General features: G+C 38.5%; 3 protein-coding genes across 7 annotated transcripts; 2 read left to right on the top strand and 1 right to left on the bottom strand.

The window, feature by feature from the left end:
* Positions 1 to 20,421: 20,421 nt before the first annotated feature.
* On the top strand, positions 20,422 to 24,970 carry KCNE2 (potassium voltage-gated channel subfamily E regulatory subunit 2). Its single transcript, XM_063304417.1, has 2 exons — positions 20,422 to 20,543; positions 23,937 to 24,970. The coding sequence occupies exon 2, from the start codon at positions 23,953 to 23,955 to the stop codon at positions 24,319 to 24,321; it is 369 nt and encodes a 122-aa protein (XP_063160487.1). The 5' UTR covers positions 20,422 to 20,543; positions 23,937 to 23,952; the 3' UTR covers positions 24,322 to 24,970.
* A 6,223-nt stretch (positions 24,971 to 31,193) lies between these two features.
* Positions 31,194 to 59,096, top strand: SMIM11 (small integral membrane protein 11). Of its 5 annotated transcripts, XR_010068079.1 has the most exons (6): positions 31,194 to 31,277; positions 36,393 to 36,507; positions 37,907 to 38,085; positions 52,780 to 52,955; positions 57,436 to 57,573; positions 58,033 to 59,096. XR_010068079.1 is itself a non-coding variant. In XM_063305387.1 (4 exons), the coding sequence occupies exons 2-3, from the start codon at positions 36,487 to 36,489 to the stop codon at positions 38,072 to 38,074; spliced, it is 189 nt and encodes a 62-aa protein (XP_063161457.1). In that variant the 5' UTR covers positions 31,194 to 31,277; positions 36,393 to 36,486; the 3' UTR covers positions 38,075 to 38,085; positions 44,666 to 46,034. The 5 variants fall into 5 exon arrangements, 2 of the variants coding, with proteins under 2 accessions (XP_063161457.1, XP_063161456.1); XR_010068077.1 differs by lacking the exon at positions 58,033 to 59,096 and having other exon boundaries at positions 57,436 to 57,692; XR_010068078.1 differs by lacking the exons at positions 57,436 to 57,573; positions 58,033 to 59,096 and adding an exon at positions 53,180 to 53,466.
* C5H21orf140 (chromosome 5 C21orf140 homolog) lies at positions 47,060 to 47,818 on the bottom strand. Its single transcript, XM_063304415.1, has one exon. It carries the CDS (start codon positions 47,816 to 47,818, stop codon positions 47,060 to 47,062), a length of 759 nt encoding a protein of 252 aa, XP_063160485.1.
* Positions 59,097 to 72,089: the final 12,993 nt, after the last annotated feature.

Here is a 72,089-nt window from a genome sequence, read left to right as displayed (position 1 = left end):
GGACTTCAACTCCCAGAATTCCCCAGCCAGTAAGCTTACTGGCTGGGGAATTCTGGGAGTTGAAGTCCACACATCTTAAAGTTGTCAAGGTTGACAAACACCGGATTAGATTGTTCTAAAGAGAAAGGATATAGAGAAACATACACATATACCTAGAAAAAACAAGCATGCTGGATTAAAATACTTTTTCCTGGTATGCTAAATTTCTATTCATATGAGGCTGGGGAAGGAGGGAGGCATTCACATGTGAGATTTATCTAGGAAGTGATATAATACATGGTATGCTTTGGAAATTCCATATCTTACCTTATTTCATGTGGAGACTAAGGCTGTACCAGTTATTAAAGCAGAATAACAACATAACAAACAATCATTTGGCAGTAATATGTACAAGTGACACTTGCATAAAAGAAAATGTTCCACCTCTTTCTTCATTCTACTTGCCTAAAGAACTTTATTTTTTTCTCTTTTCCCACAGTCAGCATCTTGTGTCCACTGGATGTGCTCACAAGGCTCTCGTGATTTTATCCACACTTACAGAGGTTCCCCATTTTTTAAAAGACACACAAAATTTTGTTTATGCATATTGCATTAACTGTTAAGTTAGCTCCTACACTAACACATCTTAAAGTATGTTATTTCTATGGATTACTTCATTTCCTCTGAGAAACCCTATGGACCCAGAGGCGCAAAATCTTGTAAAAACTCCAAGTATTTATTTCAGTGTTACTGAAAGAATTCAGTGTTATTGGTAGAATTCGGTGCCAAACTCTGCTAGATTTTTCTCCTCTCAGTTGATGAACTGTTACTTTCTGGCTACAATCCTGCTATTGTTACCAGAGAAGAAGCTGATTTTTGTGAATTTGTTTTTAGCAGTGATTAACCCATAATGTGGAATGATGATTGTCTCTAGCCATGAAACAAATGCACATACCTGATAGGAAGCCAAACTACTCCACAAGTTTGTGTGGTACATAAGTATCACAAAGAAAAAAAAATACCTTCCTTCCTCAGGTGTAGTGGAGCTCAGATCTTGGAGATGATATGTGGAGACTGGTAGCAAAACATGAGTTCAAATTATTAGCAAAACCTGATCCCTATTAGGAAGTCAAGGAAGTATAAGTAAGAAACTTAGAACTGCCCTCAAATAACTTCCTTTAGTATGAGAGGGAGTGAAGGGGATATGCTATTGGGTTTTCAAGATTCTGTTATTATATCCTAGGTAGTAAATTACAATTCTAGTATTTCTTGTGGACTCTGTTTCCTGATTTGGCCTACCTCAAAGGGCTGACATTGGGGGACAGCCAATGTCTACCTGGCCATTATGGGAACAAAACACTGGATTAAATATGACAGACTTTCTGATCTTGATATTCTCCAAAAGTGTTGGATACCTTCTACCACTCCAATCTTTTAGCTGGATACAATTGGAGCAATAGTCCTACACAGCTGGAGGACCCCAGATTGCACAGCCTGAAGGAGGCTTTTGGATAGCTGATTGATCTTATGTTTTTTGCATTTTACTTAAGAAACACCAGTAACTCCTACATCTGCTGTAGAAAGCTTCTGAATCAGATACTTCACAGAAGAATGTGACATATGAAGAACTGACCCTCTCATACACATGGCAAATAAGGGTACCCATGTAAATAAACAGGGCAGCTATGTAGGTATCCGTGTAAAAATATATCTGTAACAATCACAACTCATCCTCATTATTAGCTTTAATATATTCAAAAATGGTCTCAAATGTAATATGTAAGCATTTATTTCTAATGTGAGCAATTCAGTCCACTCATTTACCAAAAGAGTTTGTTTGAAATCAGTCTTCCCATAAGAATTAAACAATGTGTCTATTTTTCCTTAAGCAATAATTTTTTTAAAGAAATGTAAATATTTAACTTTTGAGTAAGCCATTTTAAAAGTGTATCCTGCAGTTCAGGATGCGCTTTGACCTACAACAGTGGTCTGACTTGTAGGCCAAAGCGCGCCATATTGTGGATGTATTTTTTATGAGACAGTGAGGAACCATCTGTTCAGCTAGCAATTAACTCCCTCAGCTGAATAACTCAAACACTGCGGTCAGCAAGGAGTTGCTAGGAATTTTCAGGAATCTAAAATGGAATAGTCTGTAGGTTGAGTCATGGCTGTTAGTATGTGGTGTTTTCTGCAAAAAAATTTTAGCTACAGGGAAGTTACTATGGTAACAAATCACTCTGGTAGAGTCAGAAGGTCAAACTTAATTGTCCTCAGGTTTGGATGTGAAAAGAAAGACCACATAAGATAAAGCTGCTGATTGCCTGGAGGAAACTTGCCTAGACTTGCTACAAGCAGTTTCAGTTTCCTTTTTGCAGCCTCTCCTTCCAGCAGCGCCTCTCCCAGCTCTGCGCTTGTGAATGCATGAGCTTGTAAATATGTTTATATAAGAAGCTTTTGAGCATATCCAACTCTGGATATGGAAACTGCTTATGTTTTATGCTTTCTCTAAATACACTTGTTTTTATAGAAATGCCTGGTGTGTGTTTTTTCTGATCTCTCAGGCCAAATGCTTTCCAGCACTCTGAACAATCGCAACTGGATTTCTTTCCTTTTGGTAGAAATGTTTTGCTGCTTGTCCAAGCAGCTTCTTCAGTCTGGGACAAGCAGCGAAATGTTTTGTACCAAAAAGAAAGAAATCCAGTTGCCATAACTCAACCTACAGACAATTCCACCTGGATGACTGAGAATCTTCATCGATTAAAATGGAATAGGTAGAAAGACATGAATAAGTGAGAACTCAATCTAAAATAGCAGTGACAAAGAGTTTCCCATTACAAAGGGCCTTTTCCCACTGATAAGTTCAACTGCTCTCCACCCATTCTTGAATTGGCAGAAAACTGTGGCAGCGTGAAATTTGCTGTTCCCTTTGGCATCACTGGGCTTTTTCTCACTGTAGCCTTCTGCTACTTGCCTCCCATGTATAAATCAGCTGAAAATGAAGCTGGCTTCATAAATCCTGTTCCAGATTTCAACCTTCTTCTACTGGGGCCACCATGTGGGCCAGGTTTCTGTCTGGATGGCACTCAACATGGAATTTGATTCATGGATTGCCAACCATGCTAGACAAGCAAGTGCCAGTTTTGCCAGTTTTCCTGTCACCTGGGCTAGAAAGTGAAAGCTGGCAGAATGTCAACTTTACCCAAGTGAAAGAAAAAAATGAAGAAAAGGCCATCAAAATGAGAGAGTAGAATTGTGGGGTCATGCCCACTAGAATACATGCCAGCCAATTGGAACAAAGGCATTTGTGTAAAATGAACAGAAGGGTAGTAGGCAAACTGCACTGTCCCACTTGTACCAGCAGAAGGTGCTAAATGCTACTTTCGATGCAGAGCAAGAAAACTTTGGTGGAGGTAATCTTCTCAACAGGCTAGTAGTGGGTTGAGGTGACCTCCTTCTGAGTCTCCTGAAATGGTTGGTAGTCTATCCTTGTGTTGGGGCAAGCAGGAAGTGCAAAACAGTCCATTATCTTACCTCTACAGTTTCTATTTCGATTCACTGTTGAATGATGGTCTCCTGGTTTTGCATATATTGCCCGTGACAAGCAAGGCCTTTGCTGCTGTCCCTCTCCTGCATGTTACCAGCCAGCTAGAAAAATATGTATCAGTCATGGTGCTGCAGCAGGAATGGGGTGGATTTGGTGGCATCTTCTCTAAGCTATTCCTGTGACCTCCACAACATTCCATTTTGTCATGAACTGAGTTGAACAAGTTTTTTTCAAAGAAGCAAAACAAACCCAGAGTCATGGAGAGAGCAGAATCACAAGCAGAACTCTTATTGAGGATTTCTTTTCTCTTCTTTTCCTTTCCTGATCTAAGCAACAATTTGCCAAATTCTAGATTCCTCCATGCTCTTTTGGGGATGCACTGGGAGGGTGTTGGTCTTGCCACTTCAGTGTTAACCTATTTCAGTCAGTCACCAATTCACTGTTTTATCTTTCCACTGTTTTGCTATTTTAGCCTTACATCAAACTGTTAAGAGCTGTAGAATTAAGGTACAAGAAGCCAAGCAGTGTTGTGGGATCCGCTAGACCACCAGCACAGCACAGCTGCATCCCGCTCGTTACAGAGAAAAGACTGAATGGCAGTAGGCAAGGTGACCAGAGACTGGAGGAGAAGGGATGCCCACATCAGTGTTAAATGGCCAAAAAGCACTGCTCTGATCCCACCCTCTACTAGTCACCCAACCTGCCCCCAATGGTGGGGAAGCATAACAGATTTAATATATCCTGAGGCTGTTGGAAGCTGTCATCTTAACAAGAGAAACACTACTTCAGCACTGGTGCATCTAAGGACTACTTATACCTATTTCATTCATGGGCTGTGGATGAGATGAACACAATGTCTTACAAACATGACAGAAAAAAAAGAGGTAGCAAGGACATGTTTGCATTATTGTTAGGTGCAACTTGGGAAAGGTTGTATAGCAAGTAAAGGTATCATATCCAACTAGAATGCTGGGCATTTTTTAAAAATACCAGATTTTTCCTGACATGTAAATGTCATTTATATTCCTTCCCTAATGATCCCCAACATGGGATATGCCTGGGTTTGTACAGTATATTTATGTTAAATCCTACACTTCTAATCTATATTAAGATTGTGCAGAACATTGGAAAGGGCATTTTGTATAGTACATTGGCACAAACGAAGAACCTCTCCTCAAAGCATCGAAGTAGCTGCATCTTCTGAAACCTGCACTTATCTGCCCAGAGAAAATTTCCACTGGCACTACCAGTGAAGCAAAATGGCAATGCTGCACACTTACATACAGGCAACTGGGAAAAGCTTTCAAAGCACCTGTTCCTAGGCTTCTAGAGGATATGACCATTTTAACACTTCAAGGAGGGATGTTCATACCAATTCACTTCTGAAAGCACTTGTTTTTAACATATTGTATGCATGCACAAGACTCTTCATACTTACGTTTTATCAGTCCAGGCACTGCAATGACAAGAAAGTGAACACAAGCCATTTAGAACTATTTCACCCAGTCACTCATCAGTAAGCCAATACTATCATAGGTTTATCATCAAAATACAAGGTTATCATTGCCTGGAATATTATGATTACAAAATGTTGATTTAGTAAGGAGGTCCAGATAACCTTATTATCTGTTTTAAAGTTGTACAAGAAAATCCTTTTATCATTCTATATGAGACTGCAGAAAGTAAAACCATAATAAAGACAATGGAAAATATGCTAAACATTTTAATAAAACATCACCAAAACTGCTGATGTATGAAATGTGACTGCTCTTAACCATCCCATTTTTATCACTTTTTTTTTTTTAAAGAAGCACCCTACACTACTTTTACCGGCCTTAAATTCTGACTGCCAAGGTCCACTAATGCAGAAACACTATCAAGATTGGAACTTCAAAGATACGTGGTTATGTGGTAATTGGCAATATTTTTATTATTTAAAATTGATGGAAGCAGTAGGACTGTGCATATACAAGTACAGCTTGCACTTCAGACCTCATGTGAACATAAGTAAAGCACCTCTTTGCTATTTATTATGGAGCCATGTTGTATTTCACATATCCGTGTAGTGAGTCAGTTTCTTCAAGCAGAGGCATCTTTTTTGGAGCTCTCACAGAAGACAAAAAAAGGATGCGACTGCTTTAGTTAATAGTAGGGAACAGCTGTATTTGAGCAAGATCCAAAAGACCTTTTCTACAACATTTGCAAAGCATGCCCAGTGAGAAGGGAGACTTTTCTCTTATTCCTTTAAATTAGAATTCCAGATACTAATTCTAGAATCACAGCCATTTGGAAGGGATGCAGAGGTTCATTTAAAAACTGCTCACTTCATCGGAGCTCACCATAGCTCAAGTGAGGGCTGAGAAATCCTCATGTCTGAAGATCTGGATAATGGACATGATTACACAAAGCGAAGTTCAGACTTGGTAAATAAGGCAACTCACCCTGTTTGTGTCTGATATCTATTGTTGACATTTTAAGATAACCAGTAACCAGTGTAAAGAGAACTGCTGAAAGTGATTTTAAAAATTATTATAGATGAAGTTAATCACTCTAAAATGCCAGTAAAGGTTAAATAAATAGCAACTAACATCTTATGGACTTAAGCTTTAATTCACTTTAGCTGCATTGGCACCAAGGAGACTTTCCTGATATATAAGGACATACAAGTCAGTGAAAGGGCTGAGGAATGTGTCTAAGGGCCCAGCAGGCAGAAACCAGGTAGAATGTGCCTTCATCTGCCAGAAAAACAGCCACTGTAAATCTATACAGAGCTACTTGTTGCTCAGGAACTTGTGCTTTCTTAAGAGGCTCAAGGACACTTTTCTACTTGCATGATTCTAACTGGGCTGGGCTGAGGCATTTTCTTTTGCTATAGCTTGGAAAAACCAAAGGGCTAAGTCTCATTCATTTGGGGGGTCAAGAGGCCAAAGGCAGCCCAGCTTGGCCAGTTTTAATGTACTTTATTTTTTTCTTATGCAGGAGGGGTCAATTCAGCTATGACCTATCTGGATCCCCTCACCTGATTTTTCTGGCAGCAATTTTACTGCTGTTTCCTGAGGGCTTTTTCCCAGTCTTGGAGAAATTGAGGGGGAATGAGGATGACTGAGGAGTAATTATAGAAGTAATTCCATAGGAGAAAATATGCTGACAGAGTTGTTGGCAGAGCAATCCAAAGGAGTGAAAGTGGAACTTGCAGCCTAAAGAGCTTGCTTTTAAATTCCAGGTAATTTGCTGGAAAAATATCACTCACCTATTATCACTTCACTGCTCCATGTGAAAGGATGAGAGCCTTTGCAGTAATACATCTTGTGCATGAGTTGCTCCTCTTCCCAAATTGGGAGGCACTGCTCATAGTTGCTTATGCCTTAGTTGCCTCCTGTCTGGGCTACTGCAACCCACTGTACATGGGGCTGCACTTGAAAAGCATTCAGAAGCTTCAGCTGGTCCAGAATGACGCAGCAGGTGCAATATTGGGCACTCCATGATATGCTCACATAACACCACTGCTATGTGCACTGGCTTCCAGTAAGTTTCTGGGTGCAATCCAAGGTGCTGGTTGTCACCTTTGAGGCTCTACTTGAGGGCTTTAATCCACTCACTGAATTTTCTAGGTATAGACCCAAAGGAGTAGTCCATTGGTTGGCAGAGATAAAAGAACAAACATTGATAGCCCTTGTTCCTCCTGGATTTGCCTCTTCTGATCTTTTTATCCTTGATGTATTACTTCCTGAGACCTTCAGTTTTCCACCTCCACCATCCTCAGCATCCAAAGAACCTTCTGCTTAGCCTTCTGCTTAGATAGGCTGAACTCATCCTTAGCTGCACAAGTAATAGAACAGTGTCTTTCTGCTTATTCTGACACTGTCCAAGGGCAGCTTCAAGGTGTGTGAAATCTGCTAGGTTTTTGTCACTTGTTACCTCCTCTTGGGGGGGAAATCAGGTAACCACAGTGACTTGAAACAGAAGCAATAGGGGTTGGATACGGATTGAGAATGGGATCAGCAAATTAATACTGTAGAGAGCAGTTCAATTTCACAGTGGGGAAAGGCCCAAAGAGAGGACATTCTTGGTTCCTTTCAAAAGCTACAGCGATATTCTTGGACAGAATGTTTCATGCCAATGCTGTTTTACAGCAGTTTTGCAGCAGCATGATTCCAGATCTGAGCTGCTTTCAGGCAGTACCTAGCTGCTGCTTTCCTCTCAAGGACATCCAAGGAACTAGGCTCAAGACAAGCTGAGATAAGTAAGGGTTTTGTTACTGCAGTGCACCTGAGTTTTGTCCTGAATCTTTAGATAGTTTGCAATGTCACATGCTGCTTAATAGTCTTGGACTCTTTGGCAATTTAAGTTTTTTTGTTTGTTTCACTCCCACTTGGGAAGTTTCCACTGAGGTTTATAGAATAAGGGGCTGACTCTGCAAAGGCTTCTACTGATTTCCACACTGTAAAGAGGAGTTTAAAGAATCTTTTTTCATAGTAGTAATATGGCTGAGACGCATGAGATCCAAATCAGTTGTCATTTTGGGGAAGAGAGAGAGGGAGTTATTTAGAGTTACTTTCTGCTGGAGGATTCCTTATTCATCCACAGAGATCTTTCTTAGTCCTGATAGCTGATTACTTAATTGGAGTTGGTATAAATGAAACCAAAGGCTTTGTGCAAAACTTGCTAAGCTGCCTGCCATCGATCTCCAGCAAGCTGTAATTGCAACCTTGAGCTCCTGAGTGAAAGACAGCATATAAACCTAATACAAAAATCAAAACAATAATGAATCAATTAAACATGGTGCACAACTTCTGTCAGCAGAAGGGCCACATGGGTATTCGTACCATGTGTCAAGGGACCTGCTCCCAAAGTGGGTGGGACCAAATTTTATGTGTTATCATTTTAAAATGTTATTTGAAGAAAGAGTGACTGAGCTGGGAAGAATCAGCTGGGGCTGAGGAAAAGCAGTGTCTGAGGTAGCAAAACCCAGAAAAATCCAAGTGTAAAGGCAAAGGAAGAGAGAGGCAGCAGAGTGCAGGAGAAAGAGCAGGTTGAGGTGACAGACTGAGGGAGCAAAGCCATTTTCTATAATCAGAGTGACAAAAAGGCAACGCCAAAGAAGCCTGTCAGGATGTGGAATCCAACCATCAAATGACGGGATCTGTAGTAGCTAGCTAGCCAGTGTGCTTGCAGTAGAAATTAAGAATGCAATTCGTAAGCTGGTGGAAATGGCGGGGCCTCTGCTCCAAGGCCAAGTTAACCTGCGTATCAGTAGCCGTTAGAAAAATATGCAGCCGCATTAAAGGAATGTAGAAAAGCTTCTAGGAGTAGGGAGGGGTGAAGGAGCTTTTGTACCAGTAGTTTGGCAGGCTTTGTCCCAGTCTGATCTTTGAACCAAACCTGCTCACTTTGTATTAATAAAGATTTCTTTCACATCCTATAATGGCTTGTGATTAAGAACTTCTAAATTGGTATCAAGGACCAGGATCATCACAAAGCCAAACAAAAAGAGAAAGAGCTATGCAGGATGGTACAGGGCAGGCAGAGCAAAAGTACATCAGTGGAGGAAGCAAAAAGCAAGCAAGGGAGTGAACAGGGCTGAGAGAGAGAAAGGCAGCATCTGGGATGGGGAAAATACAGCAGAAGATCAGTTAGAAAAGGTCAAGGACAGCTGCAGACTCTTCTTGATGCCCCTCCAGGTTGCTTGTTTTGCACTCCTGCAGTAGAGATAGACAGAGGTGCTTTTTTCCCTCTCAACTTTGATTTCCAGTAAATTAGAAAAACATCCTATCCTTAAAAACCTCTCTCTTTCCACTAATTAAATTTGAGCAGTTTCTGATTTCTAGATGAAATTAGTGCTCTAATTTCTACATGAAATTTCTACATGAAATTAGAGCACAGAATTAAAATTAGAGCACAGAATTGAGTATGTTTATTAATAAAATATAGTTGATAAACTGATCAATAATCAGAGTTGTTTGGAATTGGACAGCAACTAAAGCTAATACATTAAATTAATTAGAAGTCATAGTCACTTGCTAATACTGTATGGACAAACTCTATGAATGGACAAATAGAGAATTTAAATTTTTAAAGCCTAGATTAATTCCCACCAAATTAAATCATGATTTTTCTTAAGACAACTGCCTAAATATCTCCCAAATGGAGAAGCACTACAATTACACTGTACATTTCTTCTAAAATATATACCTTTTTGTGTACATTTGTTCTAATATATAAATATTTTTGTATAATCCAGTTTTGTACAGTATCTTCACTGGAGAACTGCATCTCAAAATTCAGAAAAAATTCAAAAACAGCAGTAGACCTGTGTTCTATTGGTTTTTTTTATTAATCTGAGAAATGAAAGTTAGCTGGTTCATATTAAATTATGAACCACACAAATTGCTGCCTAATTTCTTGCCTTTGATTAGAGAAATCATTTCATTGGCATGTTTAATAATACACTATAGCACTCTGAGGACACACTGTGGACACTTTGGAAATGGCAATTACTTCTCTGATTCTTCTGTTGCAAGTAGCAAAGGAAGCAATAGAATATTAAGAATAATACAATAAAAAGATACAACTGTGTGAGGGTTTAACCTAGTTTGTATTCCATTCATTTTTTAAATAGGCTCCAATCCATAATGCATTCTTCTAAATGAACTCTGACCAGAAAAAGAAAAGACCTAAATATTCTAAGCCAACTTCAAAGACACACTGAAATTATATTTATTCAAAATTTTACTATCTTAGGTATTAAACTTAGTAGATAACATATAAAAGTATGCATTTGCCTATTACAAGTTACAGTACTGCTTATGCATGCATGAATACTTCACAACCAGGAGTGAGATGAGAACTTTTAAACTCTTCCTCATAGCTGACTTAAAATGCTACAGTCAGTCCTTGAGTCCACAGAAATCAATCAGTGAATGTGTTTAAAACTAAGATTGGTAATAGAAAGATAAGTTTAAAACTTATCTTTCTATTACCAATATTGGATGGTCTTAGTGTCCTTTCGAAACAAAACAATTGTTTTCCTGTACAAAAACTAGTATTGTCTTCTTAATATGACTGGTTAAACATCACATACTGTCCTAAATACTTGATAAAATACCCAGATGGTTTCTGACTTATTTAAAAAAAAAACTTCAATTCAAGTAGTATTTGTTTGGATGTCCAAAGCAGATTAGAGATATGTGTCCAGAATAGGAATGTTCTGTTTTCAGTAACCTCTTCTGGAGTGATGTAAAATAGTCTTTGCTTTTCTTATAAAAATTTGCCAGATCTCAACCCAGGATTTTTTCTTGGTTCTTCTTAAAATAGACATAAAATATATTTTGAAAAAAAATGTACTTCAGTCTTAGATTAGGTGGGATCAGGGAGAGACACAGTTAATTTATTTAGTTTATTTATGGCCAAAGACCAAAATATCAACACAGTCAATCAAATAAAATCCAAATAGGAAATACGCAGATTAAAAAGCCAAATGATTCATCATGGATAAACAGCCATATCTGTGCAGTGGTAAATCAACCTGTAGGCATTTCCAGTATTAAATCCAGAGCCATTACAGCAATTACAGTCAAATAACACTTGGCAACTCTCGTAGATACATCTATAGACTGATCTTAAAGCAATAAAAAAGCATTCTTCTCTTCAGACTGGCCTAAGCAGTTGGCTATCAAGGATGTTATTACTTCAGAGCCCCTGACTTGACATCACAGAAAAACATGAAATGCTTTGTAAATCGCACATCCAAAGAAGGGCACAGGTGAATGTGGAGTATTAAACCTTCCCTCTGCAATTATGGGTGGCAAACGTTAAGACTGGCCAATGAGAACACTTTCCTGTGCAAGCTAGAGAGGATGTGCAATCTCACGTAAAGAAAGATGCAGTATAAATACCGAAAGCTGCACTCCTCCTAAAAGCAAAGGATGGTGGTAATTGCCAACTGGGAAGAAATGCCACTGAGAAGCAAAAAGTAGGTGCCATTGTGCTTAGAGGAACTACAAGTTTACAAGTGCATGTTCATTTGGCCCAGAATTGCAGAGTGATTACTAGAAAAGGAAATGGGAGTTTTTTCTGTAAAGCTGCAATATTTGCAAAACATCATTATGGGTTTTTGGCTATATTTTTGTAAAAATCAGGGGGGAAAAGCTTTTTTCTTTTTCTTTACTGTTACTAATTTTAGAGTGCTTAGTTCTTGAAGGATCATTAAGTTGGAAGGAGCCATTTGGCTATCAAGTCCAATCCCTTGTTCATTGCAAGAATCCAAACTAAAGCAGCCTCTGTTTGAACACATCAAGAGAAGGAAAGCTCACCCCTTGTCTGCATAAGGGATACTGGTTTAAGGACCAAATTATAGATTGCTTTCAAAATAATGTTGTTGCTGCTGAATGTTAATTAAGTCAGATCTTGCTTACTGTGATATAGTTTGAAAGGAATTCAGGGATCAGCATTCAACTAATGGGTGCTCTTTTATTTAAGAGTTCCAATCTTGAGTATTATGTTCTGAACCTGACCTTTACACCTACCTGCAAAAAATAAACTTGGACCAATAGACTTGTCAGGATCAAAATAAATGATGACCGTGCAAGCATGAAGACTTTCAGAAGGCTAGTTGTATTTTATATCTCATCTTTCTGTTTAAATAGAACACTCAGGTTAGGTTAATCCCAGCAGCTAAGGAGCAGTGTTTTTCTTTTTGGCCATGGAGACAGGACCCAAAACTCTGGCTTCACGGAAGGTACTCCCAAGCATGTTTTTATACATATGGGCAGCCTATGAGAGGAGGAAAATGCAGAAATAGATTAAAATGCTAGAAATTAAGCATAAGAAATATCAAGGATTTGGCTTCTCTGAAAACCACTCTGCACATCCTGAAGGGCCTTCATCTGAATGGAGATGGAGATGCTCAGAGCTGGTTGTTCTGGTGGAAAAGGCAAGGCAGCCTGGATATGCTAAAGTCTATTATTTCATATCTTCCCAAGTTCAGCCATAGTATCATAAACAGATTCTAGGAATTTTCCCTGGAGGTTTGCAATAGTAATATGTGCACTTAAAGAGATTTATAACATCCTGAGTCACTTTTGGTCTAGATATTCCTGTTCTAGGAAATAAATAAGATTCTTCACATTATATCTTGGTTCTTACTTTTAGTCTATCCCTTCCCTCATTCTGCTCCTTAAGATTTCTTTCTCCTTTATTTTTTGCCTTCTCATACCATACCCCCTTGTACAAACTGATAAAAAACATGAAGTCAAATACTTTAGAATTATAAAGGAAAGAAATCAAAACAGGTAACCATCTCTTGTTATTTAGGTCACACCTCAGATGTTTGTGGGGAACAATTAGTTTGTGGTTGCTGGCCTTCATTATTCAGCCACTATGTACAGGTACAAGGGCTGCTGGAAGTCCCAGTTATGGAGAGTCTGTAGCGGCCTTAGATTTGCTGTGCTAAGGAAGGGATATGGCTCAGCTATAAAGCATGTGTTTTCCATGCTGAAGGTCCCAGGTTCAGTCGCTGCCATCTGCAGGCATGCCAACACCAGCCATGGTGCACAATTGGTGGACTGCTGCTGAGCCTCCTTCTGTGCTAACCTCCCCACCATCACCCAAGTTGCCTCCCACTGTACATGGCCAGCTTCCCCCATTGCTCTTGCTTTACAATCAATGAAAATCATGTTTACAGGCTAGGATTTTGGCTGGGCCAGCAGCTAGCAGCACAGACATGCTCCTTGGGGGAGCTCTATTCTTTAAAATAGCTATCACAGTAATTATTTTGGCAAGAACCATTTTGACAGATAGATTTCCTCTAACACATATTGAGAATCAATATGATCTATTGACCCCTCAGTTCTTCAGCTGAAACTACTTATCTTTCCTTCCTCTTCCTCATAGTTTCAAATAAACACCTTAAATTGCCATAATGATTGCTGGCAAAAGTTTTGAATTAAAAAATAGCTGGCATGGAAAGGATTTTGAAAATTTGCCCTTTTGGTCTAGTGCTTAAGGCAACAGGCTAGAAACCAGGAGACTGTGAGTTCTAGTCCTTCCTTAGGCATGAAAAGCTGGCTGGGTGACCTTGGGCCAGTCTCTCTCTCTCAGTCCAACCCACCTCACAGGGTTGTTGTTGTGGGGAAAATAGGAGAAGGAAGGAGCATTAGGTATGTTCACTGCCTTGAGTTATTTATAAAAATAATAAACGCAAGATAGAAAATAAATAAATAAACTGATCTTCATATATGAAGACATATTACATGGATTTCTATGAAATGTACAGATAGCCCACCCAAGTTCTTGCAACTTATCTGAAATGTGACTTAATAACAATTGTCACAGTTCTGTGAAATTGCATATGGGCCCTGTGTGGTGAACCTCAGGGCAGTTTCTTCTCCAGTATTATAAACAGATCTAGCTGTGAAAATGCTACCACTGGGGACAATGAATGGTCAGACTTAATTGGAATCAAACCATTTTAGGATTTAATAGTAGAACAGTGATATAGTAGGATACAACACGGTCTTTGGTTGCTAAACTGTTGTTTGGTTAGACAGAACTGATCTAAAATCAATGAACATAAAGATAGATATAGATATAGATATAGATATATAGATAGAGTCTGTGCTGCCTATTTTCACAAAAAAATCATAGCTACTTTAATCTATACTACAGTATTCTGAAGCAATATTCTTGCTTGTTAGTGACATGCCAACTAGAGCATTATACATGCTTCTGGTGTAACTGTACTGGATGGATGCTGGCAGAAACGACTTCTGTGGTGAGAAATGGGAGGGGGGGCGCTGTGAGAGGGTATCGTGTGTTGCCTTCTCTTGCTGCCATCCTCTGGTGACCTCCTGAGTTTGCTTCTGTTCTCCCTGCCAAGGCTTACCAAGGTAAGAAGGACGAGTATAAGGGCATTCCAATCCAAGGTTACTGAAAACTGCAAGAGCTAGAACAGGAACAGGGTCTCATATCTTCAGAGTGGTTACACAGTTCATTCAGGTCATTCTACCTCACTTGGCTGCAATTATTATTCCTGATACGCCAGCTCCTTCTCAGGTAATGCCCTCCAAATGTTTGGATTACATCATCCCAAGTCATTCCTATCACTGTATATTTTGGGTAGAGAAAAAGGGGAGTGTAATTTTTCTTATCTCCATGGTCCCAGATTGGGGAAGCCTGTATTGCACACTTATTAAAGGCTGTTTCCATGGCTGTAAGGGAGGGGGGGGGAGAAGTGTCATGAAGTAAACTCCACCCTTATATATTTGCATGCAGTGGCATAATGCAAGTATGAAAAGATGGAGTTGTGTTATGACATCATGATGTACATTTTGTTATTTTGTCATTATTTTTGTTAGAAAGGGATGCCTATGGCTTTGGAGATTCCCACAGACCATATTCTTTCCTTTTCGCCATTTTCTACGTGATGTTTCTGATTTGGGATTCACCTGTTCTTTAGAACTAGACTTCTGGTATTTGTCACCCCAAAAAAGTGGCAGAACTACTTTTAAACTGTTCAGGGAGAAAGCCACCAAAATGAGGAAAACCAATTTTGATCTTTTAAAGTCAGAATAGCTTTGGTTATAAAAATAGCACATGAAAAGCATATTCCGGGAAGGATGCCTCTTGTAGATGTTTATGTATTTATATATGTTCATATGTAAATCTCTACATGTGGAAGTTTCCTCATATTCTTAATGCAATGAAATCTATGTGGAAATATGTCATGGAGGGAATATGTCATGGCTTGCGATACTGAGGACAGGGCTAGAAAATATATCTATGCAGCTTTCAACAACTATGGCTCTCTTGATAGCGATAACATCTGAAGGGAGCTTTGTTTCCTCATAATTTAAAGCCTTCAATGATATCAGCATTTGCTTCTCTAATCATGTTTTTTAATCTGGATGTCTTTTGCTGGACAGTATCTCTAGAATATGGCAACCTTGCTAGGTATCTAGGTCAGTACAGTTTCTGAAGTTCTCAGGAGTAAAATATTGTTAACCTCCTTAATAGTGGTTGGTAAGGTAAAGGTAAAGGTTTCCCTTGACGTAAAGTCCAGTCGAATCCGACTCTAGGGGGCGGTGCTCATCTCTGTTTCTAAGCCTTGGAGCCGGCGTTGTCATAGACACTTCCGGGTCATGTGGCCAGCATGACTCACGGAACGCCGTTACCTTCCCGCCGAAGCGGTACCTATTGATCTACTCACATTTGCATGTTTTCGAACTGCTAGGTGAGCAGGAGCTGGGACTAGCAACGGGAGCTCACCCCGCCGCGTGGTTTCGAACCGCCGACCTTCCGATCGACAGCTCAGCGGTTTAACCCGCAGCGCCACCGCGTCCCATCTAATAGTGGTTGGAGATACTGCTAATTCTTATGGGCTTTTCACCCACACTTTTCCACGAGGAAAAAAAATAAAAAATAAAACTATGAATGTATTGTGAATTTTTCAGAATTTACTGCAGACTGCAGAGAATCATTGTTTTTTAAACACCTTTTCTGGCCAACTGTGTCACTCTGGTAATCATTACAAGGATAAAATGGCCATAAAATGGTAGTGACCTTTAAAACCAAAAGATCTGGGCAAAAGGCAACTAATCATACCATTAGTTGATTTAATGTAGTTCAAGGAGTCCTGAATTCTTATTCTTTAGCAATAGCAACAAGATAACTCAAGCCTACTATTCCGAGGGTACTTTTACACCACTACCACTTTCACTGCCCAAACTTTCGGAAGTGGCCTGAAAGTGATGCAGGTTTGTCTTCACTTCTGCTGACATGACATGGGAGCAAAATCCACTTCATGCTCTGAGCTGTTGGAAGTTTACCCACCCCTCCCCAAATATCATTTGGCATTTTGCAAATTGGCTGCTGCTCTGCTGGGGAGAAAGAGGGAAGGGACAAAACTATAGTCAGTTTCACCCATCTGTTTCCTATACACTACTGAGGGAGAAATTGCCCTGCAAAGCCTTGGGCTAGGATTTCCCTTGAAGTTCCCTTGAACTTCAGAAGCCAAGAAGGATGGGACATGGTTCTCCCCATGGGGAAATGAGCCACTGTCTTTTTTCTTTTTTTAAAATACCTACAGTACCTTGGCAATGGTTTCAAATACCTCACAGCCAAAACAACCCTCCCCACAGTTCCAAGGCACCTCTTTGAAGTCATTTTCAAAGCATCCCTACCCCAAAGCCATATACCCAGTGCCCATATGGTTGTCCTGAAGTGGGTAAGAAACAAGCAAACCTAAGGAAATTGGAATATTTCCAGCTCTATGACAGCTTAGAATAAAACGAAAGTTGAATGTAGCCTTGTTTGATATGGAACTACTAGAACCTTCATGCTGAAATGAGAACTCTCTCTTTTGTAAGCAGACAGGCTTTCAAGAGCCAGAGCTTTTAATACGATTGTAAGTTCACAGGTTTGGTCAGCTGAGTATTAGTGGCCAGAAAGCGTACTTAAGTTGATAAATCTTCTGGTGAGGTACATTAGTTGTATATTAGTATTTGCATGATTCCCAAGCACTGTAATAGCTGGCACTGACTGGCAGTGGGGAGACCCAGGTTCAAGTCCACCTTCCCCCACCAAAGTTTTAGTGGGCAACTTTGGGCTAGTCGCTGCCTTCCAGCCCAACCTGCCTCACAGTGTTGTTATTGTGGGGAAAAATGGGAAGAGGAAGGCTGCAGAGGACAGGGCCACAACAGGGGGGGGGGCAAGCGGGGCATGTGCCCCGGGCACCGCACTGGGGGGGGTGCCAAAATGAACGCTGGGGTGTGTGTGCCAAAATGGGTGCAGAATCCATGTTTGCCCCGGGTGACATAGACCCTAGTTGCGGGCCTGGCAGAGGAACATCCAGTCTGCGAAAATGCCAAACCATATATCTGCTGCCTTGAGCTCCTGAGTGAAATCTAACAGTTAAATAAAAATAAATTAATTAGTAGCCTGAAGTACTAATGTGAATAATAGTATTGGGCCATATCTTTATCCACCAGTCACAGGAGGTCATTGAAAATGAGCAAACAGAAACTGCTGTTTTGAATTGAGACTAAGAGTGTCTTCTAGTACAGGGTTCCTCAGCCTTGGCAACTCTAAGCTGTGTAGACTTCAACTCCCAGAATTCCCCAGCCAGCAAAGCTTTGCTGGCTGGGGAATTCTGGGAGTTGAAGCCTACACAGCTTAGAGTTGACAAGGTTGAGGAACCCTGTTCTAGTACAATAAAGCATCCATTCAACAGACCTCGTGCAGTAGGCTTTGGATAATAAAAGTCAAAGTTTTTGTTGTTGTTTGTTTGTTTGGACCAGTCCTTCAACAGATTAATGCATCTTAAATCAAACTTTCACTGCAAATGATACATTTTCATCTCTATATAATTATGCAAATGATGTAAACTGACAAAAATGATTTAACTTTGGATTTAATGGGCATTTAGACTGAACAGACTTCACTCCCCCTGAAGAACCCATTAAATAAAGGCTGATGACCATCAGCTACTAAAGGACCTCTGGAACACCTCTGTCATTACTCTTTTCAAAAGGTTTGCATGGAGTGCAATTGGGCAGGGCAATACGATGTCTAAAGAAAGGCTTAAAAATGTACCTTTGATACTTTCATCTTAGAATATAAACCCACTAATTAAAGTGTGCAAGATATCTCAAGTGAAAATGGTGGCTCTCAAGTGAGAGGGTCCTAGAGTGAGAATATACAAAATACTGCCAAGCTCTGAATTCTTGTAAGCAAATGTTACTGAAATCAAAAGGATGTCTGCAGTTGATTTTAAAAAGTGTCATTAAAACACTGCTGTACCTTTTCATGTAGCAACTGAATTAGAATGGACAGCTTCAGTTTATTGTTTTTTTTTCCTCACTTGCAAACCTCTTCTGACCTCAAGATTTCCTCTCAGAAGTAGCCTGGAGAATATGCACCATCCTTCTTATAATAATATGTGTTATTTTTCCTTAATTCGATTAAATAAAATAAAGTTTTTCTCCCAATCCTGATTATCTGTTGGAATAGGGTCTCTAGCATTTAAAGAGCCAAGGACAGCCTCAGATCTGCAAGCGGCTGGGTACTCCTCTCTTTAACTCTCAGACCAGAAGATGTCCAGATGTCCATACTTTTCAAACCACTTGCTCTGCAGTATTTGCAAGGCTGCTGCTCTTCTTCTCTGAATTAGAATCCAGAAAATCATGATCGTGAACACTAACATATTCCATCTAAATTCAAGTGTTAAAGTAAGTTAAATAGGAGTCAAAGAAGAAAGATTAAAGATTAAAATGGAAGTCAAATATAACACAGATTTTACAAGAGAAATGTAGCACAAGCCAAGTTCTTCCTTGTTTTTACACTGAAGCAATGAAATCCCAATTCACATGCCCAGGAAAGAAATTATGCAAATCAGCGCAGGAGAGAGACTTTGCTTAATTAACATTAAGCTTTCTTCAGTTTGAGCTTTTTCAAGTAGTACCTGTCAGAAGAGCAGCAAACAGAAAAATTATGGGGAATAGGCATATGCAATTAGGAAAAAGTAACCTGAAATTATGGGAAACAGGCTAATGCAGAAACCGGTTTATAGTACTGTATATTTTAAATCTGCTCAATTCAATATGTGGATTATAAATGAATTAGAAAGAACAAAGCATTTAAAGAGCATAATAAATTAATAAATTGAAAACATGCAAATAAGAAAAATAAAGACATGGTAAGCAGAGCATGTGGGCCCATTTCCTTTTGCCAGCACACACAGGTCTGCCAGCGAGTCCTTTAACTATAGGCATCTTTTCTTTGCTCAGCTGGAATTGAGCTAAACTCAGCAGATCGTGATGGAGAGTAGCAAGATCTCCATCCAAACCTCTGGAGCCTTTTACTAAGACTGGGCAATCACCCTTCTATATTCACTTAATCTTTAATCTTATGAGAGGTCCAGATGTTTGCAGTCCTCCTGTCCTTTCCCACTTCAACTTCTGTAATTGTCTTGCAGAGAAAATCTATTAAAAGAGAAAAGGCAAAAAGCCTTTGAACTGAGAACCCCTGAAAAACCCCATTTTGCCTTACCCACCGTACTGGGTGAAGCCCACTTGAAAAAGTAAGAAGTAAATTAATGCCAGGAAGTTGAAACCACAAAAGAGTTTCTCAACCTATTTTTCAAATGATCTGAAGATTTCTGGCTGCCTTGAAACAAATTAGAATTTGGTGGGCATGTCCTGTGTGAAAGAAGTAAAATGTTCAAATGTCCAGAAAATTTCACATTTTTAAAAGCATGTAACATGTTCAGTAATTCTGCTTGATGAGGTTATGGGAGTTCACCTATTTATCTAAGAACAGTGGGCTGGGGAAACAGAGTTTCAGACAGTTTAATGTAAAAAAATACTTCCTTTAAGGAAAACATTACGGTGCTGGGCTAGAAACCAGCAGACTGAGAGTTCTAGTTCCACCTTAGGCGTGAAAGCCGGCTGGGTGACCTTGGGCCAGTCACTCTCTCTCAGCCCAACTCACCTCACAGGGTTGTTGTTGTGGGGAAAATAGGAGAGGAAGGAGTATTAGGTATGTTCCCCGCCTTCAGTTATTTACAAAAGAATAATAAGGGCAGGATAGAAAATAAATAAATAAATGTAACACCCTTTTCTGTTTTATTTTTAGTTATTCCCCTCCCACTGAAAGTTACAATTTCAATTTTAAGCCATGTTATTATGACTTGAATAGAGATAATGGTGTACTACAGAACAGCTGTAAAAACATGACTGTAACTTTAAATTTTTATATTCCAATAATTTATAGGCCCCAAAGTATTTTATGTACCTTGCCAAGCATCAAGGTTACTTGTTGGGTGTAAGGCAATATTTAACTTTCCAGTGAGATTAAATGTACAAATACATTTACTTTAAAGACAGATTACAATGAAGCAGTTATTCAGTAGAACAAGATGGATTCCTCTGGCTGATGGTTTCCCTGTTCTCCTCAAGAATATCACAACAGTGTTAATACATGTTCTTTGTTACTGAGAATTTCTTTATACAGAAATCCAGAAGAGGTAAGTCTCTGCTAACAATAATTTTCCTTAAATGATTTGTTAACTTTAATTTGAAATTAAGCAGGAAAAATAGTATATGAATCGGAACAGATGAGAAAATGAGCAAAGTTTTGAGACGAGAAGCCAGAATGTGTAAAATACTTAAGCAAAGACCTTAATAAGTTACACTCTAATTCATTCATACTTAAATCAACATCATTCATATATTTCAATTGGGAATTTATTCATTGCGACCTTCAGCCCCACTGATTTCTATTTGAGTGTGACTACATGCCACTCTAACCCAATACATGAAATCTGTTATTGGCATACAGCTATTCAATAGCAAAGATATAATAAGTTCCAACAACTGAAATATAAATGGCAAAGTGAAATGAAGGCTGGGGGAGGGGACAAGGGAATCAGAAAGAGCTTTTAAGGCTTTTAAATTACAGTTAGATGATGACATTTTCAAACGCAAAATGTAGGTCATACAAACATCGGTAGGTTCCTTCTTTGCTTTTTAACTGTTCAGATAGAATAACTTATCTATTGCAAGGATTAAGTGACATTCTATAACCCATACAACATTGCCTGCCAGAATATGCCATATACCATATAGACAACCAGAATGAATTCTTTTATTACACTTTCCATTCTCAGAGAATGGTTCTGAATGGATGTATCTGATACAAAAACCATTCCAAAAGGTAGCAATGGCTAAAGCAATTATCCTTCATTACACTTACAGTATAGCTGGTACAGACAGGATCCATAAAGTAGTACAGAGATCAGAAAAACTCCCTGTGTTCACAAATAGTGTACTTTATTCACCTGTATGCTTATGATGTATAGAAACTGAAATCCTTTCCAGATAGGATGAGTGAGAAACGTGGAAAGGAAATCCGACAAACACTAACCATAAGTACTTTAAGAATATACTAATATACTTTTGCCTAATGAATATGGCAAATCAGGTAACCTTACCAGCTATTATAAATTGTGACTAAGGCTATAAGATTGAGTTCACACATTGCATTAAACTATACTGCAATTTAATTCTGACAACATCTTAAACCCAGCCATTGTGGTTTGTAAATAATTGTTTATGGCTAAATATTATGGGTGAATCAGACAGTTATTGTTTGTTCAAATGAGTTAAATGTATGAATACGATCTGTGGTACACTTAAGGCCTTCCAATGACTAAATGAAGATATGAATCAGACAATAGTTCACAGCCTTTGTTTTACCTTGCTGTACCAATTAAATATGTTTAATCTATCTGCAATACATCAGCAGAAAACTTTTCATCCAGGTAACATCTTTATACATGTGATCTATCTACCAATCCATTCATCATTTTATAATCTTATTTTGTAGTTCAGATGATCCCAACTTTTCTAAATCAGTAGATTTTAAATTTTAGGAATTTTAGGAAACATATGAACACACTCACAAAATGGCTGCTGTGTGTCATGTCAGAAAAGGCCTGTTTGTCAGAAAGCCAACTGGGAAGGTTGATCCTCAGTATCCCCTCTGGACAATAAGAGTGCTATTTCCCCCCCTCCCTTCCTTTTGTCAAATTGCCTCATTTTTAAATAAAGCACTGTGCTATAGGGACGCGGTGGCGCTGCGGGTTAAACCGCTGAGCTGTCGATCGGAAGGTCGGCGGTTCGAAACCGCGCGGCGGGGTGAGCGCCCGTTGCTCGTCCCAGCTCCTGCACACCAAGCAGTTCGAAAACATGCAAATGTGAGTAGATTAATTGGTACCGCTTCGGCGGGAAGGTAACGGCGTTCCGTGAGTCGTGCTGGCCACATGACCCGGAAGTGTCTATGACAACGCCGGCTCCAAGGCTTTGAAACGGAGATGAGCACCGCCCCCTAGAGTCGGACACGACTGGACTTTACGTCAAGGGAAACCTTTACCTTTACCTACTGTGCTATAGCCACCAATAATTTTAATTTTCTAAGACTGCCTCCAAGGTCCATGTGGGTTATAGCTGTATCCTTGGAATGCAAGATATTGTGGAAGATTGACTGATTTCCACAATACCAGTTTTTTGTTTATTCATCTGAACTTGAAAATCTAAAATATATTTTAAAACACAGGTGGGGCAGGAAGCTTACCAGCATCAATTGGAGTGTTTGCTGGAACTTTGATACTGCACTGGGGACTTCTGTTGTAGATTGTTCTTTTTTGTGTTAACATTTAACATTCTGATACCTGAATCTACCATGAATCAAATCACTTACATCCTATTTCATTCTTATCCTTTATGTCTCAAGTTTATCCAAATAGTTGTACTAGTACACATTTTTTGTTTAGACTTTCTCATTACATGTGCTCACTGAGACATGCGTTGGTTTTAAAGTTCTAACAATAAGAACTTTAAAGAGCTTGTTTTTTAAACAAGCTTGAAGTCATTTTTCTCCTGACATGTAACATACGTTGATATTTTTGTGACCCAAAGTGCTCTTGTGACCGTTTTAGGTCCCCAGTCAGATATTCTAGCTGTGTGCCACTTCTTGGTGTCCAGCAATGGGCTGGGGAAGTTGGTCATCAATATATAATTTTACTCAAATAGAACTATAAGTTAAAAATCTATTGGTATAATTCAGTTACAGGGTAGATAGCAATTAGGTTTTATGAAGAAAAAAAATTCTTGGTAATACTTGACACAAAGATTAGTTATTCTTACACAGTAGCACACATTAAAGATTATAGCAGTAACTCTGCTGGTTTTTCATTGTTAAAAAAAAAACCTCTGACATTCTTCTTTACGCAGGAAAAATATATTGTTATATCCTTGAAAGAGAAAGCCCTCTGTTAATTTCAAAATTTTAAAAATGTTTTAAAGATGTTAAGCTGCATTTGGTTAAAACGTTTACAAAAATGTTAAAGTTGGGAGTATAATGAAGTTTTGCACATATGATGAATTAACATCAAGGCCATCCTAACCCCTCTCTGAACAAAATGGGCTTAGGAACAAATACAGGCTTCCAGTTTTACAATCAAAATTTGCAAAGCCAGGTATTCTCTGCTTATTTTCCAGTCATAAGCTGCACTGAGTCAAGGCTGGTCTACTGCAACTCTCCTAAATGGTCTGTTCCTGGGTAGTCAAAATTAAGTAACTTCTAATGATGGTTGATTCATGATACTCTGAATTTAAAATGCAAATGTTTCAAGCTTGTCCATTATTTCTGTTCATATAAATGTAGCTGCATATGCAAGCTTTTTCCACGTTTTCCAGCTTTGCTCAGTAGGATGTGCTGGGACTATAATTCTAAAAATTTCCAATAAGCACAGACACAGATGCGTTATAGACAAATGTAATATATTCCTCTCTGAAGATAATTGTGAATTCTTGGTTCTACCATACATAGATGACTGACACCTATCTTTGTTTTTAAGGTCAGTTAACTGAAATATGGCTGCTTTTCAAAACTTCACCCATTCTCTGGAAGAGACTTTCAAGAAAATTTTCATTGATTATATGAACAACTGGCATAGAAACACCACAATGAAAGAAAATGCCTTGAAAGAAAGAGTTGATGCTGAAAACTTAGATTATGTCATTTTGTATCTTATGGTAATGATTGGCATCTTCTCTTTCATTATTGTGGCAATCTTAGTAAGCACAGTGAAATCAAAGAGACAAGAGCATTCCAATGACCCTTATCATCAATACATTGTGGACGATTGGGGTGAAAAGCTAAAAAGCCAGATTCTGTTCCAAGATGATCTTAAATCTATTGTCCATGAAAATTTTGGAGCAAAAGGCAAAGCTAGCCCATAATCACTAAAAACTGAATTAAGAAGTATTGAGGAACTGGAATGAGGGGTTAGGTGGTTATTCCATAATGTAGTGGCTTCCAGATATGCTAGAACTTGTATTCTGTGTATAACTATAGGATATCAGATTAAGTTAAATATTAAGATTCAATATCAACAGGCAGACAATAACTTTGTTAGTACTAACCAACTATGCACACAGTCAGAACAAAGCTTTCTAGATATCTTCATCAGCTCAAGAAATTACAAAGCGGGTTAAATCAGGGAAGCTAGTTTATATTCTGAAATTCCAGGCAGTTCCTCTTTTAAGAATGTTTACAAGGTTGAGTGATTAAATGAATATCCGTGGGAGGAAATTATAAAAACATATAAAAATACATCAATTGCTTTATTAAAGAAAATGAGTGATGCCACCCAGACACTACAATATTCTTTTCAGAGAAACATTCCACCACCACCACCCCGTTTTTTTTTGCTTCAACTAACCCGCCACTAGAAGAAGCCAGAGGACCAAAACTCTATCACCACCAACTCTTTCCTGCTTCATCAAGCTGTGACTGGGCCCATCCTCCTCAGCGAAACCCCTGGAATCTCCCAGCCCAGGAACAGGAAAGAAAGCTGCAATAAGCATCTCTACCTGCTTAAGGAGCCTGCTGGTTCACCACTGTTCTTATTAGGGTATTACATGAACTGCTCTGGAAGTCTTGTTAGCAGATGAAGAAGATAACCCTAATTAATAAATGAAGCAATTCAGCCTTTAGGAAATATTAGATCTTTTTACATTTTAATTTGTGCAAAAGTAGGAAAGTAATTGACTGTTAAACTGAATAACTATTTTAGCCTTAATTTTTGAAATTCATGTGAAAAATTAAGTTTTATTCAAGGTTTATGCTGTTAGTAATAAAAAAATTCCAGATTTAGAAAAGCATTAAGACAATTGTTTTTATTTACTGCTCTGTTTTACAACTGATCTTCTTCAGCTACACTAACAGGGGAAAAAAAACAGAGAGTTGAAATCCACAAAGTAAAACTTTACTCCCCAGTAGACATAATGATTTATCTCACATTTGTTATTAAAATTCAGAATATATGCATCCTTCAAATTTCTTAATCTTCCTGATTAAGAGATTGATAATGACCCATCCATCTAAATGAAAACACCCAATCGGCTTAGCTGATCTCAAATTGCTGGTGGGAAACCACCAGGAAATCCCTGGATATTGGTAAAAAAAAAGTCCTGAAAGAAGGCAATGTTAAACCACTTCTGTATCATTGCCAACAAAACTACAGGAGTTCAATTCAACTTGAGGACTTTACTTTTAACTTAATAAATGACTTTCTAATTCAGTGATTCTTAAGGACAAACATCCATTTTTAATTGACCAGATATGTTGCCGATTTTATGGAATGGTTACCTGCTGCTGCTTTTGTGAATCGGACAAAAACACGGGAAGATGAATCAGTGGGATTCCACCCTTTGCTAAGGAATGTATTAATAGAGTGACTGAAAGTTTTGTTTTAGGTAACCTAAAATTACAGTTCTTTTATGACTGTATGGACATTCTAACCATCTAGAATCCACTAACACTGTCAGTTGTGGCTGTAACTCTATATAAGTCTTGTGAAAGGTGAAAGGTCCCCTGTGCAAGCACCAAGTCATGTCTGACCCTTTGGGGGGACGCCACTTTCGTGATGTTACCTGTTAAATGAATAGAGGTTATTGCTATATATCATAGACTTTTTAGTTTACAGGCTTCTTATATTACGATGCTATAATTAAGTGTGGTATATCACTTTATCAATTATAGTCTATACTGTGCTTAATTGATAAATAAAATTTGTAAAGAATGTAAAGAAAGGAAAAAAAGGAAACAGTTTGAATTCTAGTTCTGGGGGAGTAGGAGGTAATATTGCATTGGGGTTCTGGAAACATCTTTAAGATACAAAGGAAATTAATGGGCAAACTGACATTTTTTGAAGTGCTAATGCTCTGAATTTCACTCCATGATCAACCTGTACATATGTAAATGAATCACCTATGACCAAATACCATAAGCCAACTCCAGTGACCTTATCACAGGGAACCAAATCTGGTAAAGCCTTTGCACTCCTGGAATTGTTACTGCTTGGAGAACTTGGGGTACAAGGGTGCAACTTCATGCTCCAATAAGTCCCATATTTGGTGAATGTGAACATCCCAGTGCAAATGCTGACCATAACTAGGCTTTTTCTGTGATTCTCCCATTTTTTGTATATGGAGAAATTAATGCTGACAATTACTTTTAGAGGACTGAATCCTTACAGCATTTTTTTAAATATAATTTTTATAGAATAAATTTTTGACAAAAATACAAGTATTAGAAAAGACACAAAGAAAATAAAGAACAATAGTGAATAAGTAAGAAAGAAAATAGATTATGAAAAAGATTATGAAAAAGATTATAAAGAAGCAGTTTCTGACCTTTTTGACAGCAGTTATAAATGCATTTATACTTTACCCTCTATGTCTAAGGTTACATCATAATTTTCTTCTTTCTATAAGCTACCTTTCTAATCTTCAAACCCATAAATCACAAGTTCATTTTTCTCTTTTTTCAGCAAAAAATCCATAAGGATTTTCCAGTCACTGATAAGTGTAGCTGTTGATCTTTCTCTAATGAAACAAGTTAATTTTGCCATCTCTGCTAGTTCTGTCATCTTCACCAACCGTTGGTGGTCCGTTGTGGTTATTTCAGAATCCTTCCATTTTTGTGCATATAATAGTCTTGCAGCAGTAATCATATATAAAAATAATCTTCCATGGCTCTTTTCTACTTGACTATCCATTAATCCCAGCAAGAAAAGTTCTGGTTGAATGTTGATCTTTAAAACTTAAAATTCTTTGTATGTGTTATATGTGTTTGAACCCAGAAATTTCTGGCTTTTTTACAAGTCCACCAGGCATGATAAAAAGACTCTTTATGTTGTCCACATTTCCAACATAAATTTGAAGTATCTTTAGAGTTTCAACCCATAGAAATTTTAAAAATGACAACTTTTATGAATTTCTGAAAATGCCGTAATAATTTTTCTTGATGCAGAAAAGGCCACTGACAATTTGAACTGGACGTTTTTGTTTACATTTTTAGAAGATATGGACCTTGGTGGGAATTTTATTAAATGAGTAAAATTGTTTTATACCTTACAAAAGGCACTGATAATTGTGAATGGGGAATTAAAACCCTGGGAGGTACAAAAAGGGACTAGGGCATATGCGTATGACTATTTTAATTATAGTCAGTAGAGCTTGAAATAACCTAATGTCAGAATTTCAACTTTTTATCTTGTTTCAAGCCCTCCAAATTCTCAGTTTTTGTTGATACTGTAATGACTGTACTGTATTTCCCTTGACTGAGTGACAAAGTAACTCTTTAAAAGAGAGAGAGATGGGTGAATAATACCCAGGAAGAAGACACTTAGGTTGTGATGGGCTGCACTTGGAATTTAGCATTACATCTGAAGTCTTTCTAGAATCTTTTGGATCTCCTGAAGCCTTTTAGTATGTTATACAACTAATAAAGGCCTTAATGGTGAATTAGTATTTTTATAAGCTGTTTGGTTATTATTATTGTTTATTTGTTTGCATTCTGCTGATTTTAACTGTTGCATATTATTCTTTTAATTTATCAAATAAATAATAAGAGAGTATCTTTGTATAGATTCAAGAGAGTATCCTTAGGAAAATGTCTTTGCCATCTTGTCAGGTCATTTGTTAGCATATTCAGCTGAACAGGAGAAGCTCATTCAAGAATGAATTTCAGATTAAAGTACCTGGTCCTGTATGGTTGAGGATTTGATCAAATAAGTAAATTTGCCTCATCAAATTGTCAGCTCTGCTGCAACTTCTAACATTTTGCTGTAACTCAGGATATGAACCTATATCAAACAATCCAAAACAAGTTTATCAGTGAAAAGTAGGATAAAAATGTTGGAAACAAATGAATAAAGGCTGCTTGCAATAAACTTTGTTTTGTTCAGTTGTTAAGTCATGTCCGACTCTTCATGACCCCATGGACCATAGCACGCCAGGCCATCCTGTCCTCCACTGTCTCCCGGAGTTTACTCAAATTCATGTTCATTGCATCGGTGATGCTATCTAACCATCTCATCTTCTGCTGTCCCCTTCTCCTTTTGCCTTCAGTCTTTCCTAGCATCAGGGTCTTTTCCAGTGAGTTCTCTCTTTGAATTAGGTGGCCAAAGTATTTGAGTTTCAGCTTCAGTATCTGTCCTTCCAATGAGCAGTCAGGGTTGATTACCTGTAGGATTGGCTGATTTGACCTCCTTGCATTCCAAGGGACTCTTAAGATTCTTCTCCAGCACCACAGTTCGAAAGCATCAATTCTTTGGCGCTCAGCCTTCCTTATGGTCCAGCTCTCACAGCCATACATTACTACTGGGAAAACCATAGCTTTGATTATACGGACCTTTATCGGCAAGGTGATGTCTCTGCTTTTTAATATGCTGTCTAGGTTCGCCATAGCTTTCCTCCCAAGGAGCAAGCGTCTTTTAATTTCATGGCTGCAGTCACTGTCTGCGGTAATCTTGGAGCCCAAGAAAATAAAATCCGTCACTGCTTCCATTTCTTCCCCTTCTATTTGCCAGGAAATGATGGGACCAGATGCCATGATCTTAGCTTTTTAATGTTGACTTTCAAGCCAGCTTTTGCACTCTCCTCTTTCACCCTCATCAAGGGCTCTTTAGTTCCTCTTCACTATCTGCCATTAGAGTGGTATCATCTGCATATCTGAGGTTGTTGATGTTTCTCCTGGCAATCTTAATTCCAGCTTGTGATTCATCCAGCCTGACATTTCTCATGATGTACTCTGCATATAAGTTAAATAAGCAGGGTAACAAAATACAGCCTTGTCGTACTCCTTTCCCAATTTTGAACCAATTGGTTGTTCCATGTCCAGTTTTAACTGTTGCTTCCTTACCCGCATACAGGTTTCTCAGGAGACAGGTAAGGTAGTCCAGTACTCCCATCTCTTTAAGAATTTGCCACAGTTTGTTGTGGTCCACACAATCAAAGCCTTTAGCATAGTCAATGAAGCAGAAGTAGATGTTTTCTGGAACTCTCTTGCTTTCTCCATGATCCAGCGAATGTTGGCAATTTGATCTCTAGCTCCTCTGCCTCTTCGAAACCCACTTCTGGTAGTTCTCAGTGCATATATTGCTGAAGCCCAACTTGTAGGATTTTGAGCATAACCTTGCTAGCAGGTGAAATGAGCACAATTGTGCAGTAGTTTGAACATTCTTTGGCATTGCCCTTCTTTGGAATTGGCTGCTGTTGAGTTTTCCAAATTTGTTGGCATATTGAGTGCAGCACTTTAACAGCATCATCTTTTAGGATTTTAAATAGCTCAGCTGGAATACTGTCATCTCCGCTAGCTTTGTTGTTAGTAATGCTTCCTAAGGCCCACTTGACTTCGCTCTCTAGGATGTCCAGCTCAAGGTCAGTGACCATACCATCGTGGTTATCAGGGACATCAAGATCTTTCTTGTATAGTTCTTCTGTATATTCTTGCCACCTCTTCTTAATCTCTTCTGCATCTGTTAGGTCTCTGCCTTTTTTGTCCTTTATCATGCCCATGTTTGCATAAAACGTTCCCTTGATATCTCCAATTTTCTTGAAGAGATCTCTAGTCTTCCCCATCCTATTGTTTTCCTCGATTTCTTTGCATTGTTATCTAAGAAGGCCGTCTTATCTCTCCTTGCTATTCTCTGGAAATCTGCATTCAGTTGGTTATATACCCGTTCTCCCTTGCTTTTCACTTTCCTTCTTTCCTTAGCTATTTGTAAAGCCTCATCAGACAGCCACTTTGCTTTCTTGCATTTCTTTTTCTTTGGGATGGTTTTAGTTGCTGCCTCCTGTACAATGTTACGAACCTGTCCCTAGTTCTTCAGGCACTCTGTCTACCAGATCTAGTCCCTTAAATCTATTCATCACCTCCATTGTATATTTGTAAGGGATATGATTTAGGTCATACCTGAATGGTCTAGTGGTTTTCCCTACGTTCTTCAATTTAAGCCTAAATTTTGCAATAAGAAGCTCATGACCTGAGCCACAGTCAGCTTCAGGTCTTGTTTTTACTGACTGTATAGAGCTTATAAACTTATAAACTTACCCAACTTCATACCGCAGGCATTAGACGCAAATTCTTTGAAGTTCTCTTTCATTATTAGTCTCCTTCAATGAATCAGCACAGGTTCATTTTTTCACTTCTGTTTGTTTTGCAATCTAATCTGAACAGTATTGCATTTTAATCTTTTGTAAACTGCCTGAGAGGATAGTGAGAAAAACAAGTACAGAACAGTTCCCTGTCATTCCTCCCACATAACCCATCCTTGAAAGTAAACTGCCTACTGTATTCTAGAAGCCACTTGATAAACCTTGATTAGGCCAGCTAAATTCAATGTACTTTGTTCACTTCAGGGGCTGTGTTTACACATCACCTGTTTTAAACATGGCTTGTTCAACAAATCAAAATTGGTCTGCTTTGTGCACACCGTTGAACCATAATGGGGTCCACATCTCACACCAAGCCAAAAGACAACATTATAGTCAGAGCAAAAAGGCAACGCGACCATCAAGTCATAGAATTTGGGGACTTGTAGATTCAGTTGCTTTGCAGTACCTCCTGTTCACATGTGAAAGTGCAATTTTAACATCCAAATTAATTTGATTTTGAAAAGAGAGAGCGAGAGAGCGTGCTTCTGGCTTCAGCATCGGTGGCAGTAAAAGGGGGCGCATTTCCTTTCGCTCGCTAACGTGGTTCGAACAGCAAATTCCATTTTCCCTGCCGGGGAAAGGGTTAACAGCTACGTTTTTTCGTTGCTGACGTATTGGGCGCTGTAGCAGCGAGGTTTCTGGGAGTCGTAGGCTGTGGTAGTTTCCTGTGTTTAATGGCTTCCCGTTATAAGGTACTGTAGCTTTTACGTAACAAATTACACAACGCTTTTAGGATTATTTGCCAGGAAGCCTGGTTTAAACAAAAAGCATATGATGAAAAGTGACAGTGCTGTGGACCTTATGTTCCGGATTTTATTCTTTATATTGCATCAAGAGCAATGCTTTGTAAATTCCTCCTTGGTCTGCCGTTCAGTATTTCGTAGCAGTAACTCTGTATTTGGAGTTAAGCTTAGCTGGACACGGAGGGACATCGTTTGGACCAGCATGCGGGGCATTCAACTGCAAAATGCAGACTAGGCAAACATTAGAGAAATTATTTGTGTTTCCCATTTGCATAGGTTTAACCGTTTTCCGAATCATCGTTGTAGATAGTGGAGTATATTGCAGGCCGGGCCAGGCAATGTGGTTTTTCTCCGGAAATAAATAGCGCTTATCTCAAGAAAGAGTGCAGATGTTTACAATTTCTTGGGAGTAAAGCTCAGTGGAATCAATAAAATAGACTTCTGAATATAGAAGATTGTGCTGAAAATGCGCTAGAACTGAAACTCTATTTACTCAATGGAATTCCTATGAAATAAATGTCAATTTTACAGTGAAAGCTTTGCATTTGTATTCCTGATTAACCTGGGTTAAAATCCTTGCCGTCTAAATTTACAGTTCTATGCCTTATAACCAATGAGTAAATTATAGTGGGGTTTATTTTAGTGTGAACATACACAGTATCTAATTTGTAAGTCACACAGAACCATAAAGTAACTGATCACATCTAACAAATTCAGCCACATAATTAGTTTATGGTTCTGGATGTCTTGCAAATCCAGGAAAATGAGCTGTGGATGAACATGTCATGCAAATAAAAACAGGATTGAGATTTGGAACACATTTTAGAATATCAAACTATGGGGGGAAAAATATATATAGCTGAATTAAACCATCAGACCAGTTTAGCATGTTAGATCCTTGTATGGAAGTTTGCATGTAGTGTTAAACCAAATCAGCTCTTTAAAAACAATCAAAAGGGGAAACCAGGGATTAAAAGGCAACAGAGCTAAAGCAACTAAGGGCTACACAATTGGGCATAGAATATTAAAACATGATATCATTCCTGGCCTGAACTCCTATAAAAGTATCCACAACTTGTGTTACAAATGCCAATATTACTTCATAGAATCATTGACTTGAAAGGTTTTGAAGGACCCTAGCGATTAGCTAGTCTAGCTCCCTGAACAAAGTAGAAATTCACTATAGCAGCAGTATGTCCAAGGTGACACCCAACTTCCTAGTTTATGGCCATTGCTCAAGATTGTCAAGATCCTCCTGAATCTTGGTACTGGCCAATAAGGTGTTTATTATTGCCCTATTTTTATGTGATCTGCAGTTTTGATCATAATCTTTTTTAAGCCTTCATCCAAGTCATTTAGGAATATGTCAAACAGTACAGGACCCCTCCCTTGCGATATGCCACTTTATGTTTACATACAGTTTGACATGGATCCATTAATGTACACTCATTGGGTACAATTGTTCAGTCAACTCTGATCCCATATAATGGTAACATAATTTAACCCACATTGTGCCAGTTTTTCTACTAGAATCTCATGGGAGATTTGCTATTATGATGGCTTACATTCCAGGCCCCAGTGATGTTCTACTTTTGACAAAGGTCTTCACATTTTGGGAAGTTCAGCATCAGATGATTTGTCTCATCCATACTGTAGTATATAACACAGAGCTGACCAACAGTTTTTGAATGTGGGCTGCACCCAGCCTTTGAGTACCATTCCAAAGTTATACTCTAAAAACTGATGGAGCCAAGAGAAAAACTAAATTTGATTTTATTTAATTAAAACTAAATTAAAATGTACATATCCCTCCCAATGTATTTTCAGGACTTCCTTTCTTCCATCCTGAAGTGTTTCTGTGTTTTCATTTTGGTTTGTAAGTCTCAGCTGAAAGTCTTACATAGAAAGGGATACTTTTTAAAAAGATATAGTAACTGTCTGCAACTGTTTAAAACAGCAGCCTGCTCTCTGTAGCTCCTACATGAACTCAGAAAACAAGTGGCTGCTTTAAAGAGTTGTAGGTAGATGCTATGTTTGTGTCCGACATGCTCTGAAACATCTTTTGAGAATCAAATTTGAAGCATTGTATAGCCTTAGTTTATAGATAAATATCAATCACTAATAATGCTATTTACCTGATGCTATTCAGGTTGTTATTTTTAACAGGACTTTGTGGACTAATTTGGATGGTCCTGATCCTGTTAGTCTTTCATAAGATCTTGAAAACCTGGTTCCTGCCTCCCTCTTGTGGCTGTGGGCCAGTACATTAGATGAACTCATCCTGAAATGACTTTACATTGAAATATGTTGTGGCTTGGCCTTGTTCATGCCATATTGTGGTGGTTTGTGTGCTTTGCTATTAGTTTTCTTGGTTTTTCTGTTTTTAACTATATGTAGGGTCACTCAGGGGACGTGGTGGTGCTGCGGGTTAAACCGCTGCGCTGCTGAGCTTGCCGATCGGAAGGTCGGCGGTTCGAATCCGCGCGGCGGGGTGAGCTCCCGTTGCTAGTTCCAGCTCCTGCTCACCTAGCAGTTCGAAAGCATGCAAATGTGAGTAGATTAATAGGTACCGCTTCGGCAGGAAGGTAACGGCGTTCCGTGTCGTCATGCCGGCCACATGACCACGGACGGGTCCTTACGGACAACGCCGGCTCCAAGGCTTAGAAACGGAGATGAGCACCGCCCCCTAGAGTCAGACACGACTGGACTTTACGTCGAGAGAAACCTTTACCTTTACCTAGGGTCACTCAGAGCCACTATTTGTGAGGTGGGCAGCCATATAAATCATCTAAGTAAATAAATAATATAAAGTCCTGGCATAACATTAGGTCTCAGTATCAAACTTATGTTAGGAGAAACTTTGTGGCTATAAGAAAACAAACTGATCAAGTATAATTAACTCATATCAACACTTTATCTGACTTTGGGGGAAAAAGATAAATATGAAACTTGGTATGTCTGCACAATTCCAAAGGTTTCAAAAACATAACTTTGAAAAGCCTTTAATATTATGATTAAATCATACTTCTGTTATCGTATCACTAGACAACCTTATTTATCAGGTGCACTTTTTAAAATAGATGGCTTTCCACATAGGACTTTGGCAGAGACAGATAAATAAAGGGGAAAGCAGAGAAACAGTTTGAACTGGGAGAGAGAAAGTCCTGGAAGTTGACAGAAAGGTCATTTGAAATAAATATAAATTAATGTTTTTGGAATAAACTTGCAGTGATACATGCACACACACACACACATCATACATTTAGAATTAGCTTCCCTTGAAATCCTTAATTTACTTCAAGTATAGATGGGTGGGTATAAATTCTCAGATAATTTTTTTTTCAGAAGGGCCTTTGATTCAAATAGAATATTTCTGTATAAAATAGGATAAACAAATCAGGATTGTTTAGAATAATACTGAGCAATGTAGAAAAAAATGTGTTTGCTTACTGCTATGGCCATTTCAGAGTTTTTGCTCTAGAATGAAGAAATCAGAGTCAAGCTGTTTCTTGGTTTCAGAAAGTGGGGGCAGGTATGGAGCCTGGAATACAACAGGACAAATTCTCAAATTTAATAGTGAAAATGTTGCTATTAGTGCTCAATTTTCAGTTGCTGTTGTTTTTGTTTTTATTTTCTATTGTATTCCATACCACACTGATTCCCCAGGCATGGACCTGTTACTGCTGCTCTCTTGTCTATTGCCAGAGCCAATCAAATTCAGCTTAACTACTAAGACAGATTGCTATTGGCGAAGGATTGGGTGGGTAAGCTAAAGCCCAATTCCTGACTTCCAAGCACTTTGTGGGCAGGTTGGCAAGTAATGCGCCAAATTTGGAGGAGGAATAGTTTGTCCTCTGGCCAAGTTAGTGGTTGTAGCTGAAGTGCAGCTTTTTAGATTTTTGCAACTGCCTTATGGCCATTAGAATCTTCTGGTTCAATTCATCTAAAGGCAGATGTATGTTTTCAGAGAGAAATAAGTAGTAGGTGCCCTGGGATTCTATACCATTTCAATATGCACCTAGAGGCTGTGGTGTCCTGGGGGGATAGGGGATGTCAGAATGACAGAAGCAGCATTGGGCTGTCATAATGCAAGCCCCAGCCCTTTTCATCATTTAGATGACGGCAGGAAGCTTCTATGGATGCCGATGCCTAGAGAGGTCTGTGTTTGAATATTTTGCCACCCAATAAACCTATAGTGGAAGATGCATGGTTCAGGCTGAAGAAGGTTAGAATTACTCCCTAATATGTCCACTTTGCATATAAAAGGACAAGTTTGTCTGGAAGTTGTTCAGGTCTACAACTTCTTCCCTGTAAACTATGGCAGCCTTCCTGTGTCACCTTTTAGACAGCTGACGTCATTTCCTTCTGCTTTATTTGATAATGTATTCAGTCATTTGTTTAGAAATGCATCTGTTTACTTAGCATTAAAATTGAGGGTCACTTCTTGTAGTGAACATGCAAGGTCTAAGAAGCATTATTGGGATGTGTTTGGGGATCCTGGGTTGGAGAAACTGAGCAGAAGTTAGTTGTGATTCCCTCCTCTAAAGCCAAAGGAAATAAGTTAGCTGTAATTGACAGCCTATTGTTTTCAGTAGGATTTACATGCAGTTAACTTTAAATGGATTAAGAGCCTATGTATGTTCATTTATCACATGGCCGGTATTTTAAAAAACCTAATGAAGCTTAATTGTTGCCAGTGAGGTTTTTTGTTTGTTTGTTTGTTTCCCTTAAGCTGAATAGCTGCTGAATAGCCACTTCCTTATGAAGCTGTGACACCTGTCACCAGCTGGTCAGGTCCTGGCTGTTTGTACTGCAACTGGTCACTGTTCCTGTCACTCAGTAGAAACACATTTCCCTTTTTGAGTGTTCTGTATCTGAGGAGAAGAGTGCTGTGAATTCTTATGTGTGTTAAGCCTATGTCACTAATATTGACATTGTGTTAATGCATATCTGTTGAAACAAGTCAGTGAGCTATTTTGGCAGATGATTCTGCCCCTAGCAATTTTCCATTTATCTGTGGTTCAAATAGGCTCTCTGAATAGATCACTTCTCTTCCTTCCCCAGGTGCCTTTTACAAAAAAGTATTGTTTTCTTATATATTTGACTGGCATTCTTTGTAACATCCTAAGCTGAAAGACTACAGTGATATAGAATCAAGATGGTGCTACTGAACTGGAAGGTGAGGGAATTTTTAATTTGTATCTTAAATTTTGGTCTCTTGATTTCTTAGTGAGTCTGGAAGAAACAATTATGTATATTTTGTATACATGGATGCCTATTTTGAGAGAGAACAACGTTCTGGAAAGTTATAATCTGCATTTCTCTACTGTATGATTTATGGTTTTGCAAAAAGGTCATGGTATTTTGTTTTTCATGGGAGGTTCTTCCTGTGGACTCTTTATCTTGTTCCTTGGCTGTGCAAGAGCTTATCTGTCAGGCTCTGCCTGAGACCCAATAAAAACACAGACGCTAGAGTAGACTTTAGCTTCTGGCTTTATTTGGGAACAGAATGCATGCCCTTAGAAAGCTGAGAGTGAGGGGAGCGCGTTGGAACAGGATTTAAATAGCCCGCGCCGGTCAGCGCTCCACCCCCCCTCACCCCAGGTGCGCCTCACGAGTCCCAACAGTTCGTCCTTGACAGGTGAGAGGTCGTCCAGCCCCCTGCGCCCCAGGCATCGCCTCGATCGCCTTCCTGTGCAGTGATGATCCATTGCCGGGCGATCAGGCTTCTAATTCTTCGAAAGCCCGGGCGCGCCTCTCCTGTTTGGTTGTCATTCAATTTCTTGTCAGTTACCTTTTATTGTTGCTTCCTGGGTTGCCGGCCTCGGTCGTTACATTGTTTCTTTAGACCCATTACTGCTTTTTGTGTTTCTCGATTGCCCTTGCCTTATCAGCCAGGGACCCATATTCTTGTATTGTCATGCGAGCCGTTGCGATGTCACAAACATCGCAACGGCGATCATGACATTATCTCAGCCAATGACTACACACTTCAGGCTGTGTGTTCTTGTACTTTACCCATGTGCCTTTCTGTTGGGTCACCTTATCCTAATTCTGCTACAGAACAGATTCTGTCCACATGGTTTGGGTTTGATGCATGTGTTTTACTGATCAGAAAAATCGTCACACTTTTTGAATTGTAGCCTTTTGAACAAAGAACTGCATAATCATTCCATTCTTCCTTAATAGATGATGTTAAAGCCAGCAAAACCTTTATGTGGGGCTATCCAACCATGGTCAGTTTTTTAGGTCTGTGAGCCTATTTGGAATGTTAAAAGAGTGTTGTGGATACCACCATAAATTGGCCCTCATTCCCATTTCAAAAAGGAATCCTTAGAGAATTAATTACAAAGTAACTTTACAGTAATTTAGCTGAGACCATCCTCATAAGGTGTAGTTTGTATGATGTTAATTGTAACTATTCCTTATGAAGGATTATGAAGGCCTTCTGAATCACTGTAACTGTTGAAAGGAAGTAGATTGAGTCTTATATACTCAATTAAATGCTCATATTGTGGTTATTCTGCTATTTACATTATTACATTGAAATATCTCAGTGATTTTTTTTTCTGTTTTAGGCACTGGAAAATTTTCCACTACTAATCTTCATTTTAGCTGCTAAAACATTAATTCTTTGCTTAGCATTTGCTGGAGTAAAAGTGTATCAGAGGAAAAGACTGGAAGAGAAGCTGAAAAAAGAACAAATGGAAAAGCAAAAAAGAGAAATGGAGAAAAAAGAAAACTGAAGAATCTAAAGGTATAGTTTAACTGGAATTAATGATGTTTTATAACAGTGGAGTTAAGAGGAACTTCCCATTGATTGAAACAATGCAGGAAGGGAGTTGTGAAGTGATGTACTCCATTCTACTTTCAGGCTGGTAGAAGATCCTGTATCATCATCATCATCATCATCATCATCATCATCCCTTGCATGAAGGAATTCTACAATGTTACACTCGTGCATAGGAAGAGCCCCTTTGCAAGCTCTAAAAACCTGGATGATTTACGTTGGTGATCTCCATAGACAGTCCCATGGCCTCAATATATAAATATATACACATGCACATTGACTGAGTTTGTGCATTATGCTAAGCCATAATTGGGTCTGGGTTTAGCACAGTGGTTGGTTAAGCCATGCTTTATTTTCTTTATTTGCTTCCAGGGCTGAAGGTGCTTTAATCTGTCAACTGAGTGGCATACAGCTCCCCAATACATCATTGGGATTAAAAACATAGGTTTCCCTCGACGTAAAGTCCAGTCGTGTCCGACTCTAGGGGGCGGTGCTCATCTCCGTTTCTAAGCCTTAGAGCCGGCGTTGTCATAGACACTTCCGGGTCATGTGGCCAGCATGACGACACGGAACGCCGTTACCTTCCCGCTGAAGCGGTACCTATTGATCTACTCACATATGCATGTTTTCGAACTGCTAGGTGAGCAGGAGCTGACGAGCAATGGGAGCTCACCCCGCCGCGCGGTTTTGAACCGCCGACCTTCCGATTGGCAGCTCAGCGGTTTAACCTGCAGCGCCTTGCTTCCAGGGCTGAAGGTGCTTTAATCTGTCAACTGAGTGGCATACAGCTCCCCAATACATCATTGGGATTAAAAACATACAATCTAGTAAAACAGTGACTAGAAAGAGGTTGGTGTTTACAATGTAGTATGATGTTGGAACAGGCTATTATGGCATATACAGTAAACTATAATTAAACGATCAGTGTTTCATTGTTGAATCCAGCTTTCCTTTCAGGGTGTGAGTGTTGCCATAACTCACATTCCTCTGAATAGTATCATGCTTGGTGAGTTTTTTTTTCCAGAGTAAACTTTTTATTTGTTAAAATACAATACAAAATCATAAAACATTGTCGACATACATAACATTCTAGAATACACCTAACACCACGTATACACATATAAACAAGTAAGACAATAACAACATACTAAAACATGGTTTCTGACTTTCGTAGCTATAGATATACAAATAGTTATCTTTGTAACTCTCTTACCATTATTTTCCCTCAAGTTACTATTATTTCTATTTATTTACTTCTTTAATATATAAATCCCATTATCATCTCTTCACTTTTTTTGATTGTATACAGGTAATCTAATATCGGTTGCCATATTTCTTTAAATCTCGTAATATTTTTTTCTTTTTTTAAAATTGTTAATTTTGCCATCTGTGTTAACTCCAATATTTTCATCACCCACTCCCTATTGTTGGTATGTTTTCCTTTTTCCAACTTTGCGCATACATAGTCCTAGCTGCTGTGATCATATATAATAATAAATTACCATATTTTCTCTCTAAATCCTCTTCCATTATACCTAAGAAAACTAATTCTGGTTTTTTTACAATTTCTATCTTGAGAATTTTCTGAATCATCTCAAGTATTTGTGCCCAGAATTTTTCTGCTTTTTTACAGGTCTACCATAAATGGTAAAATTTCCTTCCTTTTGTGAACATTTCCAACATACATTAGAAACGTTTTTATACATTTTTGCTAATTTTTGTGGGGTTAGGTACCACCTGTACATCATTTTATAAAAGTTTTCCTTTAAATTATAACACAAAGTAAATTTTAATCCCTTTGTCCACATTTTTTCCCAGTTCTCTAATAAAATATAAATCCAAAATTTCTTGCCCAATTAATCATACACTCTTTGACTTGTTCATCTTCTTGACTTAATTGTAATAACATCTTATACCTTTTTGTAATCATATGCTCATTATTTATATATAACTGTTTTTCAATCTGTTTTTTCTTTTTTTAAATTTATATATTTTTAATCTAATTTAAATCGTTCATTTAACTGCATGTATGTGAACCAATGACACCAGTGTCCTTCTTCTATTTCTTCTTTTGTTTTTAGCATAGGTGTATCTTGTTCATATTTTATTATATCTTTATATCTTAACCATTTTATCTTACCATCTAAACTTTCCGTCCTTGCAAAGCTTCTTGTGGCGATATCCACATTGGTATATTTGGTAATAATCTACTTTTATATTTATCCCAAACCCTCAATAATACTTTTCTAATAGTATGATTTCTAAATTCTTTGTTCATTTTTACTTTTTCATACCAAATATATGCATGCCACCCAAATCTAAATTCATGTCCCTCTAATTGTAAAAGTTTTGGATTTTCTAACGTTAACCATTCTCTTATTCACAGAAAGCAACAAGCTTCAAAATACAATTTAAGATCTGGTAACCCCAACCCTCCTCTTTCTTTAGCATCTTGTAATAATTTAAATTTAATTCTTGGTCTTTTTCCTTGCCAAATGAAATTTGAGATATCTTTTTGCCATACTTTAAATATTTTTTCATTAATTAGAATTGGTAATGTTTGGAAAAGAAATAGCATCTTGGTGAGTTTGATGCTTGGTGAGGAAGTCTTTGGAACATTAATTTAGATTTTATATGTTTGATAGGTATTTGAAAGCCCCAACTGTCATAGTAGAAGGAGCACTTTCAAATTCCTATTCTCCCACTCACTTTAAGCACAACCATCACCCCATAAATAATCTGTACAGTGAGATAGTTGTTCTTATTTTCTTGTGTAGAAATACTTCCATATGGGAATGTTAATATGAGAAAAAAGCCCTGTCAGCTGTCTTCCCACTGCCACCTTCCATTTCTCTGACTTTGCCTGATTAAAGACAAAAGTCTTTCCAAGAAAGGGAAAAAAAAACATATGTCTCCTCCTTCAGGTCATGATCTTCCAGCCTTCCTGCTCAGTTGTGTCTCAGAGTAGAAGGCTTGTGCCAAGACCTTCATCTAGAGGTTCACTGTCAACTAAATGTTTAGCTTAGTTTATAAAATAAGAACACTGTCAACTAAAATATTTAGCTTAGTTTATAAAATAAGTTGGAACTGGAGCAGCAGAAGAATATATTTGAGTTAGGCACATCCTGACCCAGGCATTTTATTTGGATATATATAGCTTCATTGTAAGCCGCCCACAGTCCCTCTCTCCGGGGAGATGGGTGGTGGCGAGATTAGATAGATAGATAGATAGATAGATAGATAGATAGATAGATAGATAGATAGATAGATAGATAGATAGATGAGCTGCACTGCTTGTTTTGCTGGGCCTCTTTGGGGCAACCTTGTAATGAAGGCAGGAAGAGCTCCAACTCTTTTGAATGAAAGAATTGGCTTTCCAACTTCAAGGCAATCTGAAGAACTGGAACTAATGCCTTTTATTATATCGGCAATATTTACCTTGCTTCCACATGCACTTAACACACACATTTACATGCACAGAGGCATATATTCACAGACGTCAGCCTAACAGAGTAGATCAACTTTCTCCAACTGTTTACCCTTAGATATGTGCAAAAAAGTGTGTATAGTGCTCTGCTTGACAATTGGGAACACTCATTTATTATCTGAGAACTTAGTAAGGCTTCTTTTATTATATTGCTTTTGACTGGTATATTTTATTGTTTGAAACATGTTAGTTGATGCATTCAGAACTTGTATGAATAGGAGATTTACATAGGTGAGTTTCAGAACAAAAAACAAATTTTGTTTTCCTGGGAAAACAATGAAATTGTGAAATGTTATATAGTGTTCTGAACCTCAAGTGACATGTGCATTTGCAAACTGGCTCGAGTGCCCCCTTCTGGTACCTTTTAGAAATTCAACTAATTAGGCTTCTGGAACTATTTTATTTTAAACATTTCAAAATAAATAATACTGTGCTAAAACATTGCATCAGAAAATCTAAAACAACAACAACAAACAAATCCTGAAACCTATACACAAATTACATTTGCAAATTGAACTTAAGAAAAATAATTTGCATAAAAGTTGAGTAATAGCATGCAGAATTTTGAGACATCTTCTGAGAGAAAGGAGAATGGGAGCAAACTGAATCTCTTGGACAGCAAATTCCATATTTTGCAGCCACTGAAGATATGATCCTGTCCTTTGGAACCACACTCCATACCTCAGACAGAATCGCACTTGGAGTAAGACCTCATGAGGATTCAATCTAGGGCTGAGAAGCTTGCTACCTAAAGCCATATATGGCTCTCCCTTTACTTCCAGGTGGACCTTAACCTAATTTTGGAAACCCAGCAATCAGTTCAGACTTTTGATAAAAATGGTCTGTTTCTTTCTTGCCAATTTTCTTTGTGAAAAATAATCAATCAATCAATTAATTATCAAGAAGGAGAATGGATTGCCACCCACATTCCAACCCCCCTCTTTTGCATGCAGCCTCCAACATAATGTGCTTTCAAATGAATAAAGATTGTGTACTTCAACATAATCTATCAGGCAGGATGACAGTGCCCTTTGACTTACATTATAAGACTTTGGCACTGTCTTCTGCAAACAGGATTAAAGATCTCAGGTTGTGGAAAAACTAGCATGGAGGAAATAGCAAGAAGAAAAAGGAAGAATGAAACGCTAGGTCCCCATCTTACTTTCCACTCCTAAATTTCTTGTGCAGAGAGTAGGGTAGGCTGAGATTTGAGCTAGGAAGTTGCAGCCGAGCAGTCAGATATACCTAAGGCACAATAGCATTAGGAGTTATGATGTAAGGGATTGCAGTGTCCCTTAGGAGCTCATGACATCAAAGCAGAACTTTACTTCTCAACTCACATGTTGCTTTCTGCATGAGAAGATGGAGACTTAACTAGCTGCTGCAAATAGAACCATTCTATTTTGTGTGCAGATTTTCAGGCATGTGGTAGCTGACTTGGATTCCTTTGTGGGAAGAGTTGAAGATTGCACTGAAATGGAGAGCTGTGCTGGAGAAATGAATTCCCTAAGATCAATGTTTACTTGAACAACAGTGCATTTTAATCTTGTTGTTGTTACAGATAGTAAGAGCATGTTGGTTACTTATTCAGTAAAATCTTCCTTTGTAACACTGGTCTTATTTGGAATTCTGCATGTTGTGTTCCATTTTTAAGTAATAAGGGTATCTCCCAGTTAAATAGATAATATATTTTTCTCCCATGAAAGAAGAAAGCTCTTATTTCCTTTGCAGCCCAATCTGGTCAATATTGCTCATGAATATATCCTACTGGAAATAATTAAATTAGATTAAAGTTTGTCCTAACTGTGCTATTGGTTTTAAAGAGAAATAAATTTTGAACTGGAAGGAAAAAAGAACCAGGTATTTTACCTACTGCTGTCTGTCTCCAAGTAGAATAGATAGTGCTAGCAGAATAGGTATGTTCTATGGCTGCTGTCCCCAACATTTCATTCCCCAGTATCTGCTCTGGAGAGGGGGGGGGGGAAGCCCAAAGGTGCAGTCTTAGAATTTCACATTTGATTTTAAAAAGCATCATCTCTGTCCACCCTGTCCTGCTTTTCCAAGATGTAGAAACTATGTGTGGAGGAAAAAAGTTATGCTATAAAGTCTTAAAATCTGCAATGCTGGGATTCCCACTGAACTCAGTCAGACTTTTGAGTGGGCCTGTAGCCGACTGCACTCATACCTTTGGGCAAAATATACCTCATGTTTAAGGCTGTAGTCCTTTGCACTCTTGCATGGCAGACAGTTCTACTGAATATAATAGGACTTGTTTCTCAGTAAATATTACAGCCTTGTGCTACAACCTTAGTGAGCTGAAGAAAGACTTGTTAAGCTCTTTTGTTGCTTTCCATGGGACTTGGTTAAACATGAATATAGAACTTTAAAATGCTTAATAGGGGCTGTAAATTAATACATATTTTTAAAAGTGTTTGGTTCTTTGCATTGCCCTACTAACTGCAAATAAATTTTAATTGCCTAGTTCATCTCTTATTTTCCAATTTCCAAGTGATACAGGCCTATCATTAACATGGGAACGTATGTATTGCCTTACCAGAATTTTTAAAAATTTCCTCCCTTGCCCCACGGTAACATGCCTTTTCTTTTTATACAAATGAAATAGTAACCTTACTGTTACTGTGTAAGGCTTATTAGGCTGGGTTTTATTCTGTCATGTTTGAAGTAAGAAGCCGCTTAAATTATCATGTATGATCATTTGTTTTATTCTTAGAGACAGATTAGTTATAAAACTCCCCTCTACTTTAAACTTGTACAATGGTCATTTCAACAGGTACAATTTATGCCAGTGAAAATAGGAAAATGCTGAATATTCGTTTCATAATTCTGCTGTTTCCAGGCAAGGTACACCAATTGGGACACAAGCTTTCATACAGAGGCATGAGAGTCTGATAAGAATTTTACTTAGACTCCTCCTTCTATCTCCATTTCTATTCCCACATGGCTTTTAAAAGATTTTGTTTTTCTTTTTGTACACTAGGAGACATATTTTGCTTGCTCCTGAGAAAACTGATCTCTGCTATCCAATTTATTTTGTTTTAGTTAACAAGCTGGAAAAGCAGTCCATGAACCAGCTTCCAGATGTTGTTGGAGGCAACTCTCATCAACCATCCTGGCCAGGACTTTTGAGAAATGGACCTGAACAACATTTGGAAGATCCCATGTTGCCAATTCCTGTTTTTCACTTAACATGAATTAAGAATGAGAGGCACTGTTGCACTGTAACACAAGTGTGTGTGGCATATTAATATCATATACTGCCATCCTGTGGAAATATGATGATTTGCTATGGTACAACATGATGAAAGTCACCCTAAATACAGAAAAATATGATAGGCTGACAATGGAGTACTGTATATGCTTGGAAATGACTGTTTCTGAATTCAAAAGGTCTTCTTTCCCTGTTGGTGCTACAGCAGAAGTCTCAGGAAGCTCTTGTGTCCTCCCCATCTCAAGATGGATTTGAAGAATGTATTTTTTAAAATCCTTGGATAAATAGATGTACAATAAAGCATGTGGGAGTCTTTCCAAGCTATTGTTGCCGGTCAACCATTTGGCAGGCTTAGCTAGCATTTCCCAATGTGTCAGTGGCTGGGAGAGAGAAAACCTTGTCTGGTAATACTGCCAAACTTAGTATAAGCAGAACTCCAAGGGAGAAATGGGGTAAAAAGTCTGAAAAAAGAAGAAAAGGAGAACCAACAAGTGGAGGTGAGAGTGACCGGTAGAGCACAGAGAACTCAAGGGGGAATTTGGATTGATTGTAATTCAACTTCCTTGTATAACGTATCTCAAAATTTAGATCTATCTTTTGCCTTACCTTATTTTTTAAACTATGGAGATATCCTCTGAATATGGCCAATATCCTGCTGCATGTGTCCTATTTGGAAGCTGAGTCTCTACCACAGTGTTCATATTTAACTCATTTTTTCAGGGATGTAGCCACAAGACATCTTTGGAAGCTGTTTTGAATGTATGGATTGCTAGAGTATAATCAAAAGAGTTTTACACTTCGCTGACTATTGCTTGAGCATCACGAAAGTGGTTTCAAATTTAAGCACAAGAGTACCTCTATTTATTCAGCATTGGTTGGACTCTTCCATTCATTTTTATTCTTCTGAATTGTATTGCTTCCAAAAATAAAATATAGTCATTTTAGGAACCTAAAATGTCAAATCTATAAATCTCTGGGTCACCTCAAAAAACATTGCAAGTTTGGTGATTCTGTACTTGGGTGAAATTTGACCAAAATAAGTCAGCTTAAAATAGTATGCAGCCAAGGGCCAGTAATTCTGATTGGTAATTAGATTTAGGAGAGAAAACGTTTTCATATAAGTGTTATTGTAAAAAACAAAGATTTAACCATACTTCTCCCCCCCACCCCCCTATTTACTGGAGTGACTACTGCTATCTCCTGACTGTTCCCTATTTTGAGGCTGGCATGGATAAAAATGTGGAAAGATTCTAGAACAGAAGGAAATACCTCTATTGGAGCCCATCAGTATTTTCTCTTACAATTTGTTCCAGCACCTTAGTCCAGCCTTTCCCAACCTTTTGACCCAGGAGGAACCCTTGAAATATTTTTCAGACCTCAGGGAACCCCTGCACATTCAGGCCAGAAGTTACAAAATTATTATATTCATTTCATGTCTAGGCCTGTATATACAGTATACAGAGTCAGTTTGGTCTAGTGGTTAAGGCAATAGGCTAGAAACCAGGAGACTGTGAGTTCTAGTCCCTCCTTAGGCATGAAAGCTGGCTGGGTGACCTTGGGCCAGTCATTCTCTCTCAGCCTGACCCACCTCATGGGGTTGTTGCTGTGGGGAAAATAGGAGGAGGAAGGAGTACTAGGTATGTTCGCTGCCTTGAGTTATTTATTTTAAAAAAAGATAAAAATTAAATTTAAAAATGCATTAACAGTGTTCTTAAACTAAAAATAAAGAATGAAACTTGCCTCTTTAATGTGAAGTTGCCCAAATTTGAAACATTTTTTTAAATAAATCATGATCTCCCAGGGAACACCTAGTTACTTCTCATGGGACCCTAGGGTTCCATGGAACCCTGGTTGAGAAACCCTGCTTTAGTCAATATGAGAATCAATATGATCCAGTTGTAGTGTACATCTGCATGAAGTTGGGATATTGATTACGTCCTTGTTTTTCTTAATTTCTCCAAGTTTCCTTATTTTTCTTTTTCTCCCCTATCCTCAAAGTATCTACAGATCTGCAGATAGCTTTTTGTCCACATCACAACAAAATTAGATCAATCTACTTAAATGGCATATGCAATTAGTACCATAGCATTAAAAGTCACCTTAAAAATATTCTTTTTATTATCACCATTGACGCAGAATTATAGACTAGAAAGTGAAAGTGCACATTTAGTATATAAATTAGCCTATTTTTAACCAAAGATCACTTGACAAATGACCGTAGAGAGTCAGGAAAACTTATCCAAGTAGTAGTTTTCCCATCTCCGCACTTTGTTAACAGCCACTTTCCATTTGTTTGGGCTTGTCTTCTCTATTCCTTTCCCAATCAAGTCACTGAGGAGGATGCATTGGTATGAATAGGTCCTCTCCAAGGATGTTAGAGAAAATTCCTTTCTGTTATTGATAATAAACCATTTCAAGGATGACCAGACAGCATCCATGGGATGAAGGTAGTTGTAATCAAAAGGCACTGAGAGAAATTCATGTCCTGTAGTCTTGGCAATTTCAGGGCAACGTTTGATGTTCAACAAATAGGGGTGAGAAATGGCCTGAGGGTCGGTTCTGTCCACTTCCTGGTTAGATGCTTCAGTCTTCATCCTTGATCGTTTTTTCTCTTTGACCACAATGGCACACTTCCCATAAGTAATAGAGAGAAAGTCACAGAATTCCTGAAACATGTCTTCCTGCTGCCCTAAGGGTAAGTCATCCCTTAGAAATACTCTGTATCTCCATGGGACCCATCCTTGGCTGTTACCAGCATGTACGACTGTCCATACAGGCCAGTTGAGATTATCTTCAGAAGGAAACTTGTCTCCTGTTATGAGACTTTCAGAAAGATCAGTTTCACCTAAAAATATAGTCTTGTAGTCATTAAGGTGCAGAGTTCTTAAACTTTTCAAATATTGTAGACATAGTTTTCTTGATGTAGCATCATGGGAACTCCGGTGGATGATGTGTTTTAAAAGTGGATTTACAATGCGATACATTATGGATTTCTTGGCAAAATTGAACTGCACTGAAAGTTCTAATGATGCCCAGGGATAGTGATGATCTCACAATGGATTTTACTGCCTGTATTATTCAATAATACTTAAACAAAAACTGAATAATGCATTCACATGTCTTGTGGCTAAATTTTATTTATTTATTTATTTTATTTATCAAATTTGTCACCGCCTATCTCTTCCCACCGGAGGAACTCAGGGCAGTTTACAACAAAATAATAAAAAATAAATATATAATAAAATTCCAATATAAAATGTACTATAAAACAATTTCACAAAGCTACTAAATATAAATAAAATCAAGATGGCTGTAGTCTCATTCAGTCATTGCGTAGGAGCGGCACTTCAAGGCACTAGCCAACCCCAAGTATGACTATTCTCCTCCCTGCCCCAAGCCCGGTGGCAGAGCAAGGTCTTCAAATTCCTCCGGAAGGTTAAGAACAATGGGACTAACCTCGCCTCCGGGGGCAAGATGTTCCAAAGGGTGGGTACTACTGCAGACAAGGCCTGCCTCCTGGACCCCGCCAGACAGAATACTCTTACTGATGGGGTCCGCAGCATGCCCTCTCTGCATGATCGGGTGGGACAGGCTGATGTAGCAGGGAAGAGGGGTACCTCAGGTAGCCTGGTCCCATGCCATGTAGGGCTTTAAAGGTGATAACCCACACCTTGAATTGGACCCGGAAGCAGACTGGTATCCAATGCAGCTTGCGTAGCAAAGGTGTTATATGCGCCCTTCTAGGGGCGCCAAAAATAGCCCAGGCAGCTGCATTCTGGACCAGCTGAAGCTTCCAGATACTCTTCAAGGGTAGTCCCATGTACAGCTCATTGCAATAGTCTATATGGGAGGTAACAAGGACATGAGTGACTGTTCGAAGGGCCTCCCGATCCAGGAAAGGGCGTAACTGGTGCACAACATGAAGCTGTGCAAAGGCCCTTCTGGCCACGGCTGCCACCTGCTCTTTGAGCAGGAGCCGTGAGTCCACGAGGACCGCCAGATTATGCACCGGGTCTGTCTGGGGAAGTGCAACCCCATCCAGAACCAAAGATGACAAAGTCCCGGATACGGCAGAACCCTTAACCCACAGCCACTCAGTCCTACCAGGGTTCAGCTGAAGCCTGTTGTTCCCCATCCAGAGCCCTACAGCCCCCAGGCACGAGAGAGGGCAGTCACAGCATCACTTACCTCACCCGGGATGGAGATACACAATTGAGTACCATCAGCATATTGATAATACCTCATCCTGTGGTGATGGATGATCTCATCCAGTGGTTTTATGTAGATGTTGAATAGGAGAGGAGAGAGAACCGAACCCTGCAGCACCACACAAAGGAGGGATTGAGGGTCGGATGTCTCACTATCACCACCGATTGGGACAGGCCCTGGAGGAAGGAGGTGAACCAGCGCAGAACCATGCCGCCCACCCCCAACTCCTAAGCTGACCCAAGAGGATACCATACTTTTTCGATGGTATCGAAAGCTGCTGAGAGGTCAAGAAGAGCAAGGTTGGAAAAATAATGGGAAAAATGAAGTGCGTCTGAAAAGAAAGTTATTTGGAAAAAACAACATTGCTTACCTGACAGGAAGCCAAAATTGTACCCCAATCAATTACCTCTGAATTGGTGGGCAAGGGGCATGGGGTGAGGCAGAATCTTAGCATTTGCTGATAAGAATAGAAGTTGGAAACAAAGGAGTGGGTTGGTGGTGCAAACGACTGCAAACACCCCTGTAGGAATATATCTGAAGATTTGCCTGAAGGTCAGCTGTTGCTGAGCAATGCAACTGTTGCAGAGTCCCCTTTTCGGGAAAGATGGCCGGTGACGGAAATTTGAAATATAAATACATAAATACATAAATAAAATGCTCAGAAGTTTTGTTAATTTTTCTTCTCACTACTGTTCCTTTTGGGGCGAGGTCCTAAATTCAGAATAGTCTTTTCAACTAAGTGCAGTTAGTTAGTTAGTGCAGTTACTCCTTGGCATGTCTTAATTTCTCATAAAAGTGAGCATCTAAGAAAAATATTTTCAAGATGGAAGAATGATTAATAGGCTACATCTGTGAAGCACAAAAGCAGCCTGAGTATTAACTGTTGTGGAAAATTCAGAAGTTCAGAACACAACACTGAGGAGAAAGAACCGTGTTTATTGCAATGATCATTGGTGCCCACTTTACAAGAATGAGGAACCCTGAAAAATGAGAAAGCAAAGATGTTTGAGGGCTACAAGGTGGGAAATCCTAGGGATCTGATTTGCTCGCCAGTTTGAAGGAAGCTAGACAGGTCCTTGTCTGTGCACCTGGAGTTATTTCTATTGTTAGGCAAAATGGCCCTTTCAAGAGTGGCAGCAGAGCTGGGGAAGTCCATTGTTAAGGAGATGGAATGTCGAGGTCATCAGATTGAGAATGCAGTGTTGGGGCTGCTTCTTACTATGTTGCAGCTCCCTTATTTGGGCAGCCCTTGGGCAGTACAGGTAGTCATTTAGCGACCATGTGTTCAGAAACCATTCAAAGTTACAACAGCACTGAATGAGGAGACTTATGAGCGGTCCTCGTAGTTGCGGCTGTCACAGTGTCCCCACAGTCATGCAATCACAATTCAGGTTTTTGCAACTAGCTTGCAATTCCAACCAAGGCATCCCACAGTCATGTGATTGCCATTTGCGATCTTACTGGCAGATTCCAACAAAGTCAATGGGAAAGCTGGCAAGAGATCACAAATGGCGATCACGTGATGTTGCACCTAACGACCATGCAGAATTTGCTTAATGAAAGCAACCAAAACTGTTGCAACTGCTGTTGTAAATTGGTGTGGTCATGTGACATCACACTTTACGACCATGTCACTTAGCGATGGAGTTGCCGGTCCCAATTACCATTGTTAAGCGAGGACTACCTGAACTGTGAGTTGGTCAGTGATGCTTCTGTTCTTTGGTTTAGATGGGATCGCAAGGGCTTTCTCTCATGATGTCATCAGGCCCCCCAATTTGTACATGTAGTATCTGTGCACAGAAAGCCACTTCTTTTTATGTAGAAAATAAGTAAAACAGTGAGTGAAAGTCAGCAATGATGATGGTAGACACAGTCCCTTCCATGTATTCAGTTTAGTTTTAAAAGTTTGTTTTAAAGAGCAATTGTCAGACAGAAAGATCGTAACATTCAGTAATATATTAACAACCAGATGACTGCTGACATTAGTGACGCCATTAATGAGGTAGAATGCTAGCCAAATAGGAGAAACTGACATAATAGATTCAGCAGGAGGTAGAATTGCATCAAGTAATTTATTTTCAAAGGCTTTGAGTGGAAATCTTTGAGATAAAATTTAGTTTGTTTCTACAGCTATTTGATTACCATGCTTTTTAGAAAAGACATTCCTTTACATTTATTTATTTATTTAAAACATTTATATAGCCGCCCATCTTATATTAAACTCAGGGCACCTCCCAACCAACAATTAAAACAACATTAATAATAAAACAACATAATACACATATCTATTAAAACCATGAACATTAAAAAAAAACCCTGGCACCAAAGCTAAGCTTCCACATGCAGTCTATCCTTAAATCCTCTTGTCCACCTCACCCTATCCCAGTGCTTGGGGGAAGACAGGTCTTAAGCCTTTTTTGAAGGCTAGGAGGGTAGAGGCCTGCTGAACTTCATAGAGCTTTGGCTGTAGGTTTAAAGAATTTAGTAAATAAAATAATAAGTAGTGAGGGTAACAGCAGATTTCAATCTAGTTTCATTTCATTCCCAGTGAAGAATGCCTGGAAAGGCCATTCTTTCCCACCTTACTGCCCAGCAGATATATTGGTCTACAACTCCCACTATCCCCAGCCAACATGTCTAAAGAAAGCTGATCTACTTTATGGGAAGAATGATGCCTAACTATAACCCTTTCTCTTCAAAGTAGTTTTCTCCTCCCCCTTTTTTATGATGTACAAGCAGTAACTAGAATGAAACAATGTGTTACAAGAATTGTGAAACTATGACAAAGAATGATGAGCTTCTCAATCCACCCTTGGTTTGATAATGTCTAGTAAACTTAACACATGCCATGGATTCATTACATAATGCCAGGAATGCACTTTTCCTGGACAAAGGTCACACTTAGCCTTTGAGAGGTGAGTTAGAAGCTACACTTGATTTCATTTCATTTCCATTTAATCATAATTAAACTTCAATATTGTTAACCTGCCTATTGTCTAGCCATGGATTTTAATAGTGTTTCTTTTTTTGTCACATTAAACGTGACAATTTTTGGAGACTTCTGACTTTCAGGGGGGCTTGCAGCCCTGGGCTCCACCTATACCCCTCTCTGCTTTGCATTTTCTACCCATGGATAATGGACCAATAATAAGCCAGGGCAGAAGAGTAGCCCTCTAGCTAATGTGAACTTTTGCTTTATTTGACTCTTTCAGCCCTTTTGTATTTCTCTTAGGTTGTGAAGAGGTCTCCACAACAGACACAGCTACAAGAACAAAGGTCTTCACAAACACACAATTAAGAAACAAGAAGGAAGATGGCTTACGTATTCCATGTGGGACACATCACAAAAGTGTATGTGAACATGAATATAAAAGATTCATACAAGTTTGAACTAGATTACCAAACGATCAGTGGAAACTTCATGGGGCTTAGAATAGGAAAACTATAATACTGCTTAGGAATAAGCAAGTCTTTTCTTGCACTGGATAGGAAGATTGCTCCAAATGAGGCTTGCCAGGAACTGGCCCTAGTTTGTGCAATCATATCTGATGCTTTAGCTGGCAACAAAATCATCCACAGTTAAAAATAGGTCATGACACTGCACTTTCATATGTTTTTCTGCACCGATTCCATGCTTGGAGCATCTGCCACTGGGCAACTATCAGTCTTTTGGCACTGACCTATGTTAGCTTCTGCTGCAATACCCATTCCAACATTAACCATTATACTGTTGCAGGAAGTCGTCCTCCTGTTTCTTGGAAATTTATTTTGAAAGAGATGGTCCATGTAGTTTTCCCGCTGCCTGAGAACAATATTGCTGAGCATCATAGAGAAAAGGAGAAAGCCAAAAAACCCAATAATAATCAGGATGTATAGAGAAGCCGAAATTTCTTCCTGCTGCACAAGAGATGGGTTTGTATCATTAAGTTTCCTTTCCCTGTCTTGCATATAGATAGATAGCAAACTATTCAGAACAGACTTTACTTCTGTGGGGTTGACGTTCATTTTATAATGTCATCTGAGCTGCAAAAACAAAGAAAACAAAACAGTATTCAGACTCATGCCTGACTACTTCCCAACAAAACCCCACACCAAATATCCACCAATTATTTTTCTTCTACCGTTTTCTTCTCAAGGAGTTGCGTATGAGATGCAGTATTACTACAGTAGCAACTATAATGAAAGGAATGTGCCAGCATGATGTAGGAATTGAGCTGCACTTGGATCATGTTGAAACCCTTACTGGACTATGGAGCAGCTGCGTAACTAGGCCAAACAGTAGAAAGAGACTGGTAGCACCTTTTCCAACCGACAAAAGCACTATCCCTTAGTCCAACCTACTTCGCACAAATGTTGTGGGGAGAAAATTAAGGAAGACCCTAATGTATGCTGCCTTGAGTCCATAAAGAAAAAAAGTATATAAATGTAATAAATAAAGAGGACTTAACTTCTTATCAAATTGGTGCTGCCAGCTGGAAACCATTAGATTACTTCAAACTGCTTCTTGTGTCTAGAAACCAACATAGATTCATGATAATGATTTGTCTTCCTGTGTTCTGTGACATCAGAAGCTAGATTTATAAGCAAAAATGTTAATTTCTAAAATACCAACACTCAACATAGAAATGTCTTGGAAAGAGCTGCTTTGTTCCTTGTGCTTGGTACCCACAGATTCTCTCTCATTTTTTTTTAATACAGAGAAACCATTTCCTCATAATAAGTTAGGACATGTTTATTTCTCACATCCCCATTTTTCAGATACACTGTCTGATCCTGACCAGAATTATATGCTTCTCATCCAACATCACCAAAATTCTTAGGCCAAGTATCAGTTTATGCCACATGTAGATCCAGAGATCCATGCACTGTGATAAAACTGATACAATTTTATAGTCAGAATGGCCAAGAAAAAAAAATCCTAATTGTTATAACGTATCTACTAACAAATAAGGAACATATGGAAATAAGGTAAATACATTAGACTTACAGCAAGGTACAGATGCCTTGGGAAGAGATCATAATAGTGAGGCAGAAAGCTCAATGGACATTGCAGCTCCAGCTGGGATCTTTCCTTTTCTATTCAAACATCTCACCCACTCTCAAACACATCTTCTTGTCTGGCCTCCGTACTTGCTTTATATCATCTGCTCTCCTGACACTTTGTCAAATCTTACTTTTGAATGTGGAAAGCAAGGCATTTCCTTCTGTGGATTATTTTGGATCCCTTTTGTGAGGTCCAAACATGACTTATCATTGGCCATAAGGAACTGTGGGAACATCCTGGATGATTCAGTTCTGCTATTGCTAGCAACTCATCTTCCTTCTTTGGTGTTATTATACTTTAATGGCAGTGTTTACTTTGCATTAAGCTTGTGACTGAGCCATCTGGAATCTGGCACCCATTAATAGTTAAATAGACCCTGGGTTCCATGTGTTGAAGGACTGAGCTTTCCACTTCATGCATGAGGGTTGCTGAATAGTAAGAGTCATAGAATTACAACAGCAGGCATGTGCAGTTTATCTTTGTTTTGTAACCACAATGAGACATTGCAGGAATAGACCTGTACATTATGGAACATACAACCAGAAGAATCTTCAATTGACAACATTACTTGCCCTTCTTTTCCAATGCGGTTGTGAGCAGTGATAACTTGTTACAAATTGTGTATGTGAGGGAAGAAAGAGGAAACAGGTGGAGTAAGATGGAGACTGGTGAGGGAGGACAAAGTGAGCAGGAGAAAGAAGACCCTCATGGAAGCTTGTGGTAAGAGTGTTTAAATAATTTGGGAGGAGGAAAAGAGTGGAATTTGGGTGAGACCAAATCAAAATAGGATCTGTGATTAGAAGGATGAAGGGGTGGGGACAAGATCAGGGTTCTGAGTGAATACAAGTACATAAGAAGAGCTCTGCTGGATCAGATCAAACACCCATCTAGGTTAGCAGTCTACCTTCCCTAATAGACCAGCATCTTCCTGCACTTAAAAAGCCTACAAGCAGGGCTTGAGGATAATACTCTACTTCCATCATTCTCAGCAGCTGGTATTCCATGATTCTGTCTGTGATTTGGGAGACATTATGCACTCATTAAGACTAGTGGCCATTGTAACCACAGCCTTCAGAAATTTATCTAGTCACCTTTTAAAGCTTCCTAAGTTGGTAGGGATCAAATCTGATGGCAACACATTGCATAGTTTACTTATGCATTGTGTAAATAAGTGGATTATTTTTCTCAGTCCTGCATCTTCCTCATTTAGCTTCAACTGAGAAAAAACTGTCCATCTTTCCCACCCCCACATTATTATATTTTTATCATGCCTCTCTATTCCTGCATTCTTTCTAAGCTTCAAAAATCCACAAGTTGCCATCTTTCCTTATAAGATAAATCATTTTTTTCAGTACTTCCTCTGTGTATATGTATGTGTGAGGCAGTATGTGTGTCTGTCAAGAGAAAGACAATCAACAAAATCAGCACAGCCCACTGATTTACATACCGTAGAATCCATAGGTATCTGTCATCTGAAATAGTAGCTGCAACAAACTAAATTAAAAATGTGTTGAGCAGTATGGTGTCTCTGTGCTTCCAGGAAGATACTGTTGGAGTGACCTTAGCCAAATTGTTGTGAAATTCCTGATAAACTTCCTAGTTCTTATAATGAAGCATACTTTTAGTGGGTTTATTTACTTATTTTCATGAACCAGGAAAGGTTTTCCAGACAAAACAAACAAAATGACACAGGAGTAACTCATCAGCAAATGAACATAACTGTGCCTGGAATCATAAAATCCAGGAGCCAGAGGGCCTTTACAAAGTTGTCTGACACATGGTATAGAACACTTTAAGAAATTGTATCGTCTTCAGATCTCTTGTTTGTTTCACCATTTCCTTGATCAGACAAGACCAATGACAAGGCTTTAGTGGCTTTGTGCCCAATGAAGCACCTATTAGCAACTCAGTGCTTCATCCTGCCTCCTCTTATATACACATGCCATTTTCTCCCCCATCACAAAAATAAATTGAATTGTTACTATTCCCAACCACTGTGACAAACTTGCATTGCTTTTCAAACGTCTAATGCTGGTATCAGGGTCACAGAGGCCTAAAAATGTCAAGATACAAAACGTGACTGTGCAATCCAAGCTCCATTTCTTTTAACGTACAGATGCTCTTAGCTGGTATAGCAGTAATTCTGCATTTGGCTTTCTAATTTAATCATGCTACTGCCACAATCCCAGGAGCTGGGAGAAGGAAGAAACCAAGAGTCTCCTCCAATGAAGTGGCATTCACTGATTTGATATGGCATTTTCCTGCCCATGGGTACCATGCCACTGGCACAGCAGATAGCGAATTGATCACAGCTGCAAGCCACTGATTATAATATGTGATTAATGGGGGGGGGGCTCACCATGCCCCATAACAAGAACAGTAATGATAATTACCTTATGCCAAATTTACCTTGTAATTACCTTATACATTATGTCAAATTTAGTGCCGAAATAAGTACTTTGTGGGGAGAGTGTCATTCTGAGCTGTTCTGTACAAAGAATAATGGAAGAAAAATATCATCACCAGGTATTGGGAATTGAAATATTCTATATGTGGGGAACACTTTGCCCAGATGTGTTCCCCTTCAAAACTGCTGGAGATTACTCCGGCTTCACAGTCTGCAAGTGTGGTAGATCTGGGTGTGGGGCACTGCAGCTCTACAAGTTGTCTCTGATGATTTACTAATTTAAACATAATATTGTAATAGATAATTATGGTCAGATAAAATCAGAGGAAGAGGAACAAGAAGATTTTTTTTTCCAGAAGCAAGGAGGTGGCAAAGACCAGGGTTAGAAAAGAAAGGTTTTGTCTTAAGAATTAAATTCAACTTTCCTGAAATTGAAAGCTGGAGAAGAAATAGGATATCAGAAGATTCTGCCCCTCACAGAGTCTGCTGGTCATCCTTGATCAGAGAAATCAATACATTTTATCTTTGTACTTTAAAATACAGTTTTGTGCCCAGTTACCTTCAAGATTTTTTCCAAAGAATGCTGCAAGTGGTAGTTTGCATAGATCAGGAAAATGATCTGAGCCCCCTAGCCGTAGCTTTCAGTACTCCCTGGAAAGTGAGAAAAATTGGTTATTCTATTGATAGACAGTGTGGAGATGCTCTCCGTAAGCTCTCTGCCAGCGGTTTATTATGTTGAATGTCTACCTTGTGAGCCAGGAAGGGAGGAATGCCTGATTTATGAGATTGTTATAGAAACAACTTGTTTCTCTTCAGTCCGCTTTGGCTGGACTTTTGGAGTTTAGGTGGTTAGGGTTGGTGGCTGCTCTTCATTCCATTTCATCCAGTGTGGTGTTCTTAGTTTGTTGTTTTATGTGGGAACTGTTTGTTTATATTTTTAGGAATGTAAGTGCCCAGAGTCTATGATTTAAGTGGCGTCTAAAGTCGGATAAACAAACCAACAAATAAATGCTGTAGGAGAAGTGAGGATGGAAAGAACATTTAAATGAGCATTTAGGAAGGGCACAAAGTTCAAGTAGGTAAGTCACAGGATTGGTGTTGTGACATTTCCATGTGTGTTTTGTCACTTGTCCCCTTCCCCCACCTGTCTTCCCCCCATAGATACCTATAATCATGGAAATAAAAGCTGAATATATTCCTTCCTGCCATATCTGGGATCATAAACTATGCTGTGAGAGGGATCATATTATGTTTCTAGTTGTAATGATTTATATTGTTCATAAACTGCATTGGGAAGAACGTTCTGAAAGGTGGGATATAAATAGTTGTAACAAGTAAAATAAATGTGGTATCAGGGCATCCTAATAGCATCTTAGCCACAATATCACAAATAATATTTTTGTATCATTTCAAATCATGTCAAGCACACTTCCATACCTGCTAACTGTGGTTGGGGCAGCCTTTGTTTTGGAGGAGTCTTCATCCTTAAAAACTCACCCCAGGAAGTCCTGTTTGTTTTGTTTTTGTTTAATTTACAGCAAGTGATAGCAGGGGAAAAGAAGGGGTGCTGGCGATCCAACGGCAGAGAGACTTGGCCTGCATGAGCCTGGCATGTGCCTTGCTGAAATAGGAGCTTCTGAGCTGTCTTGGAGCACTGCTCTTGTTCCACATTTGATAGGAGGCCTCTTGTCTCAATGACTGGCTTATTCAAAGCAGAGCATGTTATTTTCAAAAAGTGTTTCAGTGCTCCAATCAAGGACCTCTCTTATCCAGAATAAGATTTTATTTTCAAATACTGTTTAAATGCTTAAGTGCTTGCTTACCCAAAGAAATATTTTATTATCAGAAACTAAGTGCTCAAAAGCTGTTGCTTATCAAAAACTATACTTTATTTTCAGATTCTTATTATCCCGCTAGCCACTGTAGTGTAGGGGTTAGGGTGGTGACTAGGAGTGGAGAGATCCAGGTTCTGGTCCACCCTGAACCACAGAAGCTCACTTCTGAAAGAATGTCTAACTAATTTTGAGAAAAGGGAAGGGATGAGCAAGCTGCTAAGGAGGCACTGTGTGAAAAGATTACTCAGCTCTGAGAAAAGGAGTACGGGGAAAAAACTCAAAAGAACTATGCCTTGATTTTGTTTAGGATAAGATGGAACAGAGAGAAACTTGCACAGCTTTCAAGATTCTGTTATCCTCCATAATACAGTAAAGAGCATTCCAGGAATCTCTGCAGTGCTTTTTTCTAGACAGTGCCTCACTTGTAGGGCTGGTGCTAGAAAGCTTTGGGCCAGTCACAGTCTCTCAGCTGGGGAAAAATAAAAGGAAGGAGCAGTATGTACACCGTCTTGTGCTTGTGAATAAAAAGTGGGAGGGAGGGAGGGCGGTAGATCCAAGCAAAAGCATTAGGGAACTACACACATGTCCCCAGGAAATCCCCAGAGGGCCCAGGGTTTTCAAAACCATATCACCCACCTGAAAAAACACAAACAAAACAAATGAACAAATCAAAACCACCACCCCTTCTATCCTTTGTGAAATATGTGCTTCTGATTTCTCACCTTGCCATAATGGGATGTATGATATAAAGGGCATTGGACAATATGGAAATCCAAAGCATCTAAAATTTTCTGGACTGCTGATGAGCTTTATACAGTGCAGTGACAGGCAGAGCAGGGAACATTTGGAGGTGGGATGTCGGGTTAATCACTGCAAGAGAATTTGCTGTGAATGACTGTAGTGAATGGTACAATTGTTTGAGATGCTGTTTGTATTTTTATCTGTGCTAAATGCCTAATTACATCCAACTATAATTGTTTAGCTATGCAAGCTAAAGGAAAGTTTTCTTTTCCCTTGGGCTCACTTTTAATAAAAATGATTTTTAAATCTTAAGATTGATACTTTTGTTTTCATCCACTTAAAAGGAGATAGGTTGATGTTCTCGGGCAACACACCTCAAAGGAGCGGGAGAGGTTGCTGCAGATTTGCTTTTCCTTTTTCATAATTCCTGTTATTATTCCCAGTCAGAAGCACATATTATTCCCAGTTCATGTATGAGTAAGATGCTCAGGCTGTGAATGCCCCATCTAACTTGCATTAAGGGGAGGAACCTGGTCAAAGTATTGCCTTCCTCCAAGAAGATGGGTGGTGGCAGTGACAGTGCTACAAAACCGATAACCAGAAGCTGCGTGTGGACAGGAGGAGGCCGAACTACAAGGTGGAACCAGGAGGGTCAAGACCTTTCTCATCACCCTCCATTAAGTATCCCTCCTCTGGCCATCCACTGCAAAGAGCCGTTGCTGTACGAGATGGGCGGTGAAGAAATATAAATAATAAAATACAATAAAATAAAGACATTTTCAGTAAATTGGTAGGCAGCATGTTTCCAGAGAACATCAGAGTTCAGAAACTGCATGCAGATAAACAAAAGCCCATCCACACTGGAAAAAAGAACAATGATCATAATGTGGGGTATTTTAAAAATCACTTTCACTGAGTAAAAATGGCAGTGCTGATAAAGATGACAATTCCTTCCAAGTACTTTTAAAGATCCTAAACTTTCAGTTAGGACTCACTTTCTGCACATGCCCACAATGGATTATGCAGATGCTAAAATATTGCAAAGACTTTTGAAAAACATTTCCCTAATTCAGAACTCAATCTAGAGAACTGTTAGTTTTTGGCAAGCACAATGGAGTTCTGAAGCATCTATTGGAGAAACGAAGTGATGGGAGCAATTTGTGATGATGGCTCCAAACATTATTTAGCATTTTTAATTTTAAAATATGAGGCAAAGTCTCTTTCCTTTGGGCCATGTGATTTTTCAGGTGATCTTCTATCATCATTATTGGCAAAAAAAAAAAGTGCCAAAACATCCTGGCAAAAAAAGGTGCCAAGAGAAAAGAGAAGATGCTACTTTTTTAATGAAATTCTAGGAAATGTACTCAGATATACTGCAACTTGATAGTTAAGCATGTCTTAGGATTCTTTCCTAAATATTTAGGATGGCAATTTCATTTTGAATTTCACATTTCGCTATAGTTATGAGAATGACCCTGTTCCACAAAACTGCCAGAAACTGAAACAAAGGTCAGCTGGAACCTGAGAGAATAAAAAAAGCAAAAGATATTCAAGGGCTCAGTGTAGGAATTATATGATCACTATATAGAGTTAAGTCTCAGTTCAAGAACAGTTTGTATCCCATTATATTCTTTACTAATCCATTGGTTAAACTTAAAATGATATACTAGTCTGCTGACATCCCCAAGTGATGTCAGATCAAAGAGTCTTGCTCCTATGTTTTGCTGCACTGCAGCTGATCAAGCAGGTGAATCTTGTCTGATCATCTTCAACTGCCAAGTTCCATGCTGAAATCAGTGTATTTTATCAGAACACCCTGCTGTACTTGAAGCAAACATTTCCATTTGATGACCCAATATAGAAGGAAGCAGTTGTATTGGATCATGTAAAGAGATAAGAACCTTAATTACTCATTGATAGAGACTCTTTGGGAACAATTTCCTGAAGTATTACCATAAATGATCTCTGTTTCACAGGTCTACCTGCCATGTGGCTCAAGGAAGTAAGGGTTTATCAGTTTTGGAATCACTTATGCAAACAGTAAAATAAAGCTACAGGGCAACCGCAGTTTCTAAAACTTTCTCACTGTGTGAATTATGTTACTGTACTCTATAAGTAAAGCTTTCTGTAAAGGAATTTTAAATGTGGTTAGACCAAATCCAGGGAAGTTTAAAGACTCATTAGGGAAGCCAGCAGAAGGATTTTCTGTAGCTGGAGCATATGAGAATATACAGGCATCAAAAGCAGTCTCTGTGTGGCGATGGCATCCAAAAGCAATATAATCAAGATATAGAATCGCCTTGACTGCTGTCAACTGCTAACCTAAACCACAAAGCAAAATTTGCTACATCCTGCAGGCAAGGACACTTCTTAAGGGCTTAGATGGAGGAGTCGATGTCAAGTTTTGCTTTAACCAGGTTCCTCTCACTCATTATTAAGCATATACTTTTTACTAGACATACAACTTGACATACTTAGGCTTAAGAGAAGACCGTTCCTGCAGTGCTTCAACACGGGATGCTACCTGCTTGCTTTTAGGGCTTGAAAGACAGAATGCATGCTGGGGGTGAGGGTGGGGGGAGGACATCTTTCCCAAAAGCACACCCTGCAATTTTAGTGCATTGCACAAATCATACCTGTATTTGGTATTATTTCCCTGCTCACAGCTCCTATATTTCACTGCATATCATTGAGCATGCTAAATGACTAAGCTAAAGCCAGTTTAGCAAGGCATTTGGTCTGAGAACCTGTGCACCTTTCCTTTTCTGTGACAGCAACTTCATGCAGCTACCCTCTTCTTTGGGAAGAAAATAGTTTTGATTTTGATTTATTATTTTTATGAGAAAATAAATTCCTACAGAGAACAAATGCTTTTTGAGAAATTTATGTTCTTTAACTAGAAATGTGAGGAAGGAATTAAGGCATATATTAAAAGAAAACCCCACTGATTCTCTGATTTCAGTAAAAGGGAGGAGGAGAGGGACGTAATGTCTGCTAAGCTGCATTTATATAAATGAAGAGCATGTAGAAGCTATACAAAAGTGAAGGCATATCATATATTGAAGGAGCAAAACAAATACCCAAACCAAGGCCTCTAAACTACCAAGGCCCCTGAATTCAGGTAAGCACAATGGAGCATTTGCAGATGCTGGCTCACGAGTTATCTTAAATCAGCACTTGCATTTTTAAATGGGAACTATGAAGTGACTAATCACAAAAACTGACTAGTGCTGACCTTCACTCCATTATTCTGCTTATCTCACTGTAAGCAGAAAATCTAACCCATGTTATGATTGGCATTTGACAATATAACTGGTCAGCATTTATTATAACACAATATAAAGGTTGTTTGTACCTTCCTTCAGTAGGCAGAACCTTGTGGTCTGTCCCCAGTGCTGTTCAAATAAACCTGGATCAAACAGATTGTGTGGTCTCCACTCATAAATTGGATCATGGGGAATTTCCCCCCTCCAATTTTTATCAGACAGCACTTTTGTAACCTAAGTATCTTTCTCCCCTGGAAAAGGAAATAGCAGCCACACCAGGATTCAGTCAAGAAAACTAAATGGACAGTTAGAGCCAAGGCAATGTCATCTTGATACTGGGAAATGAGCCACCCTCCATGCTGGAAGGTATTGAACAGTCAACCAGGGAAAAGTAGGGGGCAAGTAGTATTGATAATTTTACTGTTATATCATTAAAACTGAATGGACTTCTAGGTGTGATATGCCCAGAGGCAAAAGGACAGTTTGATGTTGCAAAAGCAAATATATTATTGGTAAGTAGAATTCCAGAACTATGAATCAAGGCAGACTTGATGTTGTTCAGGCAGAAATACCAAGGCTGTGCATTAACATTGTAGGAATTAAGGAACTGAAATCTATTGGAATGAGCCACTTCCCATCAGAGGTACATCATATCCTTTACTGCAGACAAGAAAATCATGGGAAAAAAGCAAGTAGTCATTATTAACAGAAGTATGTAAATGTTTCTTCATTAAAAAGAAGAAGATTTGTAAATTTGGGGTGACTTTTTAAAATTTCTGTTTGCCACCCAGTTTCCTGGGTAGGTTTTTTGTTATATAAATTTGTAAATAACTAAATAAATATGTGCAAATGCTTGGATACAGTTCCCCCAAAATAGGTGATCTTAATTCAAGTTGAAGGCTAGCTAATCTCTGTTACAATGATCTACTGTATGTGTATGTTCTAACCACAGATACAAAGGAAGTGGAAGCTGAACAATTCTATTGTGACCTGCAACATCTTACTGACACAACTCCAAAAAAGGTGCCATAGTAATTACAGGACATTGGAATGCTAAAGTTGGAAATAAAATAGCTTCTGGAATAATGGGAACATTTGGCCTTGGTATAGGAAATGAAGCAGGAGACAAATAGAGTTCTGCCAAAAAAGATGTAATGCTTTTAGCAAATATAACCTAAAAGATTACTCTATACATGGTCTTCACTGGACACACAATCCCAAAATCAAATAAACTACAAACATTGCAAACAAAGATGGAAGCTCTGATCTGTCAGCAATAACAAGACCTGCTGTTGACCACAACTTAGATTATGAACACCTAAAATTACAACTTAAACTAGAGGAAAAAATCAGATCGACAATATATGATCAAAGCAATATTCAATATGATTATGTGGTGAAGAATAGATGAAGTAGGTTAGAGTGATAAACAGAATGTCTAAAGAAACTGGAAATAAAATTTGTTACATCGTTAAAGATGATGCAAAGAAAAATATCCTGAAATGGAAAAGAAGGTTAAATGGCTGTCTGCTTATATAGCCGGGGTAAGGATAAAGCAAAAGCAACAAAGGGAAAAATTTGCAGATGCAATAAATAAATAAATAAATCCATATAAGCTAAGGTTGTGCCCATGTAGAGAAGGATCTCTCAAAATCATAGTCCATGTCCTGCATTTTTTAATAAGGATTCAAGGGCCTATTTTATTACTTCCCAAATAATAAAGTACCCAGGCAACCCCAATTTATTCTATATACAGTTGTTATTATCAGACCAGTATGATTTAGTTTCTACAGTGGACAAATTTTGTTACTCTCTCTGCAAAACTAGGTATACTTTGATCATATAAATGAACTAATCACAAACTGTATTATTCTGTTCCATCTGCTGTTGAAAGTTATATTCTGGTCAGTGACCAGAATAAAAAACGTATGTATATATGTATGTAGGAAAATTTGCTCAACAAAATCTGAGTTCTAGAGAACATGAAGTGGCAGAGATTTATATTTAAGTAAGCAATGCAAAGAAATTGAGTAAAAGGACTGAATGGAAAAGACAAGAGATTTATTTAAGAATGCACCAAGTTTATATACTTTCACTGTATTTATTTAACTTACATGTGGAATATATAATGAAAAATGCTGAACTAGAAGAAATAGAAATTGGAATTAAAATTAGTGAGAGAAGTATCAATGCATCAATAACAGATATGCTGATGATATCACTTTGATGGCTGGAAGTGAGGAAGACATAAGGAATCTCTTGTTCAAAGTGAAAAAAGAGAGTGCAAAAGCCAGGCTGTTGCTCAATATTTTTAAAAAAATCAAGATTCTGTCCATAGGTAGTGCTAACTCCATGCCAAGAATCAGAGAAGAAGTTGAAATAACAGACTTTATCTTCCTAGACTCAAACATCTACAGGGATGGTGACTGCGTTCATGGAATAAAGAGATGTCTGCTTCTTTATTGAAGGCATAGACAAAATACAGTATTTGAAGTGCAGGATGTCATATTGATAACAAAGCTACATATTGTTAAGACTGTATTTTTTCCAATTGTAACTTATCACTGTGAAAGCTGGATGATGAGAAAGGCAGAATGAAGAAAAAATGATGCTTTGGAATTGTGAAACTGGAGACAATTTTTGAGAATATAGTACCTTGAACTGCAAGAACAAATTCTTTAAGAAAAAATGGAGTGAAACCAGAATCTTCAGTGGAAACATTCATAATGAAGCAAAAGTATTTGGACACATGAAGTGAAGGCAATAATCACTAGAGAATATATTAATGATAGGAAAGCTGAAGGCAATTGAAAAGAAGCCATCAGAAGACAAAGTGGCTCAGTGCTATAATTGATGAAACAAACATGCACTTCCAAAAACTCAAAGAAACAGTTACTGACAGATAATTCTTCTGAAATCTTGTCCTTTTGGTCATGAAGAATTGGACATGACTGAGTGACTGAACAACAACAGTCTTTCAGAGGGTGGCAGAAAATTCCTATTTTTTTTTTAAATGAAGAAAGCAACAACATTTTCCATATAAATACAACATCTGAACATCTTCATTTATTATCAGTGAAAATAAATCAACTTTAAGATCTCTAGTGTGAGCAAAAGAAAAAAAGAAGGGTTAATTCTTTTGTGTTTTTTTCCTTTCTGAGATAGTCATTAATGGACATCCACATTAAGTATAAATATAATAGCAACATGTGAAAAAACAGCACACAGTCTTATTAATATACTTACATTTCATGCTAGTCTGTCAGGTGTGAAGAACTGCCCTTTCAGAGATACTTATGACAAGCCTTGAATTGGCCATGGGGAGAGCATAAGAAAAGGGGAGTGGCTTTTCTTTCATTCTAAGTAATATTCAAGGAAGTCATATGACAGAAGTCAGAATCCCCGGCATGCTTACTCATAAGTCAGTCCTACTGGCATTTATGAGGTGAATTGCTTGAGGAAGTTTTACAGAAAGTTTCCAAAAATACAGTGCGCTGGTGAATTTTAAGGATTTTAGGATACAAGGAAGTTACTTCTGGCTTTGTCTTCTAGAAATAAAGATGTACAGAATGCTTCCTGCCTATTGGAAATGTTCAAGCACAATGAAGAGTTGGAGATGGAGTATCATCACAGGAAAAATAACACTTGAATGAGCCATTGCTGTGTGGGCCTAAGTTGTATCTATATTTGCCCAGAGTAAATAAATATTTTCATGTTTTTTACTGTTACCTCAGGCCAAAATAGTCAGAGAAAAGAAAGAAAGGAGATTGTTACAAGAGACAGAGATGAAGTAATGATGTGATGCACCTTCCTGTTACTTGCTTTTCCTGCTATACATCTGGCTAGGTGTTTGCACATCCCTCAAGTATTGTATCAATGAACATTGCACCACTGTGTTTATACACCCATTTCATGACTAACAATACAGATTACAGTATTTGCTAATACAAGCCCTGACATTTTCCATGAGAGTTCCAACAACCCAGACACTTTATTTTTCCTGAATGATAATATTTTCCAGCTTCCCTGAGAGCCAACATTACACTATACTTCATTTTAGCAATTCAGATTATCTAAATTAATAACTGGATTGTGTAATCTCACAACTGGGGGATTGACTATTACTTATTTGGCCTGCTTCACATATTGTGCTAAGCTATGGATTATTTACCTATGGTCTGGTGAATAAACCACAGTTGGTAGGATAGTACAGTGACCAAAAATAAATCAATCACATTTGGGTTTAGCATTAATGTCTATATTGCTGCAGTCCTAGCTGCAATATAAAAACATCTTAGTAGACCCTCATCTGAGCATTCAGATTTTATAACTTCAAGGTAAGTTCAGCCTATCTTTACTTCTTCCCTGCATGGTGATGGTAATCATGATGATATGGAAAGAAGACAGATTTGGGGATTCAGCACATTATTGTGGATTTTGAATTTGTCTAATAATGACCCTGAGCATTATGAAACAGCAAATTAACCTTTTAAAATTATGATCAATTAATTACTTAAAGGGAACAAGTATTGTCTCAAACAGCTTTTTGCATGCCTCAGTTAAATCAGCTTCATTCTTTACAAATAATCAATAAAAATATATTGTTGAGTGGAAACCACCCATTCTAGAATTTTGTGACAACTATGGAATTTTACCCATAATGTATGCATCCTACTCACTAACCACTTTCACACTAGAAGATCACATGAACTAACATGAGTTAGTGCTTCATCCATGTTTTGCCCTGACAGTGTGAGTGTGCATGTGTGTGTTTAATTTATGACTATAGTAGCAATCATAAAACATGTTAAGCAGAATATGAATGGTAGAGTTAGTGCTTTTTCTCTTGACTCTGACATCCTTAGCTAAACATTTTAGTTGGCATTGTTTTGAAGACTGCCAACAAATTCCTCTCAGCTACTGTACAAGGCCAATCCTTATAAACTGTAACTTGTCTTGATGGTTTTGTAAGCCATTAAGTGAAGGATTGAGTTATCAAATGTACAGCATACATACAGCATAGTTTTTTCTATAGCTACTTAAAAAGGAGGTCTTATTGAGCTCAATGGATCCTACTCCCAGAAAACTGCTAAATCTGTCATGAGTAAGGATGGCGAGCAGGGGGCTCCCATCCAGACTGTCAAGCGCATGCGTAGCACTGAGGAATTGGTCAGCCATTCAAAGAGACACAGATCGGGACCGCCTTAACCTTTGAGGTTTATATGTCTGGGTTTTCCCACGCTTCTTCAGTTTGTTAGGATTCCTGTTAAGTACTAGCAATAAATATTAGAGACCAGTTCCTTGTCTCAGCGTGTTTCCTGGCTGTTAGGACAAAATCAGTATATACACACACATACTCTTACACACTTAGCTTAGTGGTAGAGCATATGCTTTGCCTCTACAGAGTTCCCAAATATGATTCTTGATATCTCCAAGAGCCATAATGAGCACAGCCTGTCTGAACATATAGATAGCAATGAACGAGTTGGTTTTTTCACTATTGTTGTGTACTAAACCAATAGTGTACTAAAACAACTTGTATGTCTCCAGTTCAAGAGATTGAATTTATTTATTTAAATAATTTCCTATTTTTTCCCATTTCTTAAAAAAGAAAAACATATTTTCCCAAATTTAAGAACTATATATATATACAAAAATGTAATAATGAACATTCAAAGGGAGACATATAATGAAACACTACAGAACATTTGTTAGCCTAAAAGTGTTAAGATGGAGCCATGAATGCTCTATTTTCTTATGAACAAGTTTGGAATCCGGAACAGACTATTTTGTCTACAAACAATTAATACATTTACTCAAATAATTATTCAAAATTGTCCAGTACACATATGTTGGACTGGTAAAGTAAAACTATGAAAATTTCAGTGTTAGAATTGTGATTATAATTTGCAGCTGAAGACAATGAGCAAATAATTAATTTACCTGAAGAATATTTAGGTACTGGAATAACAACATTTATATTTGTATACATATGGTACAACTTTTGAGAAAGTTTAGAAACGTGGTGGCACCTAAAGAAAATAAAGTATTTCACAATGTTACAGTGAGAGGTGGGGAACAGAGAAGACATACAAAAGTCAAGAAACAAATAAAAAAATAATATATCATTTTAAATATTAGAACACTGGATGGAAATTCGAGACAAGGAAATAGGTGATTGTAGAAGAATACCTGACTGATCCTACTTTTTGCAAGATCTGGATTTACTAAGAGAACTTCCTGGTCTCTTTGCCATAATGCAAGCCTTCACTAAGTTTCCTTTTTCAATTGTTGCCTTCACTCCCATGCAATTCCAGCCAAGCTGTCTGTGATTTCTCACCTGAAGTTTGAATATAACTTCTTGTTGCAATAAAACAAAAATAACTCATACAAGATACCCGGATATATATTTTAAGTGAGCCAGTAAGAAGTGAATGGTGCAATTTATTTCTGTATAGAAGAAAGTCTAATTTAGCTTGATAGAGTTGGCCTCAGGTAAGTGAATATAGAATTGCAACTTAGACATGCCCAAGCTGGTATGATAGAATTGACCAAATATATGTGCTAGTGATCACAAGGTATTTTTTGCAAAAGTGCAGAGTGTGCTGTCAGAAATGGCCATCTGGCAATGGGCTTTTTCACACTGCAGCTTTCAACTTCTTCCTCCACTCTGGCCATGATGATGGTTTGGAATTCTGTTGAGACCATACTTACCACAGCCCCGAATGGTGGTTTCACCGGCTTCTTTAGCCCTCCCACATATGCTGGGAAAGCAAGCATCAATCACTTTCCTTTTCATGGGTGCGTCTTTGTTCACATGTGTTTTCCACTGATAGAACTTACGTGTGAACTTCTTCATATTGACCTTTCCTTGTATTTTACCTTTTCCAGTCTGGTGAGTCCACTGGTGGACTGTTAGAAAAGAAAAGAAAAATTCCTCTTTTGCCTTTCTTCCTATTCCTTGGAGAAACTAGGGAAACTCTTGCCAACTTCACCTAGATTTTTTTTTTTTAAAAAAGAAAGGCCCTCGGTTTCACCATTCTATCAGTGAACTTGTAAAAACCAAACCAAATGGAACCAAATGAGACCAGAGCAGAGCAGAGCAGACCAAACATCGAGTCTTTCGCCATCCAACAAAGGTCACCAGCCAAGGCTCCTTCAGAGGGTGCAGGCAGCCCAGAACAAAATGGCTGGGGAGGGCAGCAACCAGTGGCTGGAGAGGCAGGGGCATTCTTGCTGCAGTACACAACAGACAATTGTAATGGGAAACTCATTTCCTGATAGTGAAATGAAGCACAAAGCAAGTGAACTGGAGAAGTAAAAAAAATACTCTTTTTGATGTGTAGCAGGAGAAGATAGGTAGAGGCTGCCTTCCTGGTGAACTGGAAGTAGATAGATCACAGTGCTGTGCATTCCTGCCTTGTGGAAACAATTAATGGTCAGTACTTGCACTGGGACAAGCAGGGTGTGCAGATCAGCCCAATGTTCTATACACAGCTTTCTACAGCTCCTCATGCTAGTTTTGTTGGGTGAATGATGATATCCCAGGAGAATTTTACATTATGTCACATATTTAGATTGGCTGAGAACTAATATCCAAAGATCTTGCCATTTCAGTGGATGCTGAAATTCATTCACATTTTTTATGTGTGGTCACTAGGAGTCAAAAATGACTTGATGGCACATAATCAATCCATCAATCAATCAGTCAAAACGCTGGGGAGGAGTTGGATTCTGGTTAGCAAACCAGAAAAACTATGTGATTAACTACAGGTAGTGTTCAGTCCGTGAAGTACTCTTGAATCGCATTCCCTGTCTGTGTGCTTCTGTGGAAATAATGAATGCAAATTAAAACAATTGTTGACAATGAAGGAAAATTAACATATAATTATAGTTTAATCTGTCTGCATGTTTATGAATTATAACAGATAGGCCTACCATCTGAAATTCATTTTTAGTCCTTTGCTTGGTATTTTTCCCCAAAAAGTTGGTGATTTGGAGCGTCCACAGTAAAACAATTCTTGACGGTACCTGTGACCATTCAGTTGAAGCCCTGCCCTTGTGCATTGCAATCTACATAAAAAGGGACAAGTTCTTGATCACATGGACATGGCCACCTTCTTGACTTTTTTGACTCTCCTCTCCCCCTGTACCCTTGGGTGGTGACATGCAAATAGAATCACTATCAAGTCTAGCACCTTATACTGCCCTGCAAAACATCTTAATAAGAAAGAGATACAGGGTGCTCTCATGAGGAGGGATCAGATGTAGTCACAGGATATTGGCCTTTTTTTAAGGCTCTGGGTGCTATTGTATCTTCTTGTGCAATAATTTGAGACCCCCCCCCAAAAAAACCCCCTTTCCAAACAATTAAATTATTAAAATCTGGTAAGATCTCATGTGAAAATCTACAGCATGCTCTTTCATAATATAAGATTTGTGATCTCATATGTTTTTGGGCAAATTTAATTTTTTTAAGTTAAAATTATTTCCTGTTGGCATTCTGCAGGCACCAACCAGAAGTGTCATCAGTGCTTTAATACCTATGGATGCTGAATTGCCAGTTCTGACTGAGCATCTCCTCCTGGGCCATTCCAGACTGAAACTGGGGCCTTAATTTTACTAAACTTAATTACTGACTTATTCTAAACCTCAGTTTCCAGCAATATCAGTATCTTTGCCTTACAGAAACAAATTGTTACAAAATACAACCCATTACTCTAGGAATATAGGCCAACTCCAGAATAGACAGGCCAACTTTTATAAGCCCTTGGCTGTTTGGTAAGATATCTTTTCTCCTTCATAACAGAGATAAGGCTGATGTCAGCAGAAGTGGGAACTTTCTATGGTTCTGACAAGGCTTTTCTAATCTAACTGCATTTCATATTCTGATAATATCCAGATTAATTTATTGATGTTGTGATACTTGGGAATGTTTCTGAAGATTGCTTCAAAAGTTCACTTAATCCAAAATAAAGTTAGCCATTAGGTTCAGATGATAGAACCATCTTTCTGTTATTTTGGGACACCTTCATTTGTTGCTGATCATATTCAAAGTGCTGCTGGTGGAGGTGTTTATCTTTCAATTGAACAGAGGCAGGAACTGAGCACCAGAAGCAGCATCTTTATCCATGTATGTTAATTTGTATACTAGGAATATTATTTGGAGTTTTTTTCTAGATGCCCCACCTTTTGAGGTGAAGCAAGGGGTGACCAGAGAGAGAGCTCTTTCAGTCGTCATGTTCTGTATTAGTGGAATCAGCTTGCCTCCAGAGGGAGCCATAAGAAATACTTTCAACATAAATTCTCTTTTTAATCTATTCTAGACTCAGAAAGTTCCAAGCACCACTTTTTTCATGAGTCCCACTGTTTCCTTTTCCAGCAATGGGAACTGTTTTAATAGAACTTAAAATTTTTATGCTCCAACAGATCCCAGACAAGTTCATTTCTATCTCTAAGCTACAACAGTCATTGTTAAGAATAGTTATTATTCTTGTTCTTAAGAATAATTACTCTTACTCCATCTTTTTTTAAAAAGTATGGAGATTTGCCCTAGGTTTTTTCTTCTCTCTGAATTTATGAATAATTCTGTGATGTGGCCATAATCTTTCTGTCTCATATTGGGAGAAACCAAGGTTACTTTCTTTTATGGAAAATGAATAAATCCTGATTGCAGAGAGAGGGGCTAAGCATTAGCAGCTAACCTAATAGTTCATTGAAGATAAGTTTCAGAAGCAGACTAACCCTTCTCTG

Source organism: Candoia aspera, chromosome 5 (genome assembly GCF_035149785.1).
Source record: "Candoia aspera isolate rCanAsp1 chromosome 5, rCanAsp1.hap2, whole genome shotgun sequence".
Classification (NCBI taxonomy): domain Eukaryota; kingdom Metazoa; phylum Chordata; class Lepidosauria; order Squamata; family Boidae; genus Candoia; species Candoia aspera.
Note: the sequence above shows the minus strand (reverse complement) of the source record. Positions and strands in the feature narration are given on the sequence as shown.

What these genes read in the sequence shown, in the direction of transcription:
- SMIM11 (XM_063305387.1), top strand. Translation starts at nt 36,487, where the DNA reads ATGGTGCTACTGAACTGGAAG. An exon ending in TGGTGCTACTGAACTGGAAG is followed by an intron (nt 36,508 to 37,906) that starts GTGAGGGAATTT and finishes TTTCTGTTTTAG; the next exon opens with GCACTGGAAAATTTTCCACT.
- KCNE2 (XM_063304417.1), top strand. Translation starts at nt 23,953, where the DNA reads ATGGCTGCTTTTCAAAACTTCACCCATTCTCTGGAAGAGACTTTCAAG.
- C5H21orf140 (XM_063304415.1), bottom strand. Translation starts at nt 47,818, where the DNA reads ATGTATCGCATTGTAAATCCACTTTTAAAACACATCATCCACCGGAGT.